This window comes from Cheilinus undulatus, linkage group 16 (assembly GCF_018320785.1).
Source record: "Cheilinus undulatus linkage group 16, ASM1832078v1, whole genome shotgun sequence".
NCBI lineage: Eukaryota > Metazoa > Chordata > Actinopteri > Labriformes > Labridae > Cheilinus > Cheilinus undulatus.
Window position 1 is genome coordinate 8,392,155 of NC_054880.1, and position 71,497 is coordinate 8,463,651.

Here is a 71,497-nt window from a genome sequence, read left to right on the forward strand (position 1 = left end):
ATGCCACTTTTTTTTTTCTAGGCCAAAGCTCATTTAAAATGGACTGAAGCAAAATGGAAAACTGTTCTGTGGTCACATGAATCAAACTTAGAATTCTTTTTGGGAAACAGGGACTTGCTGTCTGCTGGACTTAAGAGGGGAGAAACCATCCAGCGTGTAATCAGCATACATTTCAATAGCTTTCATCTCTGATGGTATGGGATTGCATTATTGCTTATGGCCGGGGGTGGTGGGGTGGGGTCTCATTTCTGGGAAGGTATTGTCAATCCTGAAAAGTAGATAAAGGTTTTAAATCAGCATATGCTCCCATCTGGACAATGTCTCTTTCAGGGAAAGCCTTGTATTTTCCTGCGTGACAGTGCTAAACCACACACCACATCTGTCACAACAGCATGGCTTCACAATAAAAGATCCTGGGTGTTGAACTGAACCAACAGAAAACATCTGGAGAAAGAAAAATCCTGCAAAGCATGCCCAGGACTGTTGAACAGCTAAAGTCTCACATCAGACTAGAATGGGACAACATTCCTCTCCTATAACTCCAGCAAAGTATCTCCTAACTTTCCAAACATTTACCAACTGTTGTTAAAAGAAGAGAGGATGCTACGTGATGGCTACATGACCCTGTCCCTACTTTTTTGAGATATGTTTCTGCAATGAAATTCAAAATAAGATAATGTTTTCATAAAATGGTAAAATGTCATCATCTGATGTGTATTTAATGTTCTATTGTGAATGAAATATGTGGTTAAGAGAATTGTATTCTTTTTTTAATTTACATTTTACGCAGCGCCCCAACTTTTCTGGATCTGGGGTCGTATTTAATCTATGCAAGTATGCAGTGCATGTAATATAATCCAGCTCCAGTGTTGGTCAAAAGGTCAAAACAGAGAACCATGTTTTCACTCGTCACCCAGTAAAAAAAAAAAAAAAAAGTGAATTAAAGGAAATGCGATGAGCCTACGTGCTCCGTCAGACAGATGACGGACTGAAACAGGAAGCACACTTCATTCGGTGTGTACAGAGATGAGTTTCTCTGACGTGATCCTGAAGATTCATCACACTAAGAAAACTTGAAGTGTAAACACTTGACTCTGCAGAATTTCACAAGCAAAACCTCCACAAAAGAAAGATCCAGTCTTTCTAGGTCATTTCCTTTCTCTCCCTCTCTCCTTGGCAAAAACATGATCCAAGCAGGAAATTATAACGTTTACAAATCACAGTTTTCTCAAACTCGTGAAATTCCACATGAGCAAATACAGAGTAAAAGTTCAGAAAAGGGAAGTGAGTTACATGTTATTTAACCAGTGAATTTCCTTTTTGGTGAGTGTTACTTTCCTTTTATGCGCTGTGGTTTTATTACACAGGCCTGGCAGCTGCCCAGTATGACCACAGACTTTAACTGGTGCAGCAGATGGAGGTCAAGTGCATTTTCACTCCAGCATGAGAGCACGGAGAGAGGCTTTGTTGACATCTTTCCTTCTTTAACTATTCATGGATTTCTTTTCTCTGTTAGAGATGATGTCACTCTCTTTTCAGTTTTTAATATTCTATGTTATTGATTCATTTTTTTTTTTTGTTCAAACTGGCAGAAAACTAAATAAAGTTGGAACAACATGCAAGCTTTTGAGCACACCTGGTCTTCTTCAAGTTACAGTTTGTCAAGTTTAATCATGTTATCTGGACTGATTGTAACTCCTGGATGGATGGATGGATGGATGGATGGATGGATGGATGCCTTTCATGCCCACATCACATGCTTTATCATTTACATATTGGCTAAGTTAGTAACAAGCTGGCACAACTGTCAGTCTGTAAACAGAGCTGATCGACTGAACTGATGCTTTAAGATTTTATTCTAATGTACTGTATTTGAAATTGAATTGTAGAAGTCCAAACTAGTATTCCTTATTAATACACACATGTTGGTATTTCCGTGTTTCTAAGAACATCCATGCCCTGTTTAATTGTCATTCTTCTTGTTAAATACAGTTTTGTCCAGTTAGAGGGCGACCTTACAGGCCTTTTATCATCCTATGTCCTCATCGAAGGCACCATAAAGGGCACTTCATCATATCTTTTTCCAATAAGTAAACACACTGAAGGAAATATTGTCATTTTTTCCTGTACTGGGCACCCTGTGCACTTCATCGTATTTTACACTGAGAGAACTTTCTAATGGAAACAATGTCAAATTTTGTCTACTGAGAGAAAACTAATGGGCACTTTATCATATTTTAACAACAAAAAAGGCACCCTAGGGGATACTCTATCATAACTTGTTCAGTTAGAAGGCACAAAGGAGGGCACTTTATCATATCTTGTCCAATAAGGATGTACCCTAGAGGTCACTTTATCTTATCTTGTTCAGTTTGAGTGTACACTAGAGGGTACTTCATCCTAACTTGTTCAATCAGAGGTCACCATGGAAGGCACCTTATCATGTTTTTTTTTTAAATTAGAGGTTATGCTAGAGCACGCTTTATCATATTTTGTTCAATAAGAGGGTACACCAAAGGGCACTTTACCATTTTTTTTCATTTAGATTGTATGCTAGAGGGCATTTTATTATATCTTGCTCAATTAGAAGGTACCTAGAGGGCACTTAATCATATTTTGACAGTAATGAAGGCACCCTAGAGGGTACTTTATCATATCTTGTTCAATAAGAGGGCATCATTGAGGACGCTTTATCATATCTTGTTCAATTTGATTGCACTATTGAGGGTATTTCATCATAATTTGCTCAATAAGATGGTTCCTCGGGGGCACTTTATCATGTTTTGTTCAACTAGAGGTATGCTAGATGGCAATTTATCATATCTTAATCAATTAGAAGGTACAGTAGAGGGCACTTTATCATATTTTGACAGCAAAGAAGGCACCCTAGAGGGTAATTTATCATATCTTGTTCAACTAGAGGGCACCTAAGGCGGCACTTTATCATGTTTTGATCAATTAGAGGGTACACTAGAGGACACTTTATCATATCTTGTTCAATTAGAGGGTACACCAGAGGACAATTTATCATATCTTGTTCAATTAGAGGATACACCAGAGGACAATTCATCATATCTTGTTCAATTAGAGGATACACCAGAGGACAATTTATCATATCTTGTTCAATCAGAAGGCACCTTAGAAGGCACACTGAAGGAAACTTCGTCAAATTTGGTCCACTAAGAGGGAAGCCTAGAGGACACTTTATCATCCTTTTTTGCATTTAAGGGTACCATATACAGAGAAGGCACCATAGAGTACACATTATTATTTTTCCTCAGCTTAGACTCACTCCAGAGGACATCTTTTCCTGTTTTGTCAAAATACATGACACTATATTACGTTTTGTATACTTAAAAGCCACTTTAGAGTACACTTTATCATTTTTTTGTCTGATTAGAGGGGATCCTTAAGTAAACTTTTTCAAATTGTCTCCACTAAGAGGGTAAACTAGAGGGCACCTTATTATATTTTTACAACTTCGAGGGCACTTTATCATATTCCATCCTCTTACGTGGCACATTATAAACAGCTGATATAACTGCAGCAATGCTAGTGTTTTAACAATGTTGCTATTGATTGTTCTGGTTATTCTCTGACCTGGAAAAAGCTTATCAGCTTGAAGCTTTGGAGGATGGATCCGCCTAATGACAGACATGGATCTAGTCAGTATCCATGTACAGTACAGGTTTACATGTGATGTATGAGGCAGGTTTGCCTGACTTCCAAGGCTTTTGTGTGTCAATATCGTGTTTTTTTGCTAAGTTACAAAGGAAATCAGAATCAGCTTTGTTGACTGGATACATAAAAGGAACTTCACTACAGATAACTTTGCTGTCTATGAACAAGCATGAAAAAAATTAGCTTTAAAATCAGTACAAGAAAGCCTACAATCAACAAGAGCTGCTATTATAAGGAGGATTTTTTAATTTCATAATCCATTAAATTGGGACAAAAGAGGACTCAGTGTCAAGTACAGAAAATATTTGATATTTTTTTTACTTTTTAATTTTTATATTATTCTTTCATATGCAAGGTTATGTTTGAATAAGAGGCAGGAGATGACTGTAATAAAAGGAGACAGTGAGTCTGAAAAGTGAAGGGAGGAGGGTGGGTTGCACAATTTAGTAATTTCTGATTCCATCTAATTATGATTTCATTGAAAAATTTCTCCACAAACAAAGACAAGTTTTCTTTTTTCCTTTTTTTTTTTACATGAGGAGGGGTTAGAGATTGGGGGGGCTTGTCTGTCCAGCGTGGGCGTCGATGCCTGAATGGCGACTTTGGCTGATGACTCAGGTGATGTGTCATACTCCACGCTATAAAAGGGAACTTTTACATTTTGCCCACACACACACAAACAGTTGAACACAAACAGTAGAAACACATTGACAGTGGAGTCTGACAGTTCACCGCAGCAGAGAGGAAGAAAGATGAGAAGTAAGTCTGTTTATCACACTTTCATTACAATGTGAGTGAGTGAATGTGTCTGTGTGGAGGAAGAGGAGGAGGAGGAGGAGGGGGGCTTACAGCACGTGGTCTTTACTTTTACTCTTCTAGAGAAGAGTGAGATGATCTAAAAGTGCCTGTATTTAATGATTTATTGATGACTTTTAAGTGTGGTTGCTGCTGTTTAAAGAGAGTAAAAGTTTGATTTGAACTTCTCAAACAACGCGCTGTTTGCTGTCATGGTTTGCTGTGATTGGCTGGCTGTGTCTGAGTGTGTTGGGGGTTTCCCTAAGCTCTACTCAGCACTTTAATTCTGTCCAACAGACTCAGACTTGTTCATCTTCTCTCATCTTAAAACTAAAGCACATGTACAGGTTTTTAAAATCAGCATTTATTATAAATAAGGAGCTATAATAAAATAGGTTTGTAGGCATGCTGGAGTCGTTTCTTTTGAAGTCAGAATCATTAACTAGAAGCTGACATTGTTGCACTGACGTCATTTGTTTGCAGACTGTTTTGAGTTTTTTTTTATTGAGCCAGAAGTGACCTTGTTTGGACAAAAGGGAGGCGCTAGAGGAGCGAGGGGATTTCAAGTTATCAAAGCTGGAGGATGTGTATGTGGTTTGTTCATTAACCGGCTGAATAAACAGCCAACCACAGTGTTTATAACAGAGTTAGAATATGAGACAGTGATGCAGAGGCAGACTCAGGATGTTTGAAGGGCATGGGCAAAAATAATAATAAAAGCACCTGCTGTTTGAGTGGGATTAAACTTTTTGTGTGTATTATACCTCTGTGAGAAAACACATGAGGAATAATGAACTATCTAACAAAGAAACACAAGCGATTATGTCAGTGTAAATGAATGTATAAAAATAAGCTTAGAGATCTTCATGCAGTTTCAGCCACTTACAGGGCACTTTATCATCACTAAATAGCACTTCAACAAATTTTGTCCACTAAGTGGGCACCCCAGAGGGCACTTTATCTCTTGTTGTTCACTAAGAATGAACTCAGAAGGTTTTTGTTTTTTAAAGGACAGCACTTTATCAAATTTTTTTCCCATAACTGAACCCTAAATGGCACTTTATCAAATACTGCCCACTAAGAGGGCATGATAAAGAGCATTCTGTCAAATTTTGTCCATGTAGAAAGAACCCCAGAGGGCACATTATCATATTTTTCCAATTTAAGGTTACCCTAAATGGCATTTTGTCAAATGTTGCCTGCTAAGAGGGCATCCCAGATGTCATTCTGTTATGCTTTGTCCACTTTAACGGAACTTTTTTATGGTTTGTCCAGTCAACAGTATTCATTAGGGCACTTTATCATTTCAACTAAGAGGGCACCATAAAGCACCATATCATATTTTGCTCACCAAGAGGACTCTCTAGAAGGTAGTTTGTCTTAAGAGGGCACTCTATTATATGTTTTTTTTTTTTTTTAATTAAAGGACACCCTGTATGAAACTCTTTCAAATATTACTCACTAAGAGGACTGTCTAGAGGGCACTTTGTCTAAAGATGACACTTTATCATATTTTTTTAATTAAAGGACACCCTAAATGGCACTTTGTCAAATGTTGCCACTAAGAGGGCAACCTAGATGTCATTCCGTCATGCTTTGTCCACTTAAATGGTACTTTGTCATGGTTTGTCCAGTTAATGGTATTTATGGGGGCACTTTATCATTTCTACGAAGAGGGCACCCTACAGCTCTTTATTAAATGTTGCTAAGTAAGAGGGCTCTCCAGAGGTCACTTTGTCATTTTTTTCCATGTAGAAGGTCCTTCAGAGGGCACTTTGTCAAAATAGGATACTTTTCAGAGGGTATTTTATCAAATTTTTGTTCACTGAGAAAGAGCCCCAGAGGGCACTTGACCATGATTTGGCCACCAAAATGGCACCCTAGAGGGCATTTAATTACCCTTGTCCACTCAGAAGGCACTTAATTTCACCCACACTAAACCTGACTTCTTGCATGGTTATCTTGTGCACATAAAATCTTATCTATAGAGAAGGACATTTTCAACAAAGGTTCAACAAAGCCAGAACAAACATGGCTGAAAGACTGGTTGGTTTCATTCACTAGATTAGGTGGGAATGGTAAATGATAAGCAGCATAACTGTGCTAATTACTCAGGCTTTAAGCCTCAATATTTCCAACACAAGAGTTCTAAGAGATTGCATTCACTGAGATGTCATCATTGGGAAGAAGTGTGACTGTAACATCTTTTGTATCTGGTAATGTTATATGTTTATTTCTGCTTTAAAGTTGGACCTTTTAAAATGAAGCCTAATGAGGTTTGACTCATTTTTGGAGTAAGCCTCAAGTGGACGTTTGGGGGACTGCAGGGGGGTTTATACCTCTGTCAAAATACATTTTCAGGATTAATGGGTGCTGCTTATTGATGATTAAAAATCAGAGTAATTCATTATTGCTTTGATTTTATATCTACACATGAAAATAAGTACAGCATTTAACAAGCTCAGACAGAGCCTTCACAATGTTTTTATTAACAGTTGATTTCTTGGTATAAAAGGCTCTCATTTCTGCTGCACCACACATCAGTGGATGTTTGTGTGTTCAAACAGGGATGAAGAAAGTGAAGCTGCAACCAGATGAACTTAATGAGCAGTGAGAGTGGGATCTGTCTATGCCCTGAAGTCTCACAGCAGGATTGCATAACTCTCCTGGAGAGAGACAACCAGCCCATTAATTACTAATTACTAACTACAAAAACAAAAAAGGAGCCATTAAAGACTGAGTGCTGAGTGTGTTTGTGTGACAGATGAAACACATGAGTCATGGAGCAGACGATGACTTCACTGTTGCACATCACCAGGGAGCTTACTGTAATATCATTTGCACGCTCGCTGTACTGAGGCAGATAATGGACTGATCCAAAGATCAGTGCTGATGCAAGGTCAAACTAGTCCACTGCAGCAACTACACTCTGGCATTGTGACTATGAATTTCATGTGCATTAAAATGGAGCAGGATTCAGACACTTTAATTAGCTTATCAAGTAAAGGTTTTATAAAATCTATTGATTATGAAAAGGCTTAATATCAATCAAGGCAGACTTCTATTATGCGTTACAGACAGTGGTGGTGAAAGGTTTTTGCAGGTGCGGTGGCTCATATTTCTCAATGATTATGCTCAATACATTAGGATTTATACTGCTACCACCCATGACAAACACACCGATGCACATATGTGCGCAATCAGACATGCCTGTGTCCACTAAACACCTGTTTCTGACTTTTAAAATGTTTGTTAGAGTGTAATATTAAGCTGCATGTACATGTACAAGCCTGCCTAACACACCCTGAATTAAAAATAACACACAGCTGAGTCTGATGGAGCCTGCACACACAGAGCAAGAGTTGTTTTTAATTTTACGCATGCACACTTCAGCTTTAGATACAAACATCAAAAATTCTACAACCAGTCTCTAAAACTGGGTCTCATAATGGAATATTTACATGCCATCCTCACTTTTTGTGACTCTCATTAAAGAACAGTCCATCTCAGTGATGGGAAACTAGTGGCCCAGGGGCCAAATGTGGCCCTCCTTCTCACTCAATGCGGCCCAAAAGCCAATTATCTTTGATTATATGTTAGGCTTAAAACATGAAATTGGAGATATAATTGGCTGCATGACTGAGGTAAAAAATCTTTTTTATGCATCTATTGATGCATTTGTATAAAAACAAGACGCTGATGATGTCGTTTCCACATGCATACGGTTATGGAGGAGAGTCAACAAGACGTCCATACATCCCTAGACATACATACTACCAATTATAGAAAAAAAAATTACAGTAAAATAAAACAGAGCAGAAATTTCTTGGGGGTGCCTGTGCAGAGCCCCCCATGCCTGCCTTTAGCGAGATCTTCCTCATGGAGAAAAGATCGTCCAGTGTAACATCGCCCTCTTGAATTAGTTTAAATTCTGCTCAGCATCTGCCAGTGTATTTTAATTGACCATTTTATCGTTTTTTTGAAGCTTGTAAGAGTTTGTGGTTAGACTGTTCTTAATTTGAATTAAACTTCCAAAGAAAGGAACATGTTGGTATCTGGTTGCAATACCTTCCTGTCATAGCAGCTATATATGTTACATAAAATACCCCAGAAAAGTCTAGAAAACCGCGGGAGCTGTGAGACATACTTTCAAAAGTCAAAGCTTACTCTGTGGTTTTCCTTGTCAGTTGACGCTGGTGTCTGTTAGAGGAAGCTGATAGGGTCGAGCAGGGCACTTCTTTTAGAGTTCATGAGAAGTTAAAAAAACACTTTAGGAAATGAGAAGTGCGCTGTGTCAGAGAGAAAAACAGTGAACTCCAGCAACAGGCCGTCACGAAGTGGAACGGAAACCGTGGAAGCGTTTGTGCGTGTGTGCGCTGATGTTTGGCTGACGAAACGAGCCGTTAAACTCATCAAAGACGGCTCATTCACTCTGCTTCTTAAGCAACTCTGCAGTGAGCTGGAGTGCTGTCACAGCCCTTTCCTCTGCCAAATACACGATGACTACTCTGCAGCGTGACTGATCTCTGCACGGCTGCTCTGTGTTTTTGAAGCATTTCTGCTGAGCTCTTCTTCTGTATTTTTCCAATCGATCCATGATCTGTCTTACATCACTTTGTTTTGTTGTCATTTAGCTGAAGAAGCTTGCAGAGAAATTATCTAGTCGAGCAGAAAACCGGCTTTCTACTGCAAGTCTGAACATCAGTCAGTACTTAAGCTCAAATCATCTCACAGATAAAGTGAAAACACATTTCTGATGTAATTCATTAGAAGAGAGAGCTCTCATTTCCAGTTCATCTTATCTTGATTTCACTGAACTGTCTGCCGTTGGTAAGAGTTGTTTTTGGCTGGAAATCGATGTCTGAAGCAGTTTTAGGATTTGCACACAGTATTCTTGTAACATGATCATTTAAGCACAAGGTAATGTAAGTGCTTAGTGGCAGTGAAATAGTTCCTTATAACACATAGAAAAAAGAGGAGACTAAACCAAACCCCCATCTGTGGATGTCTTTTTGTCATCCTAAATGTGAAAATCCTTTATTTGCTGTTCTCCCAGAAAGCACAGCGCATGCAGTTTAACCCTGAGAATGAAGACATGCTCAGAGCTACTGTGTACATAACCTGACACGCTGGACGGATTTGTTTCACACATCCATCTGGAAAACCTTCAATACAAAGCGTTTGGGAAAGGGCAGAGGCTTTGAAAAAAACTCAGAGTGTGATTGGATGAACGTTCTGTCTGTCACATCTTTACGGGCCAATCAGAGCAACAACACACGTGACGTAGCTGCGACCGAGGTGCGCATACTACCGAGGAATAACGTGAACCATGGCGACTGTAGACATGTCAGTATACGACTTGTCGTTTTTGAAAAGAAAACAACTCACTGCTGTTCTTTGTTCTTCTTTTAACAAAGAAATGTTGTCAAGTTCTGATAAAACTGGCGCTTTAGCAGCATCCACGCCAGTCTCTTCCGCCATAACTGCACTGGCCTCTTGTTGCTGCTTGCTTACGTCACGACTCCGCCATGCCTGAAAGTACTGCCCTTGTCGCTGATTGGTCCCTTATTGCTGCTTGCTTACGTCACGACTCCACCACGTCTGAAAGTACTGCCCTTGTCGCTGATTGGTCCCTTATTGCTGCTTGCTTACATCACGACTCCACCACGTCTGAAAGTACTGCCCTTGTCGCTGATTGGTCCCTTATTGCTGCTTGCTTACGTCACGACTCCACCACGTCTGAAAGTACTGCCCTTGTCGCTGATTGGTCCTGTCACTTTCTAACCGGACCAAAACGGTTCAGACGGGGGCTTTGCAAGATGGATTCGCCAGTGAGAAAAACGGAAATGGACAAATCAATAAGCTTTGCAAGGTTATGAAGGGATATGTTTATAGAAACAAGCACTGGAGTACACAAGGATTGGCTCTGATGCACACTGTGCACATTTCTGTTGCTTTTTTGGAAAAAAAAAAAAAAAAAAACAGGAAAAATTGGGATATGTCAGGCATCGGAACCACATAATTGGCGTAACTCTCCAGGGTATTCCACTAAACCAGGGGTTCCCAACCATCTTTACTTGAAGCCCCCCCTACTTGTTTGGAAGACAAGCTGAGCCCCCCAGAAGAAGCGAACAAAAAAAAATTATAGCATCATATTGTTGCCAAAAATCAACATCCATTTACTGTTTCATGGATAACCCCTAAGGAAGTGGAACTTCACAGGTTTTTCTTACCAAAAGACCATTGTTTAAACTGTTTACTAAGTGCTTTATCATAATTTTACTCAATATTTGCAAATCTAATCTTAACAAGCTCAGAGCAGACAAAGCCTCGTGCCCCCCCGAGATCTTTGGCGCCCCCCCTAGGGGGTCCTGGGCCCCAGGTTGGGAACCGCTGCACTAAACCACCCACAGACAGCTCCAAAACCTCTTGTTTTTTATATTCTTTTGTTTTTTTTGGCGAAAGTAGAATCTTTGCAACCGTAGAAGTATCTCACTATAACTGGGCTCATTTATATCTTGTGTTAAGAGTTTAACGTTGCATAAAGGCAGGCATGAATAACAGGACTGGTAACTGAAGTTTGGAGAGTTATTGCTATGAAAACAATGCATCATCTCCTTCAGGTGCAGCGGTGTGAACTGACAGGATTTCAGAGGGTTGTAGATTGGCCATTCAAATTTTGGCTTTACAAAAGTATTTCAAGCAAACATTGCCCAATTGGCCTCGTTAGCAGCGTTACACTTCAAAATTAAAATTGAAGCATTTTTTGTGCTATTTCTAGTCAAAATATCTAAACTCTGGGGCAGTGTTTCCCACCCATTTTTTTCTTGGAGCCCCCCCTACATGTACCTAAGAAAAGTGGCACCCACCCCCCAGGACCCAAGAGATAAGAAAAAATGACACACTGGCGCCTAAAACCAACATAGATTTAAATTGTTTCACTGATAAAACCCTCTAAAATGCCTCTGCATGCTTTTCTTATCAAAAGACCTTTGTATAAACTACTTAATGACTGCTTTATCATAGTTTTAGTAAATACTTGCAAGGCTAATTTTGGCAGTCTCAGATCAGACAAAGCCTTGCGCTCCACCCTCCAAAAGGTCTTTGGTGTCCCCCCTGAGGGTCCTGGACCCCAGATTGGGAACCAATGCTCTTAGGCTACATTCACACTGCAGTTCAAAGTGACCTGAACCTGATTTTTTTTGCTCATATTTGACTCCTATCTGATTTTTTTCTGACACTGTGAACAGGGCAAGTCACACTGAATTTGACCTTTCTAATCAGATTCAGGCCACTTTCATATGTGGTTCTAAAATCAGATACAAATCAGGTCTCTTAGAATTTAACTGCAGTGTGAAGATGCAAACAAAATATTCAGCTGTGAGGAAACATCTGAATCGAGCATTAAGGTCTGCAGTGTGAACGTAGCCTTCAAATAAAACATCTTATTTTGAGATACAAATGGTGCAAAATAAGGCCTGCATTGCTTGTTACAGTATACATACAAACATTTGTCATTAGATCAAATATTCACCAACTAAATTGCTTATAATATACAATTTAGACTTTATTTTTTGCTCATCATAACCATAAATAAGATGTTTATCTAGACTTGTAGGGTGAATGTGGCTTTCAAAGTATGTATATATGTTTTCAACTAGTCATAAACACTTTTTTAATTGTACTTTTTGCAGTGTAGTTCTCTATGTTGATGATCTCAGGTACTGAGAAACCTCTCTGTTACTCTCATCACTTATGATAAATGAAGGAAACTTTATAGAAACTTTAATGGCATCATCAAAAATCATTTACTTTCATCTTTATAATGATGAAGACAACAAGACTTTGGTTTGGGTTCATCCTGTAAATCATTCATTCTTTAATAACATGAAATAACAACAGTTCCTTTTTTGTATTAATTTGTGTTTTTGTGTAAAATTTTACTGTTCTATTGAAACCAAAGAGTCTGAAACACCATAAAAACGTCCTCTGTGTGCTTTGGCCTTTATGTAGCAGATACCTAAAGCAGTCTGACTTTCCTCCCACTGATCTTTGACCTTAAAAACCCCCCTACCGTCCTCCTGCTGAGTGTATGTGATAGTAAAAGTGTGTGAAGTGTGTCAGACACTTAGACCAGAGTAGATGTTTTCCCTGTAAAAACCACAGCCTGAGGCGCCTGCTGATGATGTCACCGCAGAGAGATTAACGTGAGTCAGATGTCTCCTCAGGAGGCCCGAAGGAGGAAAAAAAAAAAAAAAAATGCGGCATAGCTGTCATTCCTCTGCTCTGAGCTCACGCTGAGCCTCTGTCTTGCTCTTTGTTGGGATTTTAGAAGTTGCATAAAGCAGCGGATAGATTTACAGACGTGAATTAATCTTTATTGAAGGTTTGTTTCCTCGTGTTTGAGTACGGGACAAAAGCCACAAACCACAGAGGGTTTAGGGGAATTATTCAGCTGCAGGTTGATTGAACAAAGACATAACAGCTTTAGATTCCTTTCCTGCTATTCATTAAATATGTAGGCTCATTCATAAAATACAACACAAGAGGGGGTATTCTTTTATTTATTGCACACATCCAGACAGTCCAGACATCTAAAACCAATTATGCTTTTACCCACATACATTCTTCTTTATAAAGCCAAACAATTTGATTTTGTTCAATTGAAACCAAAACTATTGGAATTTCTTTAACCTTTAAGCAAAATAAGAAGATGAAACACTCATGGTCTGATCTCAACACAGTTCTGCAATTACGATTCAATCTGTATTGATTCATGTGTAAGGAAAACTTTGCTTTTCCATGCAAATAGCCTTAATACACAAAGTTTGTAATTCTTAAACACTTGTGCTACAAGCTACACACAGTTAGAGTGAAAAAAATGTATCTTCTGCTGAGAGTTGGTGGTAACTGCGCCGCAAGTTTTATTTGATGTCACACACAAACTTTCCAGTGCAGGATTAAGAGAACATTTCCATTTCTGTTTGACTAAAAATAAAATTTCCATGAGTAAAGTCAGTAAAAATTACTTTAACATTTCTTTTAACAAATGGTTAAATAACTCAGGGGCTTTCAGTCTCCTGAACTTCATCCGCATGTGTGGAGACGGTCTGTCTGCTCGGTCCATTTAAGGAAAAAACAAAGTTTTAAAAGATGAAATTCCTCTTAGATTTTTAGAGGTAATTTGACAAGTTTTCTCTCTAAGCTCATCATCTTTTCACAAATAAATCTTTGCCCATGGCCTGGAAGTAAAAAATACAAAGGAAATGTGAAACACTTTTACAAAGCTTAAAACAAATGTATAATATCAAAATATTTTAACATTTCAATAAAAAAAAAAAAACTCTCTAACAAATGACCAAAAAAAAAAAAATTGGTTTACAAAATTACATTTTACACAAAAAAAAAAAGTCTGATACGTATTTAGAAAGTCTAAAGCACTTTTAGAAAAACTTGACACAAAAGTCCAGTTTTCAAGTCTGAAACATGTTGAAAGAAAAACTTCAAAGAATTTTATAAAGTTTGATACAAAATTACAAAGTCTGAAACACTTTTACAAAACTTGATGCAAATTTTCAAAGTCCAGTTTTCAATTACAAAGTCTGAAACACATTTTTAAAAACTTGGGTTGCTTTCAGCATTTGGTCCACCTTTCCGTAAGATTCCGTTGTTTGTAAATTTGTTCCAGAATCATAAAAGTGTTTTGCAACTTGTAAATTTGTCTCAGCTCACGTAGAAGTGTCTCATGTTTTGTATTTTTTTATATATATGTAAATTCAAATTTTAAATGTAGTTTTTTAAATTTTAAATTCATTTCATTAAATGTAAAAGTGTTGCTGTTAGAAGTGTTTCAGACTTGGTAATTTTGTATTAGACTTCTTATACATTTGTTTTGTAAAATGTAAATTTATTTTGTCAGTTGAAAAAGTGTTTTGCTAAAGTTATTTTTTGTTAAATACAAAAATATTTTCTGTGATGTAAATTAGTTTCAAGCTTTGTAAAACTGTTTCAGATTTTGTAATTTTTGTTTTGGTCTTCCAGGCCACCGTACATTCGCACTAAGCTCAGATACCTCATTAAAACTAAAAAAATATCTAAGAAAACTTAACACAAAGACAATAAAAGTTGAGTGATAAGAACTAATAAGAAATTTTTTTTTACGCTTATCTTGATTTCATAGTTTGATACTGGAGGAGGCGGAGCTTATGACATATATTATATACAGTCAGCAGGGGGAGCTCCAAATATTTTGGCTTCACTTTTGGGGAACTGACATGTTGTTCATCTTTTATACAGCCTATGACTAAATTTTACAGCTCTTATGCTGACGTTTTCTGCTCTGAAAAAGAATTGACTTGACTACCAAGCATCACAGAACAAATAAAGCACAAACACAAGACATCATTGGAAAAACAAGTTACTAAATAGACCTATAAATATGCTGCCTCTTTGACGGAAAAATACGCAATGTGTCAAATGTGGCCTGACATTCTTAATAACCACATCAAACACAAATGATCAGTCTGCAGGAAACAACTTTCTGTTTGATGGCGTACTCACTTTCAGACGGTGGCCATGTTTACTGTAAAACAAGGTCTGACCTGTTTTACTTTTCTAAACGTTTATTCAAACGACATCACAAGTTTGATCTCAAGTCTAAACTTTTACTGGTATCTGACTTCCTGAATGACTATTTATGTCTGGAAACAGCTCCTATCTGATGGGAGGAACACGGGGCAGCGATGCTGAAATAAAAACAACAATCTGGGAGCAACGGTCTCAGAGAGCAGAGGAAACAACACTGAAGTGTTTAAAGAAAGCTTGTTTCAGTCTTGAACGCCTCAAACAACTTTGGATTAATTTTTAGTGACATGTTTGCGTCATTTCTCCCTGATGTGGTTGTTTTTCTCTGAGTGCTTTTAACTGATTCATGCACATAGCGGGTCACTGAGAGGAAGATGTTGTTTCCCTCTCTGCAGAGCGGCTGCAGACACCTGTTGTTTTTCAGTGTGCAATAGTGAGCACAGCTGTAAACACAGTGAGTAACTTCTACTGGATGTTATTCTGCTGCATCATTCCCCTTTGAAACTGAGAGGCCATAAAGACAGCACTGTGCTTCTCTCAGGTCAAAAATTCAGTCATTTATGAAGCGTTTAAGGCTCAACTATTGAATTTGTCTTCTAAAATTATAGTTTAAAATCACTAAAATGCTTTCATTACATTGTTGTTAGGTTTAGGCATAAAACATTTAAAATAAGGATGGAATCTTCACCCGTTGGATGACAAGAAACACGACACACAGAGATACTTAAACCACTAAATTTCTCTCTTTTTGTTCTCTCTGTTGCAGTATTCCATGACTCCGCCCCTCGCCTTCTCCACCTGCTTCTACTGATAGAGCTGTTCGTCCTTTCGTCGTCCCATCCCATTCACAGGTCGTCCCTCTGCAGCGTCTACAAGTCGATGAGTCATCATGTGGACAGGTTGATGGATTCAGCCAAGAGACTTCATGACTTGGTAAGCTTCAGGTTTGAGTTCAGTTAACCTGATTTATCAACTTTATCTTAAATTTCTAGCTAAAATATCTGCTATTAGAAAACATCAAATCAAAGGTGAGGAGCTTTAACGGCTTTATGTAGTCGTGTGTTAAATTTAAAGGTATCCCGCTTAATAAATTTGTAATTTTTATTCATGAAATCCTTTGAAATTACTCACTTACCATAATCTCTGATAGTGAGGAGAATATATACGTCATTCAGTTTGACGTTTTAAACTGGTTGCGGCTTGAGTACTGAACATCACTTCCTGCCCCACAGTCCAGATCACCCTATTGTAGAGGTCTGCATCAGATGAGCCCCACCATAGAGGTCTGCAGACCTCTTGAAATTCACTGACATTTCTGCATAAAACTGTAAAGAATGACAGGAAAGCTTTACATTTAGCATGCAACATTTCACTCCTCTCGTACATTAACAAGAGGGATATAACAGCCCTAACCCTAACCCTGATCAGCTGCAGATGTGCACAGCTGACGGACTCGACCTCGATGTGGAATGAGGGAGCAAAGGGAAACTGATCACTCGCTTATTGATCACAGTTTTCTGCAAAATATAAAATGTAAAAAAAGGCACACTTTGGCACATTGTCTTTTGGAAACTCCAGTTAACAGCAGTGTGTAGCTTACATGAGGACAACGTCACATTTTCATTCAGTAAAATTTGTGCACATTGACATTGTTTTTCTTGTGCAAATGCACGACAGCAAACACTGATGTCACGGGCTAGTTCATAAATCATCAGAGGTCAATAAGTAATCCCACACTGATAGAACTGAAGACTATAAGAATCTTGACTGTCTCAACAAAACACCTTATAAGGATGAACACGTAAAACTATACACTGGATTCAACCACATTCTTTTTATTTTAGCTCATTAATACATCCTCGAAATTTTGACTTTTTTGCAAAATTGTATTTTGACGTTATTGTCAACATTTCAACTTCAATCTCCAAGTGCACAACATTATTTTTTTCCTTCACCTGCGGCCCCAATCCTCTTCTGAAATTTAAGATCCCTGACATAAAATCCTCATTTTTTTTAAACTGTCTTGTGTTTTGCTCCCAACAGACGGACGATGAGCTCATAAACTTTGAGGGTGCTGAAAGTAAACTGGACTCTCTTCCTCACATACCACACACTGCTGTGGATCTGAGGACAATAAAGGTACATTTTTGAAATTCTATCATTTTCCTCGAAATGTCCTAACGACTCAGAAATACTGATAGATTAATATTCACTCATTTATGCCGCTCATTGTCCCTCCAGGTGAACGAGTCTCTTGCCCGGCTCCTTAACTACTCCCAGTCCTTCCAGCTGCACGTGGACTGGTTAAAAACAGCCAGAGAAAATGTCAGTTTGCCTTTCCAGCCAGCAGAGAGCGCCAGCACTCACCTCCTGCAGCTCTCCAAACTCATTAAAACGTCTCTTCAGCAGGTGAGAACAGCGCTGTGGTGTGTTGTAGAAACTCAGATTATTACTTTAGAAATGACACAGGTCTTAAGACTTCCCTACATTTTAGCTCATGTGGGCAGATTTTCTCTCCACTGAGGTGAAATTTAATTTATTTAACCTCGACTGTTATTTCTGTCCTCAGATCAATGAAGAGGCTCCTCCACCGCCATCTGCCTCCCTTCCTGTCGTCTCCTCGGCCTTCGAGGCGCTCCAGTTCTCCGTTGAGATCTCTGGGAGGCTGCAGGGCTTTGGTCACTGGTCCAAAAGGGTGTTACAGCTCCTGCGGTCTCAGTCACACTGCCCGAGACATTAAAGCTCCAGATCCAGAATGAAAGCGACTAATGATGTCTTCCACCAAAACCACTTTAATGTATAACATGACCTGGCATTGGGTTTGGTTCATTTACTCCATTGTCTACTGATGGAACTGGCACATATCTTAGCATTCATGTTCTCCTGAAGATGAATCCTACTGACTTGAATGACTTTTGATGTAGCTATTTCACTGATTTGGTCAAATCTTTCAACGTGTACTGACTAATAGGGTGATCTTTTCTTTGTCCACCCTGAGGTTCAAATCTCTGAGTGAAATACCTCCACAATTTTTGGGCATATCATCTTAAAATGTAATCCAGACATTCATGCTCCCTTTAGAATGATGAAATCTTCAGTAACCATCTGACCTCTGATGTAGCGCCACCACCAGGTCAAAAAACAAACATCTGCACATTGAATTTAACATGTAGCATTTGAAAAGTGCTGACTGATGCACTGACAGAGAAAGTCTGATATCTTTGCTCCAGTTGAGACTGTTTACTGTTTCTTCAGTGCCTGTAAAGTGTTCATGGATGAGCTAAATGATGAGAAAATGTGGAACAGTTCATATTTTTGTACTTTTTTTATTTAGAATGTTATTTATGAGCTTTTATCTTATTTTATGTATAGTTTGAGATGCAGGCATCTCGCTGTTTTCTAATATTTAATAATAATATTAATAATAATAATGTATTGTCATACTGTAGTGACCATTACTGTTTTATTTATACTTTTTTGTTATTTTTACATGAAGTTCTGAATAAAGTTGACACTTGAAACACTGTGTGGTGTCATCTTTTATTCTGCAGGCCAGCTTATGCTGAGAGATTTCCAGCTGATTCAGACACAAATTTTCAGTGGCATGACTCACCTGGATATCGGGCTGAATTTCAGCCTGGTTGTGTGTTATTTGTGCTGCAGTGTACAGGGGGACATGATGGCCAACCACGCCCTGACCAGCTGCTCCTGATTGGTCACCCAGATTTCTGTCATGTTTGATGTTGTTGTTGTTCAACTGCACACTCAGTAGATCCAAGAGCAGATTCACCAACTTTGTGGCTTTGTCTCCTTTGTAAACCGTTGGACAGCATCTAAAATCGTCATGACAACAGCAGGCATGCAGGCCGTTTGTTGTACCTTCCTCTTTTATCATTGCTAAGAACAAAATGGCCCACGACTTTCTGGATGAAACGGTCCATCTAAAAGAATGGTGGTGAATGGGAAAGAGAGGGTCTAAAGGGTTTAAAAGCCCAAGATGCAAATTATTAGGAGCCCAAATCCAGTGGTCAGTGAGTTAAACATAAAGTGATGACTCTTCTGTCCCTTTACAGTAACACTAACTGTAACATTATAACATAAACAAAATGCATCATTAAATTTGATATATATATATCTCACAAAGAGTTTCCTGTACAATGTCAAAAACTTCTTGTGCACAACAGAGAGCCTAATGCTGTGTAGGAGCAGAGCAATAAATGACAGTGTCATCTGCAGTGAACATTAGCATTTGGTACATTTTGACCGATACTGTTGATAGGAAGAGTGAATAACAGCGGTCACAAGACTTAACTCACACCAGTACATGCATCATGTTGGGGTAGTACTAAAGGTTGGCATTGCTTCAGTGGAACAATAACTCCTTTCCACAGAGTGTGTATATCGCTTTGGTTTTATTGAATGGTCCATCGTTGTTTTTTTGGAACACAAACATCCAATCAGAGGGTTCATCAGAATTATCCATCTTCTTGCAAGTGCAGATTTGCAGATTGGGTGGGATATGTATATATATATATATATATATATATATATATATTTATAGTCCTTAACAAATTTATTAGACCACCTGTCATATTTGTCTCAAAGACCATCCAGCATCATGAAGTGCTTTAATGCAGACTCTTTCATTTTCAGTGAGCTCTCCACATTTTACCATTTTGAACAGGAATGAGGGATTTCAAACTGAATCCACCCAGATTTGAGCCGGCTCACTGGGCTTCTCTGCGAAATCAGAAATGAATCACGCATAACATTCAACCACTCAAACTAATTTTTCTGTTCAGGAATGACAGTAAATAACTGTAATTTGGCATATTAATCAAGAAATATTAATGTGCTTCACTATTTTTTCAGTTTTTTGTTAATCAGTAAATTTGAAAATTCATGGATAACAATCATAATTATATTTTAGCATTAAAATATCATTTGGGTTCAAGAGCTTCTACATATTGGTGTATTAACCATTGCAGACACAGAAAAAATGATTTTGGTCATTACCAATGCTGTTAATTTAGGGCAGCTGTGGCGTAAACCTTACTTTGGTCAGGGTTAGGGTGGTCTAATTAATTTTTTAAGCACTGTATATATATATATATTAAGGGTGTAAAGGTACATGTATTCAAGTCTACATTAAAGCCTATAGAAATTGCATTTAAGCAGGCTTTAAAAGTTTTAGACAAAAAGCCCAACTCGCACCATGATTGTAACATCCTAAAGTAATATGAATTATTAAGATGGGAAAAAATAATAACATATGCAGATGCCACCTTAGTCTTCAAAATTCTGCATGGTCTAGCACCACCACTGCTAAAAGAATTTATAAAGATAAACACAAACAGGTCAACCAGAGCAGGGTCTAGAGGAGACTGTCTGGTTCATTTAGAAAAAGTGTCTTTGGGCAGTCAGTTTTTTCTCATCGAGCATCTCAACCTTGGAATTGAATACCAAGTAACATTCGTGACTTGCCAACACTTACTTCTTTTGCTAAGCATCTAAAAATGTGGTTACTGGAGAATCAAAGCTGCAGTCACAATGAATGAATGGATTTACTGTTTTATGTGTACTGTCAAGTGTATTGGGTGTAATTGGTGGTACTTTTTATGTAATTGTTTGGTTGTTGGGGATTTTGTTTGTGACTAGCCATTCTAGTGACTTTATATGCTTACATAAATTTATGTATGCAATTTTTTGTGATATAGTACTTATATAAATAAACCTATGTATGCTAACCAGTGCAATAACACCTGCACACACGTCTATGTGTGCAAAATTAGTGCAATAGGGCAACGTGCAATTTCCAACAGCACTTTAAAAACTCTAGCACTCAAGCACTTTAGCACATAAAGCACTTTAGCACATAAAGCACTTTAGCACACAGGCACTTTCACTTAAGAAGCCAAATCCCCAAGGTTTTCTTTTTTTTTTTCTTTCTTTTTTTTTCCTGATCTGTCATGACTTTATTGTCTGTCTAGGTTGTTTATTGTACTTTTCATTCTTATTTGCCATCTTTTATTCTCTACCTTTTAATGCTATTTTAACTCTGTTTCATTGATTGTACATTGTTAACATCAATCTGCCCAGGGTCAGAGGACGGAAATTAGCCATTGGCTACAATCCTACATATTTACATGCAAGTGTTTAATAATATGTATTGACCCTGATATTTCAAATAAAATAAATACAAATATAAAATACAAATTCGCACTGTACTGATTCGGTACGGGCCTTTCGGTCTAGTACAGATGTGTACCGAATGGATACATGTTGAACGAAGCTCATAAACAGACGGAAAACCAGAGAACAACTCATTGTCACACTGTCCTGGCAAACGACAGCAACAGCCTGAATATTCCAAGATAAAAGTGTCCTGTTTAGGAACACTTTGTTTCCCAGTAAAATACAACAGTGGACAAAGACAACGACAGTAGCACTAACATTATTCAGCAGGTGTGTCGCTGACAGCACCTTTTCCAGCGGATCAATCAAAGCATCTGAAAAGGCACCACTCAAACAAGAACGCCACTGTAATGAGGAGGAACAACAAAAAGTCTCACCAGCCAGTTATGAATTTCCATGATTTAAGATCTTTTTATTATAACAATCGTGCTCTGGTTTTGTGAATCAAACTAGTTCTAAATGCGTACCTTCAACTATCAGCCTCAGAGGAGGGGGAGAGGGGACTACATCATGTCTGCAGCTGTGTCATTGGTAAAGTTATCCTCAGATTTCACACGGCTCTAACTTCTTTATCCGCCAAGATGGGCTGTGAAAAGTTCTCCGATACTTTTGGAAGGTCCCATTGGTTGAAAAAGTAATCCAGCGCTGGAGTCTGTGTTGAAATCGGCAGGACAGATGCTAATTAGCATACTTAACAAGCTAACGTATGTTTGTAAGATGATTTGTTCAAGTTGGCTGGGAAATGTTAGTGTTTAAAGAATGGGTGTTAAAATATGTCAATATATCAAATAAAATAACCTAGAAATTTAAACTAAGATTTATTTATTAATATTTTTATTCATTGCAGACCTTTTGGAGTGAGGTTGCAGCATTACCGATAACTAAAATGTAATTTATTCAGCCTACTTGTTTTAATATAATTGAATTACAAAAAAAGGTTATTTATTCGCTCTAATTACTGTACTGAAAATGTACCGAACCATGACTTCAAAAACTGAGGTACGTACCGAACCGGTCAACCACATTGAAAAGACTCAGCATGGGTAAAGGTTCATCCAAGAAGAAGCCCTTTGCTATAAAAAGGAGCTCTCTGATTGGTCTGTCAGCAGACCAGTCAGAGAGCAATAAAGGACAGTTCTCCTCTGTGGTCCTTTTTTCTTTTTAAATAACAGTTAAATTCTAATCCCGCTGATGAGGCTGAACTCATGTAACTCCCACATAAACGCTACAATCTTTACTGCTGCTGAAACACAAACACTCATCAAACTGAGTTCAAAGACACTCATATACAAACACACACAGCTGTCTGACATACGTGTGCATGCACAGAGCATGTCTAAGTGACCTGGGGTAACACACTGGGACTTGCGTAATGTTGTGGTGTTGACATGAGGCCTCAGACAGATGATACCTCACATACACGCTCGCAGAGTCCCGGTGCGTGTCAGCGATGCAGCCTGCAGGGACGGCGTGAGGGATCCTGCAGCCGTCTGTGTGGACGGAGCTGAATGAAGCAGCTGAGAGCCGGCCTGCCTCCCATAACAGGGTCGAGGTGTCAGAGGAAAATCCTTCAGCTGTAAATAGAAAGAGAGGGAGAGAGAGAGGGGGGTTGTGTATTCAGAGAGTGAGAGTGACAGGTGATAACTCATTAACTGACAGCTGAATACTGTCTGGACTCACAACAGGACACAAAGGGAACAACAGTGGCCCCTTATACCAATGTTTTCTACCTTTAAACAATATTTATAGCCAAAAAATACAGTTTTTATCAGTACGTAGCAGATGTTTTAAAATCTTTGTGGAATTTCTCTAAAGAGTAAACCTTCATAATTAGGTTTAGGCTGCCATGTTCACAGTCAGACATCTCCTACATGGTCAGGTATGGGAGCATAAGCCAGATCAGCACTTTGCTGCATTAACCTTGGTCCTGTTCTACTCAGGCCATTGTCCAGGCCTGCACCAGGCCCATGCCCCATCTCTCCAGGTATCCTTCCAGCTGCCCACTACAGGATGCATGCGGTTTCTCCCATATCTGGACCAGCCCAGCAGGTCCCGGGCAGCCAGCATGCATTGAGATGTATCAGGCCTGGGAAAATGCAAGTAAAAGCACAGCTGCTACCTTTTTGAGTCTGCATTAGACACACAGTCTTGCCTGCGAGTCCCAGAGATGTGCAGAAGAGAAGTTGTCACAAAAGAGTCCAGCCTGCGCCTCTGGCCATCAGTCAGCATCCAGGCCTCGCAATAGTCTAGTAAGACCGGGAAGACCAACAACCAAAAGACTGTAAGTTTTGGATGCCACACTGTCTTGCTCAGCAAACCCATCGCCCCATGTGCCAGTCCAAGTCTGCAGCTGACCTCAGCTTCACAGCCAGCAGATAAATGGATTGCACTGCTAAGGTAGGTGATCTTCTCTACAACTTCCTCGCTCTCATCATTCACAGACACAGATTCGACTGCAGCATCAAAGGAAGCCAAATGCCTGGATCTGGTAACGTGCATTCCTCTTGCTTCTGCCTCCTCACTCAGCAAGTTAAGAGCCCTCACAAGGACATCACAGCATCACCAGCAAAGTCCAGATCAGTGATCTGGACCCACCCACCCTTTAAGAGCAGACATCTGTGGTGCTCCAGCAAAAAGGTACCCAAAAAAAGTTGCACAGCACAAATAGGTTATTCTTGTCCATTTCCCAACTTTTCACCGTAGAAATGCAAATTATTGTGAAAGCAGTAACCCAAACCCTAAAAGCCCTGCAGGCCCTATGTGAAAAAGCCATTGTTGTCTAAACGCAACCACACTTGTGCCACCCTTGTGCAGCAAATTTGTGATAACTAGCAGTGAGTCCTTTACACCTCTGTGGAGGAATTTTGGCCCACTCTTCTTAGCAGAATTGTTTAAATTCAGCAACACTGGGGGGTTTTCCAGCATGAACAGCTTGTTTAAGGTCATGCTACAGCATCTCAATCAGATTTAAGTCCAGATTTTGACAAGGCCGCTCCCAAACCTTGGCCCATATTTCACAATGGCCACCTTTAAATTAATACAGATATTTCAGTGCAGAAATGATACATTATGTATCTTTAAGGGGCCACAAAAATGATCTAGGGGCCTGATTTGAGTAGCCTGGGGCTCTGGGTTTTACTCTACTGGTGGAATATAATGAGTGCACTCTACAGGTTACAGTAACACTCGCTCAGAAATAAGTCAGCTCTAGAAAATGTCATATATATTTCACTGCATGATGAGTGGCTTGATTTGGGACACAGTCAACATGTCATAAATTGCTCCACAGTCACGGTCAAAGCTCAAAGTGACTCTTCACAAAGATAGACCAAAAAGACAGCCACACGTTTCAGGACAGGAATTCTCAGAACAAACCAAGGTTCAGTGGAAAGAAAGGAGCATGGAGACATGGAAGCAGCTCCTCTTCTTCACACACAAACATTAACCCACACACACCGTCCCAGCACTGATCCAGGGGGGGAGGAGTGGAGGTGAGGACAGATCTCTTTGGGATAAAAGCTGCAGCAGCAGCAGACATGAAATCCTCCTGCAGACTTTCTCCTCGGACTGCTGAGCTCACCCAGACTCTCTCTGCAGCACACTGAGACTGTTTCTCTGCTGTAGATGTGAAGAGGACTGAGGAGGACCTGTGGAGGGTTTCCTGACAGGATCACCTGCTAGATGAAGAAAATTTACAGCGGGCAGATTTCTCTGTGAAGATCGACGACGCTGAACCGAACCACAGCTGCAGAATGACGGTGAGTAGAGCTGCAGCCGAAACCGTGGGAGATAAAGCATAGACATAAATAATAAAAACCTCACTTTAATAATTACATATTTACATAGACAAGGGGGGGCAAGAAAAAGAAGTTCACCATTGTTTAAGATAAGTTTGACTACTAAATAAGCGGCCTAAATCACAACTTTCCATTTATGGCTGACTAGTCAGTCATTGTTAAGGATTTTGATGTGACCAGTCAGATTTCATGAAGTCCCTGGCTATCATCTGATCCCCCCTAGTCAGGATGAGAACAGCACTCTGTGCAGCTGACTGCTCATCCTTCCATTTAGATGCAAAAAAACGAGAAACTGCACAAATCTGCCAGACTTTATAGGAGTGGCGGTGCTTGAAGAGGACCAGAATGATTTCAAAGTGTCCTTATTATTAGGTTGTCAGTATGTCTACTATTTATTAAAGTGGGTATACTCTTGAGTTATGCCCACATTTTCCTAGTGACCTCTCCAGCAAAGGATAAATGACCTGTATTATAGACAGCTCCTGCGTCTTTAGTACACAAAAATCAGACTTTGTACTTATTTCTGCAGATCGACCTCATATTGTAAGGATCATTGTGAAATAATGATAATAATAAGGGAAACAAGCCAATAGAAAGTTGCACCAGCAGCTCCACCTGCTAAGTATCTCAAAGTATATCCCACATCTATTCTGCATCTCATTGGCTTACCCTAATTTTCACCCAACCAGCAAACCAGCTACTGAGACTGACAAGTTTCAGAGGTATTTTTGGATTAAAAAATTTTAAAAAAGCTTTCTCTGAGTTCATTTCATCCGTATTTCTTCGGTCCTCTCAAAGGGTACACAGGCAGACCTAATTTTTGTGGTACCACATATTGTCAAGGGGGGCAGTCAGGCAAGCAATTCAAACTATAGTGTCAAAACATAAAGAATTTAGTTTCTATGCAGATGATATTATGCAGCAGCAGAGAACTCCTCTGGAGGGGCAAAATGTGTATTCTGCAAAGAGAAATGTACTAGAAAGGCCATGTTTTAGCTGTTTACAGATATACAAACATTCTTAATTCTTGCACTACTTTTGTGTCCTGAAAGTTGTGAAATATTCAGGCAAAATTAGTGAAAAAAAAGTTCAGTAGAGTTTTGCCATGGTTTAGCACATTAACTCTGATCTTACCTGTGTTTCCTCAGCTGACGTCTGTCCAGTCTCACTCAATCTGTCTCGTTTAAGAGATCCGGATTATTTGGCTCAGCTCAGCAGAGCTGGTTGTTTTTTTTTTTTGTTGTTGTTTGTTTGTTTGTTTGTTTGTTTGTTTTAAAAACCCTGTAAAGTGAAACCCAAACTTTGTGTCTTAACACACTAGATATGTTGGAATATGATTGCTGTAAACATGTGAAAACACTGAGATCTACATGTGACTGAATTTTGGATTTAGACTTTGTTTGTTAAGTGAATGGATTATTTTTAATGTACTGCATGTTGACATTTTCTGATGAGAACTGCAGCATACTGGTCCATTTAGAGCTTTAAAGTTCTAACTTTCCTCTTTTTCCATTCATTCCTAATGGCTGACCCCATCTACCTAATCTTCAACGGACAATTGCACTCTGTCAAAACCACGTGACTGCAAAGAAACTACAGACACAATTACATTATCACTGCACCACTCTCATTACTAACATTCAGGAGTCTCAGAGCTTTGTGGAGCTCTTTTTTAATGTCCACTCCAATGTAAGATATGCATGAGTTTGTAGACAGTGGCTGTTGTATCATTTAAAATGCACAGATCTATTTTGGTATGTAAAGGGAGCATGAGTGAGTCTGAAGACAAGTTATGCCTTTTTCATCCATTGGGGAAAGATGCAGCTGTGGTGAATGTATGGAGGATGAAAAATAAAATAAGCGGGTATACTCATAAGCTGCATATACCCAAAACTACACCACTGCAAAGTTGTTTGAATCTAATTGTGAAAATAGCAATGCAAAAAATTCCCACAATGCAACAGGTCACACTTACATCTATGGGCAATGCACATTCTTCTTGTTATTTTTTTTTAAGAGTTATAAAAAACAGAAAAAATACCATTTTAGGGCATCGCATAAGGATTGAGGAAAAAACAGAACTCTTAAAGCCTCTGAGCATCCACTAAAGTATTTTTATTCTCTGTGTCTGATGATTCCAGGAGCTTGAAAATAGATGGAGCTATGGTGAAAATGCATGATGTAACTCTTTGCACCAACAGAAATGAAAACAGGTCAGCAATCCTCCAACCTAAATAGCTTTTGCATGATTAAGAGTTTGGAGGAACTGTTAGTCAAACCAGCACGTCAGCATCAAGATCTCAATCACCAACACCTGTCTAGGGATAAAGACAGTGTTTATTTGGATAAAAAAGGGAAAACTACCTATGCTTTTATTGTTTTTTTATATTTACTGCAAAGATGATTTACTTTTTTCTTACAAGTAGAGAATGTATATTTAACACTCAAGACTTGTCTGACCTCTGCAGAGGGCTGGACAGTGAAAAGATGGTTAAGATACACAGTCCAAAGGAATGCTGGTTAGATTAATGGTGACTCTAAATTGCCCGTAGATGTGAGTGTGGCCAGTTGTTTGTCTCTATATGCCAGCCCTGTGATCGACTGGCGGCCAGTCCAGGGTGTACCCCTGACCCCAAATCAGACAAGGGATATAGATACAGGATGGATCTATCTATAGGGTGCCAGATGAGTCAGTTGGTAGCGCAGGTGCCCTTAAACAAAGGTGAAGGTCCTTGAAACACTGATTGCAGAATCCCAATCCTGGTGCTGTTTTGTGCATGACTTTTCCTCTCTATAATCTCTGTTTTTCTGAAGTCGTCGATCTAAAAGCCCAGAACAAAGAAGACACTGAGATCCTGTAATCACTGATCATTAAGGAAAACTGTAATGCTGCATCACCCAGCACTATTCCTGAAGGTGTAGCATGTGCTGACAGATGTGTATATATACCATTACAGACTCTCACACAGACGTAACATCTCGTCATTCATCACTCTGGTGTAGGATTCCGTTTCCATGACAAGGACATGGCATGTCGGTTTCAACCTTGTGTGTCTCTCTTATGTAACACGGGTGTTTCAGTCCGACGTCCCACAGAGACGAAACTGAGCTTATCTGTTTCAGCTCAGAACAGTGTCACCTTCTCATGTACCCGTCTAAACCTGATCAACTCTGAACACGCCAGTTATGCTGCTCTTTGAATGCCCTCTTTACCACCAATCAACATTTTTACCCTCATCCAAACAGAAACCTAAGCGCTGACTTTCAAACTAGATATTTAATTGCAACGTTGAAATGTTGTTACTAAATGGATCTGTCATTACTGGCATCATCATGATATGAACATGCATAATAGACTCTTGGTATCCTTCAAAAATGGGGAATCTTGAAGCATTATCTCACATTCAAAGTATTTAACATGCCAGATGAAGAGCAAATCAGCTGTTTACCCTTTATGAAAATCCTCAAGAGTTTTGATGAATACAGAACAAAGACAGGATATATAATGTTCAAGCTGATAATCTTTATTGTTCTTTTTGATTTTGAAAAAATACACAAACTCTGACTTTGATTCCTGCAGCACTTTACAAAAATTTTGGTCAGAAGTTTACCACTGTTACATTAGCTTTCTTCAAACAGCCCTCTGTAGGCACCTGCAGGCTGAAGAATGCAACGTTTTCATTGTCACACTTTGTTTTTTATAATGCACCATACATAGTCAGTGTTAGGCAGGCCTTGACAGCATACAGGCCAGTTTTGTACCCTCACTCTTACTTATTGTGAAGCCATGTTGTTGTAACTCGTGCAGTATGTGGCTTGGCACTCTTATTGGAATCAGCAGAGACATCTCTGGAAAATATTTCACCTAGATGACAAAATATGTTGCTCCAAAACCTGTACGTACCTCTCGGTAGTTATGGTGGTTTCACAGATGTTGGCCTTTATCAGACTCACTTTTCCACTAAAAGTCAGTCCATCTCAGACAGACTGAGAAGCTGACTGTGCTTCTGGATGTTGCTGATGTATAGCTTGATAGAGTGTTAGCTCACATTTGTAGCTGCATTGACGTACTGTTAACTGACAATGGTTTTTTGAAGTTTTGAACCAACTTTGTTATATCATTACTGACTGATGGTGAAGATAGAAAGTGATGGGCTTTCATTGGTGGTTTTCAGCTCATATTCTTTGAATCTTTTACGTTGTGGACTGTAGATGGTGAAATCTCTAAATCACTTCCATTTGCACATTAAGGAATATTGTTCAGAAAGTCTTAGACTATTTGGCCATGCAGTCTTTTACAAAGCAGGGAACCTTATGTCATTGTTGATGGTGAAAGACTGAGCTTTTTCATACCCAATCATGTTACTATCACCTGTAATCAACTAACCCACTTACCTGTGTACTGTTTGGCCAGCCTGTTGCACCAGCTATGTGTAAAATGTTGTCTTAAGCTATGGTGTAAGGTCCTCACTAAACTCTTCACTGGAACTAGTTAAGTTGTAACTTAAGTTGTCATTGTTCGGTTGCACCACAGTGATGTAAGGGTCATCTTAACTAGTAAAGCTTAACATCCAAACTACCTGAAACATAGTCACAGATATGACACTTTCACTTATATCAACCAATAAATGAAGAGCGTTTTTAACTCTTACAGTGTTACCTCTCTCTGAGGCTGTATCTGAGCATGCTAACAGCTAAAAATATCTTGAGCCAACAGCCGTTTAATCCTAAAACAATGCCAAGAGTGTATGAAAAATATGAAAAGCATTTTGCTTAGGAGATTACCAAAGGCTACAGCATAGACCTAGAGCCAGTATAAGATAACAGCACTGACATCAAGTGGTAAAATTCTCAATAACAAGATAATTGATTAGAGGATGGAAGAAATTATGTCAGAGTTATCCCATCTTTCACCATGACAGCCATATTTTACAAAGCACACCTAGTAGGAGGTAGGTGTACTATATTTAGGCTGTAACCTAAGCCTATGTTGAAACTATCTCAGCTGGTGCAACACCTTAAATGTAAGAGAGTGTAAACTCCATCATAAGAACTTACATTCAAACTAGGCTGCGTTTGAACTTTTGTTAGGCTGGTGAAACCCAGAGGTGGTGATTTTTTAGCATTCTGCAGCTTTACTTACTCTGTCCCAACTTTTTTGGAATATGTTACAGGCATACAAATTTGTGTATATTTAAAAAATATAGTTTTGAACATGAAAACACCTTGTCTTTATGTTGTATTCAATTGAAAAAGTTTTTTAAACCACTGTATTCTGTTTCATTCACACAACGTCCTAACTTTTCTGGAGATGAGGTTTGTGAATGAACAAAGTTAAGAAATAACAGGATGATTTCAGGTCTTAGGTGTTAAAGTGTTTTCCTGGGACAGACCTGAATGGCTCAGAAATTAGAGAACAGTGTAAACACTTCCAGGTCAAAGGTCAGTTTTCAACGTCGACCACCCACACTGAAAACGTATTCTCACGTACAGCTGATGGACTAGACCCCAACCTTTGACCTCAGATCTCTAGGAATGTAAAGAACATTTTTATTATCTCCAAGAATTTGAAGACTACCCTGGTACTTCTGCATCTCCACATCACCTTCTTTGAAAAAAAAAAAAAAAAAAGATGTTGGACTGCGTAGACATTGACGAAATATATCAAACATACATTCAGAGTAAAATAAGATACATTTTACGGCATTATGCTCCATTTGGATGAAAAAAATCAAACCCTTAAGTCAAGATTTTAAATAAATGATGCCTTAGAGTGACCATATATGTTACTTTGTTTTAAATCTCAACTTTTTCCCCTTTTATATTGAAAAATCTTTATAAGGCCTGGCTGCACTTTTGTGATTCCTCGCATTTATGAGATAGTTAGAGTGGACAAAGCCTCAGCAGGAATTCACAGTATCTGTGTACAGCACATTCACGGCTTGAGTTATTCTCTAATGAGCTGTAATGACTTGGCCCTCATGTCTGGACCAACGGTGACACCAGATCCCCGCCTGGACCCAAGGGTGCCAGCTGTGGTGGAAACATCAACGTTCCACTAGACAAAACAAAGATCAGCGTGTGTGAATGTGTGAGGAGAAGGATTTCATGGGTCTATTAACAGACATGTTTATACCAGAGGATCAGGGTTTCCAGCATCACCAGGACGACAATCATCCCTGCAACAGTTGTGGTTCATACCAGAGAGCTACAGAGGATTACACTCTCTAAAGGAACACAACATGTGAATGGTTCATCTCGGTACACTTCAGTGATTACATAATCCAGTTTATCAAAAGCAAAAACTAGAATATCAACAGCCTTGACTTTGGCTTGGCTCTGACTTGGGAATCATCACTTTTGTTTGTATGCTGAAGACATCATTATTATATTCTGTTACTAAAAAGTGGATCAGAGTTTTTTTAATTTACATAATCTTTTTTATATCTGAAATAAAAAAATGGCTCTAAAATATTTTGCCGGTTTGCAATGCTGGTTGCAGTTTGCATAACCTTGGAGCTAGTCAATATCTAGAATCATACTTTGGCAGCAAAAGCTAAGAACTGTGTGTCAGGAGTCCTCATGTTTGTTTGTATGCAGATGATATTCTGTAAAGTGTAAATGATAACCTTACAGGTCCTGAATGTCACCAAAGAATTTGTTTTTTTACTTCTTTTTATTGGAGATTAACTCTTTTAAATTAAAGTGGAAATTCTGTTCTTATAGCTAACATTAACAAAAATACATTGTTGGTCAACTGTATTGGGAAAAGTTAAGACTTTGAGCCATCCAGGTCTTCAGCTTTGCCAACCATCACAATTTAATGAAGAAGTTTGTCAAATGTCATTAATTAGAGTTATATCTTGTAATCTGAGATTTTATAAACATTCTCAAATCTAACTTGTCCTCTCTGTTCCTGTTTAGGCTGCCACAAAGCTTCTGGATGAAATGTGCCATCTAACGGCTCAGTCTCTGATTCCAATGGACACATCGGAACACTTTAATGTCCTAAAGCTCCTGGGGGAAGGCTCATACGGGAAGGTCGTGCTGTCTGTTCACAAGAAAACAGGTAAGAAGAGACAGACTTGGTCCAGTCTTGGGAATGACCTACTACTTGAATGATAAATATTTATTTCCCTTGTGTCCTCCAGGCACGCCAATGGCTCTGAAGTTCTTCCCTCGTGAGTCCACCTCTCTTTTCTCTTTCCTGAGGGAATATAACCTCTCGTTGTCATTCTGTACCCACCCATCCCTGACCAGAGCTCTGGGAATCGCGTACTCCACACCGTCACACTATGTCTTTGCTCAGCAAGCAAGTCTCTTTGGAGATCTCTTCGACGTCATCTTGCCTGAGGTATGCACCTATTAAGGACTCTGACTAGCCATGTCTCGCTCTTAAGGCTGATTTAGTTAGACCTTCTGATTACAGTACAATCCCAGAATTTAAAATTCCTTCTCCTTCTCAGGTCGGGATGGAAGAGGATGTTTGTCAGCGAGTGGTGTCCCAGCTTTGTGGCGCTCTGTCCCACCTGCACTCTCTTGGTTTTGTCCACAGAGACCTCAAACCAGAGAACGTCTTCCTCTGTGACTCCGCCTGTCGTTGGGTCAAACTTGGAGACTTCGGCATGGTCAGTACTTAACATAGATATTGCTACTGCTTTAGAAGGTGAAATGAGGACTTTTTAAGATGCATGTCCAGTCTATAAGCAAAGCAGGTAGTTTGTTGATTGTAGTTCGGTAGATGAGACAACCAAAAGACATCCCAGCACAAACCATGAGCTCCAAATTGGTGTCAATAAAGTATCAGTAAAAGTTGAAAATATCAACTCATCAAGAAATTTCATAATGCCTGTGTTGCAGAAGGTTTTGAATGCTCGTCCTCTTTCGGACAGATTTCAATGTGTGGACAAGGCCAAAGACATCAACAATGAAGCGACACAAAGGAAAGGCAACACAGAAACTAAACAGACAAGGAGTGATTAGAGACAGGTGTGACAAACAAGACCCAGGTGAAACAGATCAGAGCAATCAGAGTGGAGGGAAACCACACAGGTGGTGCCAACTACAAAATAAATCATGGAAAACTAAAAAAGACAGCAATTACAAGAGCAAGGGGGTTAAAGGAAGACATAAGAGCACATAAAACACTAGAAACTAAACCTAAAATATTGGAGGAAACACAGGAGGATTCCTGCTTTGTATTAGCAAGGATAACAGCCATTTAGTCTGATAGCTGCACTCATACCTAATGTTTAGAGCTTGACAAAGTCCACAGAAATAACAGGATGGGGTGAATGGATGCGTGCATTGAATGTTGATAAGAATAATCCATCTGAGTACTTTGCTCAGACTATTCAGCCCTACACCTCTCTGGTTGAAAACATTCCATCAAAATGAATGGTGGTAAACGGGAAAGACAGGGTCTTTAGGGATTTAAAAGCTTAAAATACAATAACTGTACGGTTCAATGATTGTCGGGAACCCAAATCCAATGGCTTGTGATTTAAAAAAAATATTTTTTCTGAATAAGGAATGGCATTGCATCATCATAAAAACAAAGAAAGTTCGAGGTGTATTTAAGTTTCTGTTCAGACTCTCCATTAAACTTGACAAATGACCCAGCTTGTGAGTGGATATGTCATGATCGACAGCACATATCTTATTTGTATATTTTAGCCACATTAAAAAGATTGGATCTTAACATCTTAACTTTTAAAAATTGGTAAATGTCCACACACAGAGCGATTGCCGGCTTAAAGTCTTTAGGAAAACACCGGTCCCACCTTTGACCGCTTTTCTCCTCTCTAGTTTCAGCCCAAAGCTACAGAACTCTTTTTTACAGTTCTTCATCCTTTAACGATCAAATACATAATATATTTAATAAGGCACAAAACATTACACAAAAGTGTTTAGTCTAATTGTTACGACTAAAGTCCTTTTATTTAGTCTTAGAGCTTTTTCACCACAATGAAGCATGGTTCCTCTGTAGACAGCAAAGGGCTATTGGACTGCTCTTTTCACCACCATCCGTTTTTACAAGTTCCTTTGACACACAAGTAACATTTATTTCCTACATCAGGTCAAGGCCAGAGGCACCAGGGTCCCTGAGGTCTGGTACAGCTCTCCTTACTGCACCCCTGAGGCTGAGATCGCCCGTGGAAATGAGGACAGCTGGAGCAGCATGACTGATGGGAACAATGCCATGAAGAATAATGAAGACGTGAAAAAGGACAGAGTTTGGGTGTCTGTCGAGCCCAGCACGGACAGCTGGGCGCTGGGAATCCTGACGTACGCCATGCTCACAGGCAGTCATCCATGGGCCGAAACCGCCAGCGACTGCCGCTCATTCCTGAAGTATCAGGAGTGGTTTGAGAGAGCGAAAGGCCCAGAGGATGAACTGGACGTGTGGGCAGAGCCTCAAGATGAGAGCGCTCAGGATGGTAGCGACTTCATTGAGGCGGAACTTGGAAAGAACGACCGCCCGCCTGTAGCGCCTCAGTTTGCATGTTTCACCCCACTGGCGCGTTCATTCTTCTTATCGCTGCTCGACCCGAGGCCCCGGTCTCGCGGTCGACCTGAGGACGGGCTGAATTACCTCGGAGGGGAGTGGCTGATGGAGCGGGAAAGGGTTCGGTTGGACGAGGAAAGGAAGAAGAGCAGAGGGAAAGGAGCCATCAAGAATGTGAAAGAGATGGAGGGAAGAGGAGAGCGATGAGGAGATGATGGACTACTGTTAAAGCCAAAAGACCTCTATGGTGGGATGTTTCGGGCTTACCTGTTGTAGCCCTCTACAATGGTCTGACCTCAATGGTGAAGCTGGAAGTGGCGTTCTAACCCTTGCTGGGTTTTTCCCTTAGTTGGTAGTGTGCAATTTTTAATTCTATCTCCCTTACCCATACCCTAACCCTGACCTCTCAGGTCTGAGCGCTTAACCCTATCTCTCCTTGGGCTTGTGTGCTGAATTAAAACTCCCCCTCAGTAAATTTTTATTTAAAAATTCTGCTATTGTAAAAAAACATCCAATTACTGTAACCTCTGAAAACGAGCAGAAAATCTTCATCACTTAGTACATCATTCTGGTTCTGGCTGTAGAGGTCTGCAGCCAGATCCTCTTGGGGGAACTCGGGGGATGAAATTAGCTCATGCTGTGAGCAATACAACAGTTTTCTAGAGAAACCTACCCAACGGAGATGTTTTGTATTGTATAGACTTCAAAATACCACTCACTGACTTGCGCCTCTTACTCTAGCATGGTTGCATCTGCATCATTGAAATGTGCCCAAGTGCATAAATCATGCCTGAGACCACCTCTGTCAGTTGCATTAACACTAAACCCATGTTTGAAGTCAGGTGTATGAGGGCCCAGGTCCCTGATGTGAAATCACCCTTAGCCTTTGCCTTTTTACCAAATGGTTTTAATGCAGGTTAACTGGCTTCTTTTTAGCTGAAGGCTGAAGTGTAAACAAGTGCCGTGAAGCTGCTACACTTCTTACCAGTGCTACATAGTACTGAAAGCAGCTTGGACACTCTGTGGAAATGGGGTCGACACTATTTTCCCTGTTGAGAGTTATGGCAGTGTTAGACTGACTTCAAAACTTTTTTCTTATGGAAATGCTTGAAATGCTTCTGCAAAAAGAGGAAGACGCAATTTCTCACGACACATGAAAGAAAGAGCTTTAGGGAGCAGTCCTAACAAGAAAAGCCAAAAATATGACAAAAATCTTCCTCCAGCTGGTTTCCTGATGTTGCATGTGAAGGCCGACGGGAGATATAATCCCACGTGTTCATTCTCTTCCATTACATTGGAAAAATCCCCTTTATTTAATGCAAAAAGCATGGCCCAAATAAACATGCTTTCCATTTTTAGAGACAGTTAAACAGCCATGAGCTGTTTCAGTGATGGTGTCATTTGTTTCTGGATGATGATAAATTCCTTTCACTGTTTTATTTATTTTTTAAATAAACATTTACAACAGGACTTTCAGTATTTCATCAGATGCAAACCGAGTGGAAAACAGCTGTCGTTCCAGGGATTATTTGACTTTAGTTGGGCTGTAACGCTATCATGTCCTTGTAAAAGATACTGTACCTTCTTTAGCGCAATGCATCTATATTAGGGTGTAGACTTTAGAGTGTATAAATCACAGCAGGTCATAACTGGATGGACAGCAGGAGTGCACAGTTTTTCAAGCCATAAACACGTCTGCTAGCATTCAAAGGGGGGCAGTGTGAAAACTTTAATACTCTTTATATATAACATGTTTTGACACATTTTTAAAGGTGGAAAATATTAAGTATAAAATAAACTATTCAAAGACATTTTGTCAGTTTATATTCACACATGTTGCTTATTTTTTGCAGCTCTTTTGTAGCATTGCACTGTAGCCGGCTGTTTCATTAGCTAGCAGCTTTAAGCTAACGTGAGATTTGACTCTGATAGCAGTTATCCTGAGCTGTTCTCTGTACCTGAAGCACTTTATACTTCAATGCTTAACAATGTCTGTTACTTTATATTAAAACTGTATCAAATTTATCAAAATGTATGTATTATATAAGATTTATGGATCCAAAATGATTTTAATAATAATGCTGCAGTGGATTTTTGTTGCACTGACTTTTGGCAGAATTGTTACTGTGTTGAAAGTTTAAAATGTGAAAGAAACAATAAATAAAACTGTGTTTAAGACTCATTTTTAACCACTTTTATCATTTATCATGGCATGTTTCTCTCTGCCTTAAGTTGGGCATTATTTCTCAAGGGAGTTTTATTAAATTTAACTAAAACTTTGTGTGCTGGCCTGACTCGGTGATGCCCATGAAAGGTTATACGCCAATACAAATAGACTGCATGCACACATGAAGGTCTACACAGCTTACCCAGATGTTTTCAAAAATAGATTCATGGCCATAAATTTGATTCTACAACCTTTCAGCGCCATGATCCTCAGCTCTGACCTCTCCGCCTTGCAGTCCTTCCAAGTCACACGCAGTATGCACTCATGCCAGTTACAAACACCTGGATTTCTACTACAAAGGTACGATTCAGAACTTTTAACTCTGATGGTGATTAAATACACAAATATCTGACAGACATCTGCAAATGCTGCCCTTCAGTAAAGCCTTGAAAGATGCCTTAAACCTGATTCTCACCAGCTAACCCTTTACCTTCAAGATCAATCGATTACGGAGCCCAGGAGGTGACATGAACGTGTTTTTTTTTAATACACACGTGCAATTTAGTATCTTGCGTGTGCGTTTTAGTATCTCATGCATGCATTTTATTCGTATCTTGTACTTGCAATTTCTCAGTATGTCGTGCATGCGTTTCATTCGCATGCGAGATAATGAGAAATCGCACATACGAGATACGAATAAAACGCACGCGCAAGATAATAAAACGCACATACAAGATACTAAATCACACGTGCAAGATACTAGATCACACGTACGAGATACTACATTGCATGTGCGTATTAAAAAAAAAAAAAACCTTCATGTCACCTCCTGGGCCCTGAATCGATAGAGACTTTATGGATCCCAAAATTAAAGAATCGTGGCGTAATCTGCAAGTGTGACTTTCTTTATAATTTTAAGTTTATGCCAATTAGCCTGCTAAATCAGATCATTCCTTTACTCTATAATCCAGACAGAAGGTGAGAAAAGTTGATGCAGTATTTCCCTAAGTTGCAGTTTTGCAGGCATGAAGGATTTTACGTTAGCTAATCAGCAAGAGAGAAAGTATTTTTTGCATGTTGTCAAAGCAGTTTGTGTCTAAATGAACATTTGAACACTTTTTATATTGTTGAAAGTTTTTTCTGATTTCCACTCAGCTTTATTTCTACAAACCTGAATCCCCCCCAAAAAATGGGACATTGTGTAAAATGTGAAATAAAAACTAAGTACTTAAATACATCACAAATACAAGACATTACATGCTAAAATTGATAAACTTCACTCTTTGTTTGGACATTTACACACATCCTGAATTTGATGCCTGCATGTGTTCAAAAAAGTTGAGACACTGGTAAGAAAAGACAGTGAAAATTGTTAATTGAACAAAGAACAGCTGGAACATTGAGAGATAAATAGGTTACTTTGTAAGAGGTGATAGTGCCATGATTGGGTATGATAGGAGCACTCCTGAAAGGCGTAGTTTTTCACAATCATCATAGGCACCAGGGTTCTTACTTAGTGAAAGAATGAATGAAAAAATGGTCCAGCAGTTTATGAACAATGTTCCTCAGCATGCATTTGGAAAGAACTTAGAGATTTCACCAGCTATGGTCCATAGAAAATAAAATAAAAATTCAGAGAATTTGGAGAAATCTCTGCATGTGACAAGCAATGCCAAAATCCAAACATCAAATGCCCCTGACCTTTAACCCCTCATCCAGCACTGCATAAAGAACTGGCATCATTCTGTGACAGGTAGTAGCTTGGTCCCTGACAAACAAGGCTCTCCCCTGTTTTGATTTATTAAAAGCATCAATGCGTGTGTGTTGGATCAGTAGCATTGGTGCTAGCACCCTGGCTAACAGTTACTTTACTTTGCAGCTGAAAAGTGCACAAAGCTATTACTTGGTTTTGATGTGGAAATTATTTACTCATGACACATTTTTAACCCCTTTTCACCAATTTTCCTCCCATTTTTGCCACTATTAACCCATCATTGCTGGGGGTCTTTCTTACCCATTTTTACCACTGTATTGCCAGTTTTAATCCAGTTTTTGCCATATTATGCAATTTTTCTGCCACTTTTAACCTTTTTTTTTTTACTCATTTAGTTCCAATGCTGCTGATCCAACACATATACATTGATACTATCAATAAATCACAACTGGGAATCACCATTAACTGAATTTGTCAGGGGCCAAGCCCATTCTGTGGACAGGCTGACTCCCTTCAACCTTTTTTGCCTATTTTAACTTTACTTCACCATTTGTTGTACCAACATTTGCTTTTTTAAACACATCTTTGCCATTTGTAACCCCTTTTCACCACTTTTTCTGCCTGTTTTTGCCACGTTAAACCAATGGTTGTGACTTTCCGCCAATTCATTGCATCTTTTGACTCCATATTTTCCACTTCAATTACAATTATGTCACTTTTAGCCCATTTCTGCTACTTTCAAAATACCATCTCACCAGCTTTACCATACTTTTTTGACACTATTAACCCATACTGATTCTGTTTTAGTAAAAAGGGATTGACATTGTAAGGAGGCTAAATGCTACAGAATGAATAAATTAAAAGAAAAATCTTTCTATAGTAAGAGTGATGATTATTCAGGTTAAGAAATATATGGTTATCACAGCTTAACTTTACAATGGACCATTATTTTGCTGACCTCCATGGACCCCAGTTTAGCCGGGCCCCAGAGGACTCCGTTTTATCCCCTCTTGTGGGCGGCCTTAGTTAAGACTATACCATGCAAAGTAAAACCCATATACAGCATCCACGAGTGCTGTTAACTTCTGTTGGCTCAAGATCAACTGAGATGGACTGGCCTCAAGTGGGAAAGTGTGCCCTTGTCCAGTAAGTCCGCATTTCCCATTGTTTTTGGAATTAAAGGTCATTGGATTCTCCAGGCTGAAGAGGAAAAGGACCATCCAGACTATCAATGCCAGCATCTGTGATGGTGTAGGGGTGTATTAGTGCCTTTGTTATGGGTCACTTTCACATCTATGAAGGCTCCATTAATACTGAGAGGTACACACAGATTTTGAAGCTGCATATGCTTCCATTCAGGTCTTTTACAGGGATATGGGAAAGAATTCCACTTCCAACACTCCAACATTTAGCATCCTCAGTCCCCAGGTGCAGAGTGATGTAGCATAGAGCTAAACATGCTGATGTCCCAACTTTTTTGGAACATGGAGCTGGCATCAAGATCTGACTGTGTATAAAGTTGATCCATTTTATTGTCATATGCCTCTCTTTATGCCTTATTCAATTTAACATATATTAAACAGGATTTGCAAAGCACTGTCTCCTGTTCTATTCACATTTTACACAACGTCCCAACATTTTTTGGAACTGGGGTTTGTATTGAAGCCCGTGGTTCTGCTAGATGAACATGGGCTCATATTTAACAGCATGCTGGACAGATTGTTCCTGCAGGTTTCCTTCTTCACAGTTTTACTTTCAGTCTCTGTTTCTCATGCTGAAGGCGGCTACTGTACGATTCGTCTGCCAGAGCAAATTTGATCTTTGACACTTTGTGGAAAAGAGAGAGTCAGCAGGGGTATGGAGTGAGACGACGGTGAGGTCAGAGGGAGAGAAGGAGCAGCGACAGACCGCAGAATGCTGAGCCGCTGCCCGGTCTAATAAAAACAGCAAGCGTCGTAAATAACAAGATAAGGTGACAACAAAAACAAAAACTGCTGCATGTTAAATTTATTAGACCTTATGCAAATAAAACTGCTGTCATCTGGAGATCACATTAAGATGTCTGCTGCTAAATCAGAGTAAAACTGTCATTTTTTGCACTAAAAGCCATTATTTCTATGGGGGCTTTAGAAGGACATGCAATGTAAATACTGTAACTTAACTCTTCTCTGAGATAAAGTATACTTAAGTCAATCTCTTCTGATCTCACTTTATTCATCTCTTGATTTCAGGATAAAAAACACTTATTTTTCCATGATAACAAGTGAATTCCTCCAGTTCTTTCCAAATCTTGAAAAATTGTGTCAAGTGCCTTTTAGATTGTCCTCTTAGGGAACAACACATGATATGGGACCATAAAGGGTGCTCTACCAGTAGACAAGACATGGAAAAGTGCCACTTAAAGTTCTCTTCAATTTGACACAACACGGTGCCCTTTAAATTGACAAAGCATGGAAAAGTTCCCCCCAGTGTGCCATTTCAGTTGACCAAAACACGACAATGTGCCCTTAAGTTGACAAAACCTAAAAGGGGCTTCTAAGGTGTCCTTTAAGGGAACAAGACATGGTAGTCATCTAGGTTGCCCTTTCCATTGACAAAATATGACGAAGTGCCCTCCAGGGTGCCCTATCAATAGACAAATCATGATAAAGTGCTCTTTAGGGTACCAAACAGCAGAGAAACATGATAAAGTTCCCATTAGGGTGCCCTTTAAGTCCACAAAACTTAATAAAGGACCATCCAGGGTGCCTGACATTTAAAATTCATGTTTGTCTCTTAATCTCATGTTTTGACCTTTTAGTTTCACAATTTTAAACATTAAGTTGAATTTTGACTTTTTAAACTTTTGATTTTGACTTTTAATTTCACATTTTGACCTTTTGAATTCAGAATTTAATTTTTTTTCAACTTATATTTGACCTTTGAGTTTCACAATTTAAAGTTTAAAGTCATATTTTGACTTTTAAGTGTCAAAATTTAAAATTTTAAGTCATATTTTGACTTTAAACTTTTGACTTTAACTTTTAATTTCACATGTTGACATTTTGAATACAGTATATTAATTTTTAATCCTATATTTTGACCTTTTAGTTTCACAGTTTAAAGTTTTAGATCATATTTTGACCTTTAAGAGTCAAAAATTTAAAAATTAAGTCATATTTTGACTTCTTAAACTTTACATTTTGGCTTTTAATTTAACATTTTGACCTTTTAAATTCAGAATTTTGACTTTTAATCTCGCATTTTGACCTTTTGAATTCAGAACTGTAATATTTAAACTCATATTTGACCTTTCAGTTTCACAATTTAAAGTTTTAAGCCATATTTTGACCTTTAAGAGTCAAATTTTTAAATTTTAAGTCATATTTTGACTTTTTAAACTTTTAATTTTTACTTTTACTTTCACATTTTGACATTTTGAATACAGAATTTTCATTTTTAATCCTTCATATATTTGACCTTTGAGTTTCACAATTTTAAATTTAAGTCATATTTTGGCTTTTTAAACTTTTGATTTTAACTTTTAATTTCACATTTTGACAATTTGAATACAGAGTTTGACAATTTAAAGTTTTGAATCATATTTTGACCTTTAAGAGTCAAATTTAAAATTTTAAGTCAAATTTGGCTTTTTAAACTTTAGATTTTGACTTAATCTCGTATTTTGACCTTTTTGGTTTCACAATTTAAATTTTAAGTCATTTTTTTGACTTTCTAAACTTGTGATTTTGACTTTTAATTTCATGTTTTGACCTTTTATTTCACATTTGAACCTTTAAAACCCATGATATCGACTCTCTATCTCATATATTTGCCTTTTAAAAGCACTGTTTTGACTTTTAATTTCAAATTTTGACCTTTTAAAGTAATAAGTCAGAATTTTTGCCTCAGATTTCGAGCCTTTAAACTTATTTTGACTTTTTTTAATCTCAAAATCATTTATCAGCAGTGCTAAGTTTCTTTCCCATAATTCACCACTGATGGAAATGAGGTTGACAGTTAAATGTTGACTCTGTTGGGCTCTCAGGTTAGACCTAGATTCAGAATCTCGTCTCTGCTGTGATTGAGTTTGACACCCCTGCTCTAGGGCGACTTTTCGGTGGACAAAACATGACAAAGTTGCCTCTCTTGGGTACATCTAAGTAGATAAACCACATTAAATTCCCCTTTAGGACATCCTTCTAATAGCCAATGATGGCACTGTCTCATCATTGGCTATTAGAAGGACATCCTTCTAATAGCCAATGATGAGACAGTGCCATCAATGAGCCCCCTACCTGTGGGAAGTAAATAACACCCAGGTCTCCCTAACAGTGCACAATAAGCTCTAAAGTACCTTTCCTATCCTGCGACTGAGAGCCTTCCAGGAGGCCTGCCTGTTTCATCATGACTATGGTGAAATAGTCTGACTTCATCTCAGTTTATACCAGCAGGAGCCCCTTTATGATTAACCCCTTCCCTTCAAATATCCTGAGCAACCACTGCTGCATATCAGGTTAGAGCAAATCCAACATTGTAGATCCATTTTTAGACAGTGTCATATCTTGTTTTCAAATAAAATTCTGCTCGTATAACCCTTTCCACATCCGTGAGATAAACTCAAACATATGTGGTCGCTAATCTAAAACAAGGCTGTTTGATGGGTTCCTGGAAGGAAACTTCATGATTAAGACATACAAACTGCTTTAGTTAAGTTTTTAAAGATGTTTGTGTGTTACATTTAGATGAGATTAAGATGAAAACCTTCTGTAGGACTAACAGTTAAGTCCTCTCATGCCTCGTCTTCCTACAGTGACCCACTGCCTCTGAACTCACTGACACACAGACATACACCTTCACCTAAATCACGCTGTCGAGGTGTCGGTTCGGGTTTCTCTGAAAACTTCAAAGCAAGAATCGATCACGAGTGACTCTAACCTTTGACCCCTTAACCCTCCATCCTCAATCAAACTCATCTTATCCCAGCAGCACCTACGTCACCTCCAGCCTCAAGGTGTGGATACGAATGATTTTCAGTGATGTAACAGTTGAAATAAAGAGATCATCTATGAAATAACTCCCCACTAGCCTGAGCCCAAACTCATGAATTAACAAGCTAGTTAAATGGAGACAGTTTGATTGGAGTATCGTATGAAGGAAGTCCGAGGGTCCCACGGGGGGGCAGGCCGGCCGCTGGCCTGTGAAGAATCCCGATCCAGATTCTTGTCTTGACATTTAACCTGATACGTTTCATTAGCGCTATGTGTCTCATTAAGTATGCCAGGTTGTGTAACAGTGAGTGTGACTGTATGTGTGTTTGTCTTGCCAGAGTGTCACTGAGAAGGTGGGAAAATCAAGACAAGAGGACACATCACTGATGTATCGTTATCATTAGGAAGAAATTCTTAACATAATGTTTGACTGAAACGCAGGTTAAATGAGTCAAAAAGCCTATCCAGAAATACCCAAAATAAATTCCATGTGTTTGAACTAATGGGAGTCCAAGCACATCAAAAGTGTCTTTATAAAGGTAACACTGAAGTCTCTTCCTAAACCATCAGACTCTCAGTGCACAGGTCTGCCCAGAGAATCAGCCCTCCCCAGCTATGATTACTGATGATATCAGTGCATGTGTGTCAGCAGCACTGGTGCTAGCATCCTGGCTCACACTTATCTCACTTTGAAGCTGAAAAGTGTGTCAAACTATTATTGGGTCCTGATATGTTCAAAGAATTCATTCATGACAGTTTTTAACTCCTGTCATCCTTTTAGCCCATTTTGTCAGTTTAGACTTTTTTTTCAATTTTAACCAATTCCTGTTACTTTATAACTGCTTTTCACCATTTTAAATGCACAGTGTTTCCTTTTTTCTTTCTTAACCCATATTTGCTGCTTATCCCTTTGTATGCCTCTTTTTGCCACTCTTTCTACCACTTACTTCTGCCAATTTTAACCACTTTTAACGCATTTTTAACCACTTTTCCCTCTTTTTACACAAATTTGGTTTAAAGCTGCACTTTTGCAGCTTTAAGCCAAATTTTGCCACATTTCCCAGCAGATGGCACTATTTTTCCCAGTTCAAAGCCTGCAGTAAATTCTCACATTTTATTGTTTTCTGCAAGGTTTCCTTGCTATTAGTGTGTGTCGCTTTTGATGTTGGATGATGGTTGTGTGTGGGAAAAAAGTGTGTGTGTATTTTATCTGAATTTTTGTGATTTTGCTTTATTAAGAACGGTGGAGTGACGGAAACATACTGGCCTTTAAAGGGTGAAAAATTCCAAACATAAAATTACAATTAGATAAATATTTTTCAGGCTAAAGAAAATTATCTTTTTTAAATCTGGCACTGCAAAAAATGAAGTAAATAAATAAATAATGCATCAAAATCAATATTGCTGCCAATCATTGACCCATCTCAGACAAATACAGCAAATACTTCTGGAAATATATATATATATATATATATATATATTTCCAGAAGTATCCACTTTAAAGTGGAAAAAGATATTAGTATTTAATATTTTTACAGCTGATTTAAGAAGCTGATTTTTTTTGTCATTAGGACTTCATGTGTACATCTTTTTTTACCCTGACAAGGCAAAACAATAACAATGCTTCAAAATCAATGTTTCCACCAATCATTCGACCCATCTCCAGGCCTAATAATAATAATTATTATTATTACTATTAATATTTATTGAAATGAATTTTATGTAAATTGTTATTATTATTTGTTTTCAGTTAAAAAAAATGTTAATTTGTGTGAACAGACTTACCTCTAAAGGATTTAAAAACTCATCAGTGGCACAGTAAAGCTCCTGACTTTAAAAGACCTTCGATTTCTGCTTGTGCTGAAGCTCGGGGGAAACGCGTGAACACATACCAGCACCCCGTCTGAATTTAAAGAAGGCGAAGTGATCCGCTGTTATGGGAATGTGATTCTGTTTAACTGAGACACCCTCTCTGAATGCTTCTCATCACAAACCAGATAAAACATTTACATGTCCATTTATTTTATGAAGTGCTGATGTATGTGAAAATGATGCTAAGCTAAGATTAGACCGTGTGACCTCAGTCCTCCAAGACTTTGTTGGCAGGCTGTCCCGCAGTCTGACCCTGACCACACGGATCCGAGAGAAAGACTGAGTCTGGTAAAACACAGCAATCTGACATTTTACAGCTCTTTGAAGTCAAACTATTGCAGTACTCTGATGAAAACTGAAGCTTTAAAATTATTAGAAACACATTTGTGTGACTGAAATTGTACTCAATCAGATTTGTCAAAGTCTGACTGATGCGTGGTTGTAGATCAGTTTACTCTTGCATGTGTGCACCTCAGTCAGAACAGACTGGATTAGGTATGCCTCCACACTGGGCCTTGCCCCTGAAGTTGAACAGCATAAATGCTAGGTGTAGCGAGAATCCCACCTAAGTTTGCCTTCAGGTATCTCCATAAGCAAAAGGTAACAGAGTTCATTGCATGTGTACCAAAAGTGAAGTGCAGAACTTAGACAAAATTCACAGAGCCGTAAAGTTTGTGCTTGTTTTTGCCTGTCAACAAACAACCCAGTAGTCTGGCTCCAGTGAACACGCCTGTCTGTGACACAGATCCAAGTGAATCCATCAAGATGACACATGTGGTCGATGTTTTGCAGAGATGTGCCGCTCAGTGTCACTGATCAGATCAGATGATGTCCAGAATCAGTAGGGGGTGAAAATTATACACAGACATAAACACATAAATTCACAGTCTAAAGCTTAGACCAAAACATCAGACATGTTCAGTCACATTTATGGTCCCAGGTGGCATCAGAGCTGAAGACAGGGGGCAAAAACAGGAAGATAAACTGCCGATTAAACCGGTGCGATCCGAACCTGCTGCTGGTTTCCTCTTTGGTCCGTCTGTGGCGGTCTGTTTCTGTTTGCTGCATGAGGTCATTTCTCACATTTAGGATCATAGAATCTCTCTAAAAAAACATTTCCTGTTTATTTTCACAACTCTTTCAGGCTCTCTGTTTTCAGGTCATTCTTGTGAACATGTCTTAACACTTTGAGGGATTTTATTCAGACTTCGCAAATTTGTCCACTCTGACTCAAAGATGAACTAATTAGATTTTGGAGGTCAAAGGTCATGGGGTCTCAGACTCATCCCTTGCTTATAAAGGCACTATCCCAAGAAGATACATAATAAAATACATCAAAAGTGAAGGAAATTTGACGTTATGCCCATCCCTTTCTTGTGAATATGATATTTTCAGAACTTTGAGGGATCTTCAAATTTTGACAAAAAATATGGACTCTGAATAAAAGAGATTTTAGAGGCTGTGGGTTAAAGGGGACATATTTTACCCTTTAAAACAAGTTTATATTAGTCTCAGAGATCCCCAAAACATAACTGTAAAGTCTGTTGCTGGAAAAATACTCCAGTATTGGATGTTTATAAATCTAAAAACCCCTCTGTTTCAGCCCTGCTCAGAACGAGCTGATTCTGTGTCTGTGGCTTTAAATGTTACATAGCTGACTGGCTCCGCCCCTTATTACACCCCTCTCTTAAAAATGGATGTGGCTTAATGGATGTGGCTCTACTGATGGGAGGAGGACAGAACTTTCTTCCAAGCAGGGAGGTCCAATCAAACCTGGGGGTGGGGCTAACTCCCCACATGACATCATGAGGGGAAATCTGAGAACGGCTTGTTTTAGCACACATTTTCTGAAAGGTGAAGAAAGGAGGGGGGAATTTATTTTTCTGAGTCTTAAGGGGGATTGTGGACAGTGTTAGAAAAGCCAGAAAAATTGAATTTGCATAATATGTCCCCTTGAAAAGTAAAAGTCATTGGATTTCATGTTCATCTCTACCCCTTTAAATCAATATCTCAATGACACTTCCCTTAAAAAAATCCCTCAAATGTTCATTCTGACTCAAGGTTGAAGTTATTCTATTTTAGAGGTCATAGGTCAAAGGTTCATGATCATCCCTTGCTTTTAAATGCAGTATCTGGCTTTCAGAGTTTTCCTCCAACCTTTCCACAAACATCACTTTGACTCAAGGATGTTGTTTTTGCCTCTGGTCTTCATTGCTCCCCAGTTCTGATGAAGGTTATAGCTTGCTTGAAGGTGCTGGAACGCTTACCCAACTCATGCATGAACAAAATATAAAATACACCCTATCCTATGAAATGGGCCTATGCTGTGGGAGAACAATGGTTTATGAAGAAACTAGAATGTCATCTCTACTCACTGATAAGTACCCCATACTTGAGTGTGGCTGTGTTTAAATCTCCTGTGGACTGTGCCCAAGATGACCTCCTCAAGTGGACTCAGGCATGCTGCCGAGTCTGGTGCTCAAGTTTACTTGAATCAAGGCCAGGGTTCCTAATGTGAGCCAAAGCTAAAAGTGTAAAAAAAAAAGTGCACATGAAGTAAAAATAGCTTACAAAAGTTTAGAGAATAAACAGAAGAACAGGACATCTCACATCCTTTGAAAGGATTTATTGCCTCTTTCTCATTAAATTGGTCATAAATCAAAAGTGTTAGTCCAGTGATTTCACAGCCAAAGAGGAATGAGTGAGAAATGAGAGACATTTTTATATTTCAGCGCGCAGTACAAGCAATGTCAACACAACACACGCTTATATCCATCAGCCCTATATCTTAGTGCCAGTTCAATGTGATTTCATAACTGCAAACCTTAAAATATATAAACGCAAACAAAAAAATTCACAGTCAAGTCCTGAAAAACACAGTCGAGATTCACAATCAGCACAAATATTAATAACAATTCATTCGCTGCCATCAAGACATTCAGATGGAGTAAGACAATCATATAGCGTTTTCTCCTAAACAGGTGCTGAAATCTCAGGGTTCAATAACAGATCAGTCTTGATCAATTCTATTCTCTGAATTAGGTTCAAAAGGTATCAAGTAGCCTCATTCCTTAAGAATTCAAATGCAAATACAAATAAGATACCATTGGGTTTACTTATGCAGCGATTAGAGTATTTGAAAAACACCCACATAAGAGGGGTTTTAGCTACAGTGGTAAAAGTATTTCAAAGCTTTTGATTTATTAGATAATCTCAAATTTTATGTCCTTTCTATGGCTGCAAATTCATTAAGTTAACCAGCAGAGTACAAGGCCTGAAAGCTAGTTCACAGCTGGCATCCTACCAGCAAGTCAACCAACCACCTTTTATTTTTCAACAGATATGCAGATTTAAAAAGCACACCTAGACATAGAAAGTTAAACTATGTTCTCTTGGGGTCCCTAGAAGTTATTTGTTACCTTTGGACTGAGACTAGCCATTTCCCTTTTTTCATAGTCTTCCCGCTAAGCTAAGCTAACCAACCCAGCTGTTGCAGCTTTATAGTAAATGCACAGCCATGGAGTTGTTATCAGTGTAAAGGTATTTTACAAAATCTCTACAAATCAGCCACTCAAGTTCCAAATATTCTCATTATATCAACTAAATCTTCTGCTCTGTTAAGGACTCAAAAGTTGGAAAATGTTTTCAATTACATTACTTAAATTTTCTGTACTAGTGTTGTAAAGAATTCCTGTAAATCTAGTGCACAAGCTACAGTTAATATATTAGGGCAACTTATAATTTGGATTTAATGGCATCTGCTTTTAAAGTAGTGTATTGTATTAAAGGAATATTTTTATGTATTATTGAACTTGGGTTGTATGAGGTACTTGGCGATAGCAGTGCCATTAGCTTCCAGTGATTTCAGCGAGCATTACCCCTTCAAACAGGAGGAGCTAGGCTATACAGCACTACAGACAGGTATAGCTGCTCTGCAGTTCTCTCTGTAATTCAGTTAGTTTTAGGTAAAAACTGGCCAGACAACAATGCTGGACACGCTACATTGAGAATGTTGAAGTGTTTTATTTTTCTCCCAGAAAGCCTCTGTTTTTGGTACTATTTTGCAAGCTTCAGCTACTGTACTCCTCTACCTCAGCGCATCTGATCAACTGATTGTGTCTGTGGGCTTCAACAGAGGAAATAACAGCATAAGCTAAAACAGAACAAAAATAAGGTATTTTAACTTAAGTGATGATGATGTGTGGATACAGAGGAGCAACTTCTGCAGATGGAGCCTCAATGGGAAGAAAGACAGGGACTGAAACTTTAGTGGAGACTGGTTAGCAGGACAGATCCAAAGTCTGTACGCTTTGTTTACTCTATGAAAACAATGTGTCAGCTGTTGAAGTGGAAAACTGAGCTGAAATAACTAGTTTGAGTTAGTGTACTGTCGCTCTCTCTGAGATATGCAAAGGCAGAATAGCACTTAGCCAATAGCCAAAGCTATTGCAGCACTGTTTTTTGGTCCATTTTACCTAAAACTTGCTAAATTAGGCTCATCTGTAACACTGTATAGCCTAGCTTCTCCAAGCGCGTCCTGTATGAAGAGGTAATACTCACTACTATACCATGATATGCCTTTCATTTTTTGATGGTTTTGCAAAAAAAAAAACTGCTGCTCTGCAAACATTTAGCCACACAAAGCCTCACTGTTTAGTTTACAACAATAAAAACATATCCATTCCAGCCAATTTATCATCGTAATTCGTTTAGACAGCCTGCTTTTGTAATGTGAGACTTCTCTCCTAACATCTTAAGTGTAACTGGGTGCACATTTAATCAAGATATAATGCTAAACATGAAGATTTGCATCCATCCAGACATTAGATCTTAAATCAACAATCTACAAAGGCAGAAAAGTGGCTGAAGTTTCACTTTCTGAGTTTTCCATTCCCACTGGTGTCCCTTGTTTGTCCAGCTCGATTGCATTGTCGAAAATCAAAAAGTCCATTGTAATAAGATACTAGTTTTCTGATATCTGGTTGAAAGTTTGCAACTGCATCCCCAAGATAAAAGTTGTTAAATAAATCTGGCAAAACGGTGGGTTAGGTTTAGGCTTATATCACTGATATGTAAACTGTAGATAATTGGCAATAATTACATATATATGAATTTGGCTGCTTGTTGCTAATAAGCATCCAATGGTAAACATAAACATAATTTAACTTGTAAACTTAATCTCTATATTACTGGAGAAAGTACTTTAAATGTATTCTGCACACTTATATTTAATCTAATATTAACTTGATTGACCAGTGAGCAATAATTCTTGATTGCTGTGGTGATAAATACTTGTGCATTTCTTTATAAAGGTGATAAAAGGGGAAAATGTGATCATAACAAGCACTTCAGGGTCTATAAATCTGTGTTGGCTATATGATCAAAGCATACTTTAGAGTTCTAGGAGTTCAAGTTATTTAGAGACATGCAGTCGAGGCTATACTGCTCCACAAAGCAGTGTCAGGCTGGAACAAGCAAGCCAGTAAACCTCTTATTTTTTTTCTTTCACTATGGGAAAAAGTCTTGCAAAATAGGTTAAAAAGAGTTATGTTTCATATACTGTTCCCTCAAGTAAAACAAGTGTGCCAAAATGGCTTTATCTTGAAAAATAATAGGGCTAAATGGCAAAAAAGGAGATTTAAGTGCCAGTTTTAGCACTAAAGACAAAATATTGGATATGTGCCTCAGAGTGAATTATTCTCTTCTTTACTGCAGGTTTTAGAAAACACTAGTGCATTTCCCTCAGCTGTAGTACTCTGCAGAGCCTACAGAGGGAGCTGCTGCTGCACTGACATAAAAGAAACCACATCAGAGGTGAAGCTCTGTTCAGAGAGCCATCTACTGGGGAGGCAACGCAGACACAGAACAGAGGAACACCTGCCATTCAGGACGTCACACATAGCCCTTAAATATTACAGGAAATGGCTCATCTCATGTCATGGCTTCAGCTGATTAATGCTTCTTTTTTAAGGAGCTCTCTGAGTGAAATGGTGTCGCACAGTGTTTCTACAGCTCTGCTTTGGGATCGGTGTGTGAGGGTTAATCTCAGTGTGAAGCACAGGAAGCTACAGACACAGAAGCAGGCGTGGATGGACGTCATACATGATGAAACAGCTGACAACAAGGAATCAAAACTGGATCCAGTTCCCGCTGTCCTGTGGTCTCGACTGTGGAGGAACAGAGCTGGAAACACAAACATTGGTGTTAATATCTTTAATTATTTCAATGACAGTATAATCTTACTGACCTTACTGCAACTGTCAAAGAATACTCTGATCTCAAGATTCCATGTGTTATTTGAAAATCTACCTTGCAGGAGCGGTGAAGTCTCCCCACAGATCAGAACTAGGGTTTGACTGAACCACAGTGTTTGAGTTACTACTGTCCAGCTCCAACAGACAGCCTGTCACACAGAAACACACCACTCATTAAAAAACATCACAGACTGACACACTTTTCTCTTCATTTCTGCAGCCTGAAGTGTGAAAATCTCACACTTACTGAAAAGAAACTAATTAACACAGAGAGGGAGAAAATAGGTCACTGCTGTAGGTCAAACTACACAATACTCGTTTAAAAATATACTCTCATGCTGCATCGAAAAACCTCACTCTGCAGACTCAAATACTATATATATATATATGATGTTACATATATCTGCATTTTTAACTATAATGTTTCTGTTATCTGTATGGAAAAAGGATAAAAAAGATTTCTAAAGGATGTGATCTATTAAAGATATGCTGTCAACACAAAACAGTCAGTAAAACCCTCTGCTCCTACTCATCCTCCAAGGTTTTACAACTTTTACAACAATATACCATGACAAAAAACATTTTAAAGAAGCATTCAAAGCTATTAGGAAGTAGGTGTAATATTTATGTTCTAAGTTAAACCTACACTGGAACAATCTCAGCTGGTGCAACACTCTAAACATCAATAGAACCTGTGCATAACTGGAGCAACCTACAAATGTTCTCACATTCCTAGCATGCACTGTCTTTATCAAATAGCAAATAAAAAGTAAACAAACAGCAACTTTTTCCCATATTTCTGATAGAAAATACAAAAAGATTAGAGAGTGACTAACATTCAAACTTACCTGTTGCCGTGCCTCCTGTCTGAGGAAGTATGTTGTGATTGGATGAGCCTGACAAAGGGGGCGGGGCTATCTTGCCTCCAGGTGGTGGTGGGAGAAGTCCAAACCCACCTGTGCCTTGGGGACGGGGTTTATCCCTCTTTTTACCTTGCTTTAAAAAAAAGAAGACAAACAAATTTCACTTAATTGACCACACAAATATAACTTGCTTAAAAAATAAAATTCAATCTGCTTAATCCATTTAAGAAATAATAAAGCTAATGTGCAAGTGAGTTATAAAACTGGATTTAAAGGCGGTACGCAAGGGGCAGAAAACGTAATCTTTTCAATAATGTGTGACCCTAAATGGTCAAAATATGATGTCACAATTCAGCTCCTTTAAATACTGTAAAAGAAATCTGATAGCAGAGTTGTGGGTTCCAGGCACACTTGAGCCAGATAGTCTAGATTTTCTGTGTCAGGCCATGAGGGACTGGGAAAGAAAGAAACCATAACATTTTTCAACCAAAATTGAGTGCCTTCAGAATGCAGTAAAAGCTGGATATTTCTATGCGTAACTAACTGTGTTTTACCCCTATATTGAGTGTGATGGTCTGCCCTTCTTTAAAGCCCAAGTCCAGTTTTGGTCCCGAGTCTCCGAGCTGGGAGCTTTTACTGAGCTCGTTCTCCTGTTTCACCCATCTGCAGAGCACCAGAGACACAAATAAACACACCATCAGCACTGATTCAGAAATAAACAATGCATCTCAGCAGAAAAACACACAGCACAGCTTTCTGTAAGCACAGTCCTGTATGTCTCAAAGACAGCAGTAATCTTTGCTCAGTCAGTCACTGCTTACTTGAAATGGTCCTGTAAGGCAACGTTGAAATCAAAAGCATCTCCTCGGTCTCCGAAGCCCACTCCTATGAAAGCACTGCGACCTACAGAGAAGACATGTTACACTGACTCAAACTATGACCCTTTAGATACACAAGGTTAGACCCGTTTTCTCCTAAGGTCCAAATCCTTACCGCTATCGTCCTGTATCCGCAGAACAAAGTAGCGGCTGGAGTCGCTGACTGTTTCCACTGCAATGCCAGGATACTCTTTAACTGGTGCCTGTGCAAACAGTTCACCTGCAGGACAAAATGATCAACAATCTGTCAAAAAAAAAAAAAAACCACTCAAAATTTGAAGTCTTTGAATTATTTTTCAACACACTGAACAGTGAAGTCTCTTCCTGAGCAGATTAGAGCTTAACAAATAAAAAGGCAAGACTAAGAAACAGGATAAATGTGACATTCACAGTGCTAAAGAGATATCAAGGGACAAGAACGTGTTTTTTTAACCGCAACGAAATCAATACAAGAATGAAGAGATATAAAAGCAGCCTGAACTTAACAACAGGAACTTTTGGTGTCATAATGGACGACTCTGTACCCAAAATTGTGAATTAATTTCAAATACAGGACATCAAGAAGGGTCCAAAGGGACCAAAAATTTCATACATTTTACACATCTTATTTTTTGAAGAAATTAACTGTTGTTACTCCTAAAATAAGAAGATGAAACAAACGGTACACACTTTAGCAAGATGTTTAAAAAACTGAAAACTAATAGGTTGTTTTCTATAAGTTTGCTAAGCCCAGTAGGCCTCATTCACCAATATCCTCTTTAAATTTTTTCTTAAATTTGTTCAGATCTAAGATAAACCCTATGCCAGATTCATGGCATGTTCTTAAAGGGCTCATTTGTTCACACTTCAGTTCCTACATTGATGAATGCCTTGCCTTCATAAGCTTGGAGCTAGGGCCATTTTTCCTCATTAACTCAGAGGAATGCCCTTTTCATGCCCATATAAGGGCACGAGACTGCAGAGCTGTGTGCAAACACAGAAGGAAGGAAGTTTGATAGTGTAGCTAAAAATAAAACTGGAAAAGGAAGAAGTGTATCATGCAAGTGAGTTAAAAATTGTACAATTTGGGTGGGGGATTCCTATTTATGTGCTAAGTTTATATCCAGGAATTAGCATTCTGCAGTTAACATCAAACAGCACGGTTAAATCTAACATTGACCATGTTTATGTGGTGTATTTTTGCATTGTATTTATCAATATAAAAATGTTTAAATGGAAAAAAAGGCTGTTGCATTTATTTCTAAATAATTTATTGTATTGCTTTCCTTTATTTAATATAATATATTTAAGTGCTAATGAGTAAAAAAAGAATCATTTTACCATTACAACAGCTCTTTAATATACTTAAAGGCTCTCTAGGGTTCTTAGCTAAGAAAAAGTCACAGCTCAGAAAACTTTAGGTAGCTTACATTAAGCTAGCAAGATTAAAAGAAACTGGCTTTGCATGGAGTACAAAGTCTTACCTGAGACCTTGTCCTCAAGTTTGATGAAAGCCACTTTGCCTTTCGCTGTGATCCTCATTCTACCAGACCAGTCTGGAGTATCCAGCTTCCAGTCAGCTGCCCTGTTGAAAGAAACAATAATTAAACTCATGAATATGGATTTATTAGTAGGACACACTGCAACAAAAAAAATGTAATTGTTCTGGTGTTATGCTCCAGAATTTCCCGAGAAAATGGTGGATTCATGGTGAGTGGGACGTACTATAAAGTTGACTGTGACAGCTAAACTTTAAACTGCATTCCCTTCTTGTAATGACTGACAAATGTCTTCAACAGTATATCTCTTATATCTCTTCAACATTCCTATGAAAATAAAGGCAAAAAACACCACAAAAAGTATTTAAAATTGTCAAAGCTGATAAACTAAACAAACTTTCTATGTCAGATTTTTTTTAAGCTTTTTGCATGTATTTGGATAGGACAGCTAAAGAGAGACAGGAAACATGGAGATTGAGAGTGGGGGTAAGTTCTGCACCAAAAAGCTCGCAGACTGGGAACCAAGCCTGTAACCAGTGCCTTAAGGACTACAGTCACTGTACATGGACGCCTGCTCTACACTGAGCCAAACTGGCACACAAACTTTTGTTTAAACCTAAAGGTGATGCACTACTGCAACACAACCAGTACAAACTGTGTATGTTAAGTTTCTATCTTTTAGATCAGGTTGTCGCTATCCCATCCACTCAAAAAGAGTTCAGCTGGACTGGGACAACATTTGTCTGTGCTCCAAATATGTGGCTCCTAACCTTGCAGGCCCCTAATCAACCCCAAAACCTTCAGGAATTACCAGGATTTTGCCAAGTGGTTACCTCTTGCTTGTTGCTGGATAGCTTAAATGCCTACAAAATCTTGCTTGTCACAGCCACAGAGGCTACCTTTATAGAAGGTGCTCTATGGAAATTTAATTTCAAGTACTATTTGGACCAAAATAAAGCCAATACATGAAAAACAGTGAAGTCAGTGTTGTTGTCTTTGACACACCCAAAGTTTCTTATTTTCTTTCAAAATAAAAGCAGATCTGAATCCAAAAAGAAGTCAATAACCTTTAGTTTAAGACAGTGGAAGAACCTGAAATAACACATAAAGTTTCAAATGCAGATAGTGCAGTTCAAAATGCAAAAATTGGGATATAATCATGATCAATACAGAAATAATGAGAATAATTGCACTAAACAATTTTAATCGTTTGCCAACCCTAATTAAAAACCTTTAGTTAGATACTTTCTTTAAAAAAAAAAGAAAAAAATGTGAGAAAAGAAGTAAACAAATACATCTCTTGCTGTTTCTTTACTTTCTATGAAAAATCTCCTTGTATGTGATGCTGAATCTGTAAATTATGTTGTTACATTTGAAGGAGTTTTGGAGATGTTTACATGTTAAAACATCCCAATCAAACAAAAATCAATATTTTACTCTTTCTGAACATCGTTTGTTACAATTGTTTCAACCCCTTAATGGGTTTAAAGGTTATTAATGAATAAATACAAAACGTGATTTAAATGCTAAATCTATTCACAGTGGGTATGGTTGTTACATTTGTCCCCTTTCCTTACAATGTATCGTTATTATTAAAAAAAAAAAAAAAAAAAACATTGGACGAACACATTTCACAATAAAAATGGGTTCTGGTCGCTATATTTACCTCTGTAAAGAGCTTTGCGAACATTTTTGTTGCGTTCATAGTCTCTCCCTGCATGCCTAACTGCTTTAAGACACGTTTGGATCACCTGCGCTGTCTACACCAATGGTTTTTATACTGGCAATCCCAAACAAATCAAACAGACAGACAACCTTTAAACGTCTATTTCTCAATCCACTGGTTTCTCTGTGAAAGATGAATTCCCAGCTGTCACCAGAGCGAGTGGGACTGTCCTGGCAAATCGTCCGCATCGACCCGGCGTGATGACAAATAGGCTACCCCCGTTACATCTGTGACAACCCAGCCGCCCTGAACAACAAAACCACACAACGGTTCCAACCGCTCAGAACTGTCACTGTCCCTCCATCTGTCTCTTTCAAGCACATAACATCAACAACCCTGTCTCCAGTGATGCCCAGTTTGACAGCGTGAAGTAGCAACGGGCAGTGGAAGTGAAATCCCCACACTGCACCGAGCGATAGCAAACGCCGTTAAAGCATATTTCACAGAACCGTTAACGTCTGACCGTTACGTCTTTACCTGTATGCGCGGTTTGAAGCTCGCGGTGGGATACGATAAACGTTGACATCAGGTTTCACGCACAAAATTGACTCGTACTCGCCCTCAGTCGCCATCTTGGATCAACTGTTATTGATGTGGGAGTTGTGGTTGTGACTCATTTATTCAGTTCTTTCTGAGAGGGGGACTGTGTGTGTCTGTGACTGCGTGTGGTACTGTGTCAGCTGCCTCCATTTTTTTTTAACTTCGTTTATTTTACTAAAACAGCATGATACATTCGTGCTACGGGAAAATAACATTTTTAACCATTTTTGCAGTTTTATATGCAAACATATAAAGCACGGTAAACGGAAACTGAAACCGAGGAATAAATAAATAATGGTTTTAGGGGGCGTGGATTTGCAGGTGCTAAAACTGCGGAAGCGGAAACCACCGTGTCGTGTCCAGTGACGGGAGTTTAAGCTCTTTTCAGTGAGCATGATCATTTGGCTTAGCTTATCAATAGGAACCGTTTATCTCTTTATTGAAACGGTTCTTCATTTAAAAAGCATATTCGAGTCAACAAAAACTGTAATCTGATAGTTTACGACAGAAACACTGTAACATCGAGCTGCATCCCCAGAAAGAAGCACAAAATCAACAGCAAGTCTTCCTTTCTTGATCACTGAAAGGAGTTGGTCCTTTCAGCCAACTCGTTCGTGATCGACGCATCACCAGTGGTGTCGTCTCCTCGAAGACTCCTGAAGATCTGCTTAGGGTTAGTGCTTTCCTGTTTGCTGAAATTTTGCATATTCGATACATGTAACGACACATAACTGTTATCTTTCTTTGGCGGCTGTTACTCAGAATATATCCCTTACCTGTGTGGCTAAAATACGATGTTTGAGCTGATTCCTACTGCCTTGGCAACGCTCGACCGTTAGCCATATTGACGGCAGCTGGCCGTCTTCTGTCGCTCTCCGAGGTCCTGAAAACACGAAATGTGACCCCTCACAGACACAGTTCTTATAGGCAGATTTACCCTCTGTGCATCCGCATATTGTTCTCATATTTTGCCCATGAAAATATGGTTTAGGTCGTATATTCTCACGTAGGCCCCAGAATGCTGTCAGCTAACTAGCTTGTAGCTTAGCCTGGTGGCTAACCTAGAAGATGATATGTGTTTGTCGCAGTGATTATGACAAACTGACACCTAGATTCATACAGTAGAAGTTGCCACACCCTTTTCCAGCCTTGTAGTCCTGTATATGAAATAATATTCCTGTTACTGTGTCTCATTGCCAGCCCAATGCCTCAGCTGTTTTAAATGTTTACAGTCTCCTCCCTGCAGGTGAGGGATCCGGTTTCTGATATCCTTAGACGAACTAATGCTGTCAGGAGGAAGAGAGAGCAGCAGGATGTACGCTTACTGAGCCAGCAACTGCACTCAAGCAACCTGAAAAGAAGTCTTTAACAACACAGACAGATTTGAAGAAGGTATGAGATTTTATGTTTTACTAGATCATGTTAAAGCTTAGGTGGGTTTTTGTCTACCTCTCAAGTAAGCTGTTATACTGTAAACATGTTTTTTTTTTTTTTCTGTTCAGATAGCGGTGGTTTGATACACCACCCCTACCCGGCACCATGACATCCTCTATGCTTCGCAGACAGCTGAAGAACCTGGTCCAGAACTATTCTGAGGCTGAGGTCAAGGTAAGGGGATCAGATCCAATGGTTGATATAATTCTACACAAATTAGGTTATTATTAAGGTACCAGGGCTATTTAGAAAGCCCCTGCATTGGTAGACAAGTCAACATATGAAGACAAAGACCACTTTATGTATGGTATGGTTAGTAGATGCTTACCCCCCTCCCCCTTAAACTGTCAGGAAGAAGGCTTTTCTGCAATGATGTATTTTTAAAGGATTCTGGGCATATCTGATCTTATTGGATGAGAAATTATAGAGACAACTATAAACACAAAACCTGTTGCTTTGCCAGTTACGTTTTTAGTTTTTTGAACCTCAAGTGCATCACAATAATGAATGTCCGCAGTGTCATATGACAAGTTTTTTCCACACAGATTTTTACTTTTGAGAGCCAAATGCACTCCTTTTTCATAACCAGAGTTCAGGTTTTCTCAGTTACAAATGAGCAGGGAGTTTATTCCTGAAATGCTGACCTGATGATACACTATCTGTTTCAACCTGCAGAAGACATTACTTTTCATTTTTGTTTTATGTGACAACCAGCAGATTGAGAAACTTGCACTCTTGCACACTGTATATCAAAGTGGACATTGCCAGCAATTGTTTTGAGGACAAAATTTTTGTAATACGTGCCATAATTCACTTGAACATCCAAATGCAAGTCAAAAATCCAGATTCCTGTGCACTAACTGGCACATAAACAATTGCATGACAAATGCAAATGGGGCTACAAACCAGGTAGTGTGGGCTTATATGTAGAACCATTTATGAATGCTAACACTGAAAAAAAAACAAAAGAACAGTGGAATGAAAACAAAATGCAGCAAAGGCTTGTTGAATTTTACTTTGTCGCAGTTTGTTTTGGCTGCTTTTCAGCTCCTAAGGGCACCACTTGATATTCTCTACACACTGACTCTACTTGCTTTGCATCTTTTTCAGGTGAGAGAGGCAACATCTAATGACCCATGGGGGCCATCGAGCTCTCAGATGGCTGACATCTCAGATCTTACCTATAACGCAGTGGCCTGTAATGAGATTATGACAATGCTATGGAAACGGCTCAAAGACGACAAGAACTGGAGGCACATTCACAAGGTAATGACACCAATGCACAATATGTTCTTTAACCTGTGATCAGACTGTTGAACAGCTTTTTCATTGTTGTTGATTTCATGTCAAGATAATCATTCAATTACAAATACAAAAGCATCAGAGATGAACCCTTTTTTCAAAGATTTTGGCAGTAAATCCATGCATGTTTTTTCATAAGTCATCACCTTATTGATGGACTAAACAATACCTGCTCTAAGTTTCAACTGTGCAAGAGCAGAAGGAATTATTTTTCTACATCTTAAATCAGTGAATTCATTTAGCGGCTGATTTGTTAGTGTCTATTTAACCTGGTCTTTTTAATCAAAGGACTAATTTTATAGTTTAATTGTATCTGAGATCAAAGAAGGCATGCGATTTTAATTTTATTAGTAGCTTACCCTGCTGTTAGGTAGGATTATAGTTAAGATAAAGAGTGCTAAATGGCCAGTGTCTTAATATGATTGTGGGGTAGTGATGAACCACACCAAGTCTGCCTTTCATAGCTTTAACCTGATGTTCTACACTTAAGGAGCCACCCCTGGTAGGCAAGAACGGGTTTCTAGTGCTGTACACTATGAAGAAGTTGATGGTGGCCATCTACGCATTTTTCATGGAACGTTGCTGTGTAAAGATGGAGAGTAGAATACCTGGTGCCGTAGCTCCATATAGTGTTCAGTGGTAGCCACCACTGTTTAAGCTTTTTGCCCTCTAGGCCTCAGCGCCATCACATGACTGAAAGCTATGAATTAAGCTGCTGGTGTCACTGCACTGTAAGATTCAGTAACAGACTGTTGCCACTCCATTATGATGTTGGTTAGTTCCACTTGGGTAAACTCTCCACTTATGATATTTTTAAATCTTAAAGTTGATTTAATAACTGTTCAACTAGCGTTGATGTTATCATCTTTGTATATTTGTACATCTTTCTCTTCATTGCCATTATTTTTGCTAATGCTAGTGTTATACTAAGTGCAGTGCAGTTTTGGCAAGGGGCTGTCAACATGAGTCTGGTCAGGTTGACATACCTGCCTGTTAAAGGGAAGGTTTATGCCGCCACTGTAACAGGGCTAAATACTGCTAGTGCTGCACTCATGGTGATTCACACTGGTCTTTATCATAATAGGCCACATCATAGGGTACACACTAGACCTGCCCTCTTTGTAGGGGGTCTAGAGATAACTTCATTTGTACTTCATCTATACAAACAAAGGTTGACTGACAAAGATTAATCGACATAGGATGTTTATCTAAACTGCCTTTTCTTCCATTTTTTCTGCTGTGGTTTTGTAAGAGATTTTTACAATAACATATAAGAAAACCAAAAAAATCCTAATGTTGTTAGGAATGTTTTTGTCAGTAACAACTAAGGTGAGTATGTTCTTTTCCATTGCTGTGTTTTTTCATATCAGTCCCTAACACTGCTGGAGTACCTGTTAAAGACCGGAGACGACCGTGTGCTTCTGAAAATGAAGGATAACATCTACATCGTCAAAGCCCTTACAGAGTATCGATTTCTAGAAAAGGATGGCAAAGATCAGGTAATACATGCTTCTAAATAATGTACAAAGCATACAGCCTTTGAGTATCTATTGAAAGGTTGCATGCCATGCATTAAGGTCAGTCATTACTGGCACGGCAGCACTCACATTGTTATACCCATCGTAACTGCTGTGATGAGTATAACGGTAATGTTTACAAGTAAACTATGAAAAGAGATTCCCTCAAAGTGCAGTCTGAAAAAATGTTTGATTACTTGGTCTGGGTATGTTAATGGACAAACTTTGACTATATTTATGTTGAGTTGGTAAATTGTTGGGACCATATGAAAGTCTAAAATGAGCATTTCTGTCTCAGGGCGTAAATGTGAGAGAGAAGGCCAAGGTTGTCCTCGTTCTCATGGAGGACGATGAGAAACTGAAAGAGGAGAGAGACTTTGCTGTCAAGACCAGAGAGAAGACATCCAAAAGTGCTGCTGGTGAGCCTTTCTGTTCTAAAGGGTTGGGGCTTCATGGTCAATGTTTAAGTCCCTTTTTTCAAAATAATCAAATTAAATCTCTTTTCCATCCTTTTTGACCAGCCTCATCTGCAGATGCCATCAAGGATCCCAACTACAAGCCATGCTATGTTCCTGGAGCATCAGGACTTCCATCTTTAGACAACATACCCTCTGTAGCCGACTTGACTGCTTCTTTTGCAGCCCGCAAAGAAGAGCGTCTCAAACAGGAAGCAGAGAAGAAGGAAGCTGAAAGAAGGGTAAGCATACAACAACTTTACTCACCAACAGTTAGTGGACACAAATGAACCAACACTACTTTGCTCTAATAAGATGAAGTCAAGATACCAGAGTGGTATTGGCCTCAGTTTGAACAAAGCAAATTAAAGATAAAACTCAAGAAATGTTCTTAAACTACAGTTAATGACAGGGATGGGCTATATCCTTTTTATCTTGTGTATAAATGTGGTATTAATTACACCCTTAAGAAACCATAAGGAAATTGGTTTACTTTTCTTATTTTACAATTGTGTTATCTTAGGCCAAGATGACTGAAGAGGAACTACAATGGGAGGACGCAGGCAAAGCAAGTGATGTGAAAGGTGCTTGGGGTGGAGATAAAGCAGAGGAGGAGGAAGCAGTTAAACAAGACGCATGGGGAGCACCCAAAGAACCTAAAGAGGCTACAGATCCATGGGGTGCTCCCGCAAAACCAGACACAACTGAAACACCAACCAGCAGTGATCCTTGGGGCGCTCCAACTAAGACAGATGAAGATCCGTTTGCAAAAACAGAAGAAGATCCATTTGCAGCATCAAAAACAGAAGAAGATCCATTTGCAGCATCAAAGACAGATGAAGATCCATTTTCTAAGCCAAAGAACGGAGAGGATCCTTTTGCAGCACCAAAAGACGACCCATTCAATGCACCAAAAGACAGTGAAGACCCCTTCAGTACACCTAAAGATAAGGAAGATCCATTCGCTGCTCCAAAAGATAAACCAGATCCTTTCAGTTCATCCAACAACGATCCATTCAATACTCCAAAAGATGACCCATTTAACACCCCAAAAGATGATCCATTCAATGCTCCAAAAGATGATCCATTTAATACACCTAAAGATGATCCTTTTAACACTCCAAAAGATGATCCATTCAATACACCTAAAGATGATCCTTTTAATACCCCAAAAGATGACCCATTCAACACACCAAAAGACGATCCTTTTAATACCCCTAAAGATGACCCGTTCAACACCCCTAAAGATGATCCTTTTACTGCTGCTAAAGACGATCCTTTTACTGCTTCTAAAGATGATCCTTTCACTGCAACAACGCCACCCAAAGATGATCCCTTTGCTGCCCCAACCACACCACCTAAAGAGGACCCATTCTCGGCCCCATCCCAACCTGCAAAAGATGACCCTTTTGCTGCGCCAACAACACCTCCTAAAGAAGACCCCTTTGCTGCACCAACAACGCCCCCTAAAGAAGATCCTTTTTCTGCACCATCACCACCTTCAAAAGACGACCCTTTCACTGCACCAACAACTCCACCAAAAGAGGATCCTTTCTCAACACCAAGTGCACCTTCAAAAGATGACCCTTTTGCGGCACCAACAACACCACCAAAGGAGGATCCTTTCTCTTCATCATCCAAACCTAGTGCAGATGATCCTTTTGCTGCACCACCACCATCAAAAGAGGATCCATTTGCAGTGCCATCCAGCCCACCAAAGGATGATGCCTCAGACCCCTTCAATGCCCCTCCACTGAGCTCTCCCAAAGATAGTGCAGATGCATGGGGAGCCCCAACCAGCCCTCCAGCTGACAGCAGTTCGGATCCCTGGGATGCACCATCTGGTCCAAATGAAGCCAAGAGTGGAGATCCCTGGGGGACCAGTGCCACCTCACCTGTGGACATTTCGGATGGATTTGGTGATGCATCCAGATCAGATAATGATCCGTGGGGATCAGCAGGTATGACACTTGAAAATCAATGCTTTTGCAGAGTGGACCTTGGTACTACATTTATGTGAGCTTTCCTATATCCATGGGATTTTTTTAATGAACTGAACCAACTTTGTTTACACTGGAACGCTGATTATAAGAATACCAGTGTTAAGTACAGTACTATGTCAAACTTTTAGGCATGTTTGATCCTAAAATTGAGGCTGAAGTATGGCGGCGAGTAAGCCCGCCTGAGGGCACCATAAGGCATGAAGGAGGTTTGAGGCAACCCCAGTTGTACTCTGGATGCCCTTGCATACTACCAGGGATTTTACAAAGTCTAAAGCTTTAGGGCAGCATAAGGGATGGATATGGAGAGTTACTTAGAGTTACCTGTGGCCTAGAGTTCAGCCGTTGTGGCCACAAACCCCTGGTCATGGTGTACACGTCCCAAGGGCTAAAAAAGGCTGGTGGTCTCCAAGTGTATCACCAGGGTTGAAAAGGCTAGGAAAAAAGATATGCCATCCTCTTGACCTTGGCTGCTGAGCAACATGTGTGTGTCAACATGTCTCAAACTTGACTCTGGCACATCTGGTCCTGTGGTGAATCTTCGGTCCCTACATGCCTAAAACTTATGCACATGACTGTACATTTACCATATATTATTTACCATCTATAAGGCCTGTGAAACAAGGATAATCCCAGTGGAAATTCATTATATGGCCAGGCTATGGTTGTGATATGTAGGAAGTGTCCTAGCAGTGGAAAGTAAGGGCTCAGATTCATTGACCACCAGTCAGTGGATAGTTGTAAAAAGAGCATGGAGACTATTTTTGTACTAACACAGGGTCTAGTACCCAAACCCCACACATACAACCACTTTTTACATGACTGGGGTACTTTATAGGCACATAATCCAGCTTCCTGAAGTCAGACTAAGACACATAGACAACACAGTTGGAGTTTGTTGTGTTCTTTGATATATATGTCTTTTGGACCCAATGAGGCTCAGGGCTTCAGCAAATGGTCCACTTTCTGTGCCTTTATTGACTTCATGACAAAAGTCATGGTTTTGTTAGTGATCACAAAAAACTAGGGGTATAGTATGCATCATATTTGTGCCATATGTAAATCACTACGAAAATAAGAAGTGATGAGCTGTAAAGTTCATGTTTTTGCCTTTTGACATACAGCCCATTAGCTGCTTGCTAACTTATTTGCAAGTTCAACTAGAACTAAGTGCAACAGTAAGGCAGCATATTTCCAACTCCACTAGCAAAATTGAACATATTTCCTAGAATTTGGGGATATGACCTTTAATTGATATTACAGTAATGCTTTTGCGGTAACATTATTATATTTTGGTATAACAAAACTTAAAGAAATAACGCATTTGATCTTTAATTGTAAAGAACTTGTTGCAGATTGCCTGTTTATCATTGATTTAGTTTTACAGAGGTACTGGCAAGTGTACAGAGCTCTAGTGCATAAAGCTGCTTCTCTGACCTTGTTTAACGCCACAGCCCACTTCTCTGTATCATTGTGTTGGGGGGGGGGCTCATAGCAAAGTCTGCTTTGGGCCTCACTTTGGCCAGGAGCGGCCCTGGATAAAGGTCTCATAAAAGTGTGTACCAAATATGGTACAATAGGCTTTAAAGGGTTACACAGGTAATGACAGAGTTGCAAAAATCTTGTTCCATGGCTGAAAGGATATCAGTGAATAAAATTGATACCAGTTTACCATGCAACACTAATATTTTCATCAATAAATAGATTTTTCCCTCATGACTGTATACATGTACAAGGACTTAGTCCAGTAAAATGTCCTAGCCTATCTTTAACTGTGACTTGATTTAACTATGCATGTAAACATACTGTTTTACAGTTGAAACTATTAAAAACGCTTTAATTTGTGATACTATTGTTGATACCATAAAGGCCAAAATGGACACAGTATCAATGTTGTATTCTTAAAAGATTTCAATAACTTTACTGTAAGTAAAATAAATTAACATTTTTGATTTATAAAAGTAAAAAAAAAAACATTCACTTTGTATATCTGTTTTGTCCTGAAGGTGTCTATCTGCTCCATTTCCCCCTTTAGCTCCAGCTCCAGTTAGCACAGATGATGCATGGGGTGCACCTGCTCCGCCCTCAGACTCCTCCCCTAGTGACCCCTTTGGAGACGGGTCATCTAAAAAAGGCGATCCATGGGGAGCACCAAGCGGCGCACCTAGCAATGGAACAGGTAGATTTCACAAAGCATTTTGTGTCGGGGATATTTTTCTCATCCATCCATTTTTCATAACACAGCTGATTTTGATAACACCTATTAGCTAAGTGTTTTTCCTGAGTGCAAACATTTAGCATCATGTTGAGTGGATTGTTTTATGCCAGCAATCAAAGCTAACAATGGCAGCCCTAAAAGTGTCACTGAACAGTTTCTTTCAACTGTACATTAATCTGAGCTTTTAATGCATAGATTTAATTCTCTTTGCATGTGTGGCTGCCATCTTCCATTTCTTCTCCATTTCATCTCCATCTGCACATCAGTTTGCAGTTTTCTAACAAACTTAACAACTAAACTTCTCTTCCACTTTGCTCTCTCTTCCCTTATGACCTTTCCCCAAAAAGAAAACACCTTTTAGAGTAGAATTGGACCTTTATTTTATTGCAGGAAAGCGTACGGCGCAGGAAACAGCGTCATACAGAAAGACTGCTTCATTTCTGGGCTCTGCGGGGGCGTCACTTGTCGACTTGGACGATCTATTTTCCTCTAACCCCAAACCCAAACAGCAACCCCCAAGTAACACGCTCACCACCCAGACACAAGCCATTGGTAAGGATGGACAGATTGCTTGGGTTTGGGTGAAGGATATTGTTTTTGCCAGTGTCTTTATGTGGAAATATTTGTGGGACACGTGATTCAGATGGATGCATGATCAGCCTCAGAGACTGGATAACCACTGAGATGCTAAAAATCAGTTATTCCTTGGTGATGTTTCAAATGCAGTCCACTTCTGTTCAGCCGAGTCTTCAGTTCAGAGAGAGAGAGAGAGAGAGAGAGAGAGAGAGAGAGAGAGAGAGAGAGAGGTGGAGACTGAAAGAAAAATAGATATTTATCAATATGTTTGTATGGAAAGCTATTTGTGATTACATGTTTACTCCTGAACCCCTCCTCCCTTGTGGTCTGCTGTAGTGAATAGATGTTGTGTATGTGCGTGTGTGTGTGAGCATTAGTGGAGTTTAGTATAGTGTATATTAACCAGCAGATATTTAACTCCTCTCACCCCTCTCTCTGCTTTGGTGCATTTTCTCTCTGCTGGAATGCTTCAGACTATAAATCCCCCTCCTTCCCCCCATACCTTCATCCTCCTGTTACTCCTCCTAATTTCCCAGGCGCTTTCAAAGCCATGACACCTGGCCCTATGGTTGGATCTGTTGCAGTGACATCCCTTCCTGAAACTTCAGCCCCATACTGTAGCCCTCATGGTTCCACACTGGCCCCCAACTTTGGTGCAAGTTTGCCCACTTTCACAAGTTCTTATCTTCCCAGTAAAACCCCACTATTTCAGCCAACATCCCAAACCATGGGAATGTCTCAATCAGGCTACAGTGTGCTTCAAGCTAATCCTCTGACTCCTGTGTATCCTGGAACTGGAATGGTACAGTCTTCTTCATTTGGAGGAAGTCCACAAATGGGATTTAACATGACCCCAGACTATGGAGGAGTGGGAATGGTGCAGTCTGGATCTCTGGTTGGGAATCCTATGGCAGTCCCCCTTTTTTTGGGAGAAAGTACTGGGCAGTCCAGTGTCTTTGGGGGGAATTGGCAAGCAGGAGCTGCGCATTTGGGAAGATCCACTCCACAGACAGGAGTTGGAGTTCCCTTACAAGAGAAGCTGAACCTGAGGAGTGGGTCGGATGAAGCAGCGAACAACAATAATCCATTCCTAATCTGACAGCCTACCATGTTATTTCAATCAGATATTTATCAACTTCACAGGGTAGCTCAAGTCTCCATCATGTTGAATCATTGTTAAGCATTTTCCCAAACCATACAATTTAGTACCATAGTAAGCCTGTGTTTTTTTCCATAGTTATGTTCGGTTTTGTGGACTTCGATTCAAAAGGAAAAAAGAATATTAATGTAGTTAACATCAAGTGAACTTGCCTGCTTTTCATTTGAAAGGTTTATTGTCATCTCACAAATTATAAACTATGCATGAAAACACCAGAATAAGAAGTCTTATGCTGGGCTCCGAACAACAGATTAATACCATGTCCCTTCAACATGGCATTCATAGTAAACTTACCGTTAAAACATTAAAGGTCCAGCAGGTCAGTTTCAGCAGAATACATCATTCAGTCAGGTCTTTTTGCATTAAATATATTAAAACAACACAATTCAAAACTAGAATTACCACTTGGCAGGTAAATGCTTACACCAAGTTTCCAATCGCCAGACTGGGAAGGTACAGTGGAAGGTTGAGAAGAAAGACCAGATTATTGCTATGGTACTAACGTTATAAGCAAGGGTTGACCATAAGGCCAGTGGCCTTTACCTTTGACCTCCAAAATCTGGCCAGTTCATCCATAGTCTTAGTGGACATTTATGCTGAGTTTGAAGAAAATCCCTCAAAGCATTCTTGAGATATCACTTTAACAAGCAAGGGAGGTACAAACCCATGACCTTAACTTTTGACCTCTAAAATCTAATCTAAGGTTCATTTATGCTCAATTTACATACAAAAATAGATCTGTGTTTACAGTGCTACAACCTTCACTGCTCACATGCTCATGTATGTCTGATACATTTTAGTGGTGGTTGAAAAATGAATCCACTAGAGGTTACACATCCGTCCTCCTCCCAGCTGTTCTGTTGTAGTTGTATGTCTCTGTGCATAGGTGACCTAAGATCACATATATGCTTTCAGTTTTTAACAACTCACAATATTCGCCAATATTTCCTCTGAAAGTTTGAGTAATATTCTGCCATTTTTTTTCAAATCATTCTATGAGCTAAATTCCTAAACAAAATCCCACAATCACCCATGGTATTGAAACGTTTTGTCTGTATCTGTAAGGTTTGAAAGAATATTCACATTCTTTTGATATGATATTCACAAAAATGACCCAGATGTTAGAAGGACTTGCCTGCAGACCGTACATATCTGACGGCCACTGCTACAACCGTCTATCTGAGACACGTAAATCTACAAATAAAAGTGCCGTAATTAGCCAGTACAAAGTAATCTAGTTTTAGAATTTGTTTTGAATTCAACCTCATTCATGAAGTCTGGCAGTAACATTCATTAAAATAACTACATTGCAAACATGACAGACTAAACAACATTTCATAAATAAAACAAAGAAGATGGGGATGCTGGCTGCGTTTGAGTGTTTTCATGGAGGACGTGCTTTTTTCCTGTAAGCAGACTGATTACTTGGCTTTTTTAAACATTTTGCAATCAAGTTTTGCTGATCAGGTTTGTAACTTTCAACTTTTGGTTTTCTAACCCTCATCTTAACCCTTAACGGGAGTTTTATCTGATTTGGTTTTGAACGTTTTAGCGTGTATTTCCATTCTAAGATATATACCGTCTCAGATGAACAGTCTGTAAGAATGACCATCAGAAATAAACAGGCTGCAGCTGGAATATCTTGCTGAAGTTCAGGGATGATCGTGAGGTCCAGTGACTTTACCTCAAGACTCGTCCTCCAAAATCGAATCCGCTCATTCTTGGGTCAGAGTGAAAATTAGTGCAGTTTGATGTAAATTTGTTAAGGTGTTCTTGAGATATTGCATTCAAAAGAATTGCCCTAACCTGGCACACCAGATGGACTGCTTCACATAGCCACTCTATGGGATTTATCTCACATCTTTCTGAGCTACACCCCACATACTATGTTTGGGAAACATTCAGTACTGGCAAATCAGAGCAGCAAAACGTGCCACAGCTAAGGACTAAACTACAACAGGCAGTCGTTTTTGTCATTCACTTTCAGTGGAGCCAGTTGGTAAATTAATCCCTTACAGAAGCTGGTTGGGACAAGAGGAAAAACATATTTTCCTCCAAGAAAAGTGCAACTCTCTGCAACTCCAGTTCTGATAAAACTGCTGCTACAGTTACATCTGAGCTAATCTCTTCAGAGGTCGCCATTGTTTACAGACTTGCAGTATTTTATAGTTTGACCAGTGTCCCATCCAGTGTCATCAAAGAGGCCGGGTTTATGACTCGTACTGTAGCAGGTTTGCAAGGAGAGCTCAAAATATCCTGGCATCACTCTCGGACAGCTGTGGTTCTGTCCTTGTTAATATAAAGTCTCTGTGCTTAACCATGTTGAACCTATTGTTTGATCCTCAGACCAAACCGCAACAGCTCCTTATGTCATTTAGATAAAATCACACATATAAAAGGCCATGAATTCAGTGCATGCAGCATAAGTTTAAAAGATGACTATGAGAAGAAGTGTGATATTGTTTACTTATTTGAAACAAACTGGATCAGCCAGGAGTATTATTTCATGCACAAGTCTGAGAAACCGAGAGCACCCACCATGAGCGTGTCTGTGTTGAAGTGTTTGTGTGGTTTTAGGATTCTGTAACTGGACCCGTAAACATTAACAGAGCTGAAGTGGGACAGATGTCACTCCAAGTTTTGATCACGTGTGCATGTGTTTGTACAGGGTGTGCGTGTGCCGTGTATATCGTGCTGATGTAAATAGTGGAAGTAATCACAGATAAACCTTGAACTATACTGTATATTAGAGTCTTACAATCATGAGTAACTATTTATCGAACTATTTATCGATTAATTTATCACTCAATTATTTATTGATGCAACAATGCAGCAGTGATGGCCTCTGACAAAGACAACTTTAAGATCTCCATGGCAACTTGTATGTTCAAAAACTGCATTATCAATCAACTCGGTAACCAGTCGTGGCTTTCTGTTCTTTCTTTAGGTTTGTAGTTGTTGGTTGATTGTGTTGTTCGTCATGTCTTCGCTGTATCTCCTCACATCAGAAAATAAATGTATTAAGGTGTGATGAGCTACAGCGTTGACAAAATTAAACCGAATATGACCATATCATTTCTCTGATGTGCATGCTGTGAATGGATCCTCCTCTGTGCATCAATGTGGGTGAATTTGCCGGCTCAGTTGTTCGATATGTGAGTGAATAATGACAGCAAAAGGCACATATTACTTTGTGTTTCATGATGAAAGCTCTCAGACTTTATAATTAAGCCATCACAGGATTTACCATGATTTATTATTTTAGAAAGTCATCATTTTGATTTGTTCTTTGTGTTTCTGGAGTCTGTTCACGTCTTTTTTAATGTACTTTGATGCGTTCAAATGTAAACTTTGGTGGAAAACTTGACTAAAAGCCAGTTTAGCTTCAGGGAGTTCCGGTAGAGCAAGGAGAGAATGAAAAAGTACCGGTAGTCCATTAGACTTTTATTATTTCTCAGATCTTATTTTGTATGAGATTAATTTATTTTGCTGTGTATTAAGCTCTAAAGCTGTGTTGTAAACTGTGACAGTATACAGTACATTTGAGAAATAAAACAATCTAACAGAGCGCACTCTCACTGTTGTTATTGTGAGTTTTCAGCTCTGCATTTTACTGTTAATGCCTTTTATCACAGCTGATCCAATGTTGATGGTTTGCTTTTAAATTTCTTTGAGCTCAGCTGTCTTGTACAACCTGGTGTCACCACAAGAGGGCAGTATATATGCAAGCTTTTTAATGTCACATTTGCACACAACACTGAACACATGAGAGAAACAGGAAAGAGCAAAACTCACTTAATCATTAATTTGTAAA

At 39.1% G+C, this 71,497-nt stretch overlaps 4 protein-coding genes across 8 annotated transcripts; 3 read left to right on the plus strand and 1 right to left on the minus strand.

Moving 5' to 3' along the window:
- Positions 1–4,369: 4,369 nt before the first annotated feature.
- On the plus strand, positions 4,370–17,800 carry LOC121524544. Its single transcript, XM_041809984.1, has 5 exons — positions 4,370–4,440; positions 15,827–15,993; positions 17,104–17,199; positions 17,302–17,469; positions 17,630–17,800. Exons 1-5 carry the CDS (start codon positions 4,434–4,436, stop codon positions 17,798–17,800), a joined length of 609 nt encoding a protein of 202 aa, XP_041665918.1. The 5' UTR covers positions 4,370–4,433.
- A 7,000-nt stretch (positions 17,801–24,800) lies between these two features.
- si:ch211-171h4.3 (serine/threonine-protein kinase SBK2) lies at positions 24,801–36,742 on the plus strand. The gene is made up of 5 exons (XM_041808217.1): positions 24,801–25,013; positions 31,977–32,121; positions 32,204–32,406; positions 32,519–32,680; positions 34,132–36,742. The coding sequence occupies exons 1-5, from the start codon at positions 25,008–25,010 to the stop codon at positions 34,765–34,767; spliced, it is 1,152 nt and encodes a 383-aa protein (XP_041664151.1). The 5' UTR covers positions 24,801–25,007; the 3' UTR covers positions 34,768–36,742.
- An 11,178-nt stretch (positions 36,743–47,920) lies between these two features.
- necap1 (NECAP endocytosis associated 1) lies at positions 47,921–57,868 on the minus strand. Of its 2 annotated transcripts, none has more exons than XM_041808294.1 (8): positions 57,799–57,868; positions 54,742–54,842; positions 53,394–53,498; positions 53,222–53,303; positions 52,955–53,063; positions 52,386–52,533; positions 51,593–51,686; positions 47,921–51,466 (listed from the first exon to the last, which is right to left on the minus strand). In XM_041808294.1, exons 2-8 carry the CDS (start codon positions 54,797–54,799, stop codon positions 51,412–51,414), a joined length of 651 nt encoding a protein of 216 aa, XP_041664228.1. In that variant the 5' UTR covers positions 54,800–54,842; positions 57,799–57,868; the 3' UTR covers positions 47,921–51,411. The 2 variants fall into 2 exon arrangements, with proteins under 2 accessions (XP_041664228.1, XP_041664226.1); XM_041808292.1 differs by lacking the exon at positions 57,799–57,868 and adding an exon at positions 56,960–57,058.
- LOC121523402 (epsin-1-like) lies at positions 57,455–71,213 on the plus strand. 4 transcript variants are annotated; one of them, XM_041808288.1, is made up of 11 exons: positions 57,455–57,695; positions 58,255–58,414; positions 58,525–58,630; positions 59,567–59,722; positions 61,129–61,257; positions 61,574–61,694; positions 61,797–61,972; positions 62,254–63,691; positions 65,766–65,909; positions 66,339–66,500; positions 66,998–71,213. In XM_041808288.1, exons 3-11 carry the CDS (start codon positions 58,562–58,564, stop codon positions 67,621–67,623), a joined length of 3,021 nt encoding a protein of 1,006 aa, XP_041664222.1. In that variant the 5' UTR covers positions 57,455–57,695; positions 58,255–58,414; positions 58,525–58,561; the 3' UTR covers positions 67,624–71,213. The 4 variants fall into 4 exon arrangements, with proteins under 4 accessions (XP_041664222.1, XP_041664223.1, XP_041664224.1 ...); XM_041808289.1 differs by having other exon boundaries at positions 58,269–58,414; XM_041808290.1 differs by having other exon boundaries at positions 66,339–67,119.
- Positions 71,214–71,497: the final 284 nt, after the last annotated feature.

What these genes read in the sequence shown, in the direction of transcription:
- LOC121524544 (XM_041809984.1), top strand. An exon ending in CCAAGAGACTTCATGACTTG is followed by an intron (nt 15,994 to 17,103) that starts GTAAGCTTCAGG and finishes TGCTCCCAACAG; the next exon opens with ACGGACGATGAGCTCATAAA. An exon ending in TGGATCTGAGGACAATAAAG is followed by an intron (nt 17,200 to 17,301) that starts GTACATTTTTGA and finishes TTGTCCCTCCAG; the next exon opens with GTGAACGAGTCTCTTGCCCG.
- si:ch211-171h4.3 (XM_041808217.1), top strand. An exon ending in GTCTGTTCACAAGAAAACAG is followed by an intron (nt 32,122 to 32,203) that starts GTAAGAAGAGAC and finishes TGTGTCCTCCAG; the next exon opens with GCACGCCAATGGCTCTGAAG. An exon ending in AACTTGGAGACTTCGGCATG is followed by an intron (nt 32,681 to 34,131) that starts GTCAGTACTTAA and finishes TTCCTACATCAG; the next exon opens with GTCAAGGCCAGAGGCACCAG.
- necap1 (XM_041808292.1), bottom strand. Translation starts at nt 57,054, where the DNA reads ATGGCGACTGAGGGCGAGTACGAGTCAATTTTGTGCGTGAAACCTGAT. An exon ending in GCGGATACAGGACGATAGCG is followed by an intron (nt 53,304 to 53,393) that starts GTAAGGATTTGG and finishes TCTTCTCTGTAG; the next exon opens with GTCGCAGTGCTTTCATAGGA. An exon ending in GACTTCACCGCTCCTGCAAG is followed by an intron (nt 51,467 to 51,592) that starts GTAGATTTTCAA and finishes TTGTGTTTCCAG; the next exon opens with CTCTGTTCCTCCACAGTCGA.
- LOC121523402 (XM_041808288.1), top strand. Translation starts at nt 58,562, where the DNA reads ATGACATCCTCTATGCTTCGCAGACAGCTGAAGAACCTGGTCCAGAAC. An exon ending in GACATCCAAAAGTGCTGCTG is followed by an intron (nt 61,695 to 61,796) that starts GTGAGCCTTTCT and finishes CTTTTTGACCAG; the next exon opens with CCTCATCTGCAGATGCCATC. An exon ending in CACCCAGACACAAGCCATTG is followed by an intron (nt 66,501 to 66,997) that starts GTAAGGATGGAC and finishes GGAATGCTTCAG; the next exon opens with ACTATAAATCCCCCTCCTTC.